We start from the raw sequence: 72,089 nt of genomic DNA, 5'->3' as shown, positions 1-72,089 counted from the left end.
ATATCTGATATTCCTAAATACGTTGCTAAATACGTGTATTTCATACATTCAGGTATCAAGTAGATACACGATCATCTTCAGTTACTACCTCTCGTTTTATTAATAACCAATGATTTTGAGAGTATTGTACTTCAATATCTGGTGTATCAGCTCCATCACAAAATGGTGATTTTACGTGGACGATTTCGTTGGCAAGCTGAAACATCATCTGTAAGAGGGCAAAGAAAATAAATGTAATTACAGCCTGTGAATCTGAAACTTTACAGTGGTGTTTGTGCTTAAGTTTTATGTTTAAACCTATATCTGTTCTCCACAAGCCACGTGGAGGCTACTTCTGGTACCACAATCTTCTGTCTCCTCTCCTATTCCATTTACGACTGTCAAGTGCGAAGAATGATTCGAGAAATAGGTACGAGCTCTGATTTTTCTAATTTTCTTGTCGTGATCATTTCGCGAGACGTATGTGGGAGGAATGCACAATGCCTATTTCGCAGCGCGTGGCACTGAAGTTTGTTGAGCAAACAGCACAGCTGTCTTTCAGTCTCTTTCTAGATCGCTGTTCAGCTAGGCAGATGAAAGGTTTTTTGTGCTTCGCTTAATCATTTAATGTGAATACTAGGACATTTGAAAGGCTACACTCGATTTCCTGGCCCTTCCATGTCCAGTGCGTGCTCCATCTTTAATTGCACAGACGTAAAGCCATTAGAAAATATGAAAATATTGATGCGCAGAAGCGTAGGATATGATCATTTGAAATTTCTCAGGAACGTACAAAGGGGAACTACTGTTACTGATGTTTAAATACTGGCTTCCACAAACAGCAAGCGTATAAAAATATTACCGAGCGACGCACTAGTTCTTTGTGTGTGTGTGTGAGAGAGAGAGAGAGAGAGAGAGAGAGAGAGACTTTCTTTGTGCATGTACTGTCTGTGGTTTTTTCAGTGTTTCAGTATGTGGAACACTTTTTGTGGGTACCCATAGGGATTGAGACGTTTTTACGCACAACTTGGATGAAGAAGCCTGAATCGGATTTGCTCGGATTTCATATATCATCAGTCGACTATCCAGAAACTCGAGTCATTCCCAAATCTGCGAATGAATAGGTACACTACTATACGGTCCAGTCACATTCATGTGAACACCTGTCAAAAGTTGGGGTAACCGCCTTTTACAGCGAGGACGTGCAGGAAGAGTGTCAGTGAAGTTCTGGAAGGTACTGACAGGCATGTGTAGCCATGCGGACTCCTGAGCCTTGGCCAGCTGCCAGGTTTCTCGGTTGACTAGACATGGCATGAACAGCCCAATTGATGTTGTCCCACAGATTCTTGATTGGGTTTCTTCCGGGTACTTTGGCGGCCAGGGGAGCACGGAAAATTCATCCCGGTGGTCTTCGAACCACGCAGGCACAGTACGAGCTGTGTGACACGTCGCATTGTCCAAATGGAAGACGCCATCGCGCTGAAGAAAAACAGACTGCACGTGGGGTTTGACATGACCTCCAAGTATAGATGCATACTTGTGTTGATCCATTGTAAAGTCCAAAATGACGAGCTCACCCAGAGAATACCACGGAAACCTTCCCCAGACCATAAAGCTCCTTGCTCCGGCCTGGACTCCCAACGGCCATCTGTCCGATGGAGGATAAAACGTGACTTATCTGAAAATTTTACCTTTCGCCGTTCAATGGACGTTCAGTTGCGGTATTGGTGTGCAAATTCCAGCTTTCGTCGCCTATGAACGGCAGTCAGCGTGCATGAATTAGATGCCTGTTGCGGAGAACCATATGCAGCAACCTTCGCTGATCGGCAGTTGAGGAGACAGTACAAGGGGCGTTTGAAAAGTCCGTGCAGAGTCCGAGAGATGGCACCACCGGCGAGTATCGAAGTCATGTTTAGTTAATAGCATCTTTGGAAAGAACGCACACCAGGTTTCAGCAATATTGGAGTATTTATTTGTGTTTGGCATTCGTGTGAATCAAGCAAGTCGAGTGATTGTCAAAAAATGGACGAAAAAGAATATCGTATGGTGATTACACATTACTTTATGAAAGGCAAAACGGCTCAGGAGACTAAGGAGAAGCTTGGTAAACATTACGGTGACTCTGCACTTTCGATTAGAACTGTTTATAAGAGGTTTCAAAATATTCGGCGTGGTCATATGGGCACAAGTGATGCTGAACGTTATGGACGCCCTGTAGAGATTACGACTCCAGAAATCATTGATAAAATCCATGATAAGGTGATGGATGACAGAAGATGTAAGGTGTGAGAGATTGCTAGTGCTGTGGGTATCTAGAATGAATGGCTACATAATATTTTGCTTAATCATTTGGACATGAGAAAGCTATCCGCAAGATGGGTTCCGCGATTGCTCACGCTTGACCAGAAACGGAATCGTGTAAAGTGTTGCAAGGATGGTTTGCAGCTGTTCAGGAAAAATTCGCAGGACTTTAAGTGTCGTTTCGTCACTGTGGATGAAACATGGATACATTACTATACTCCTTAGAGCAAACAACAATCTAAACAATGGGAGAATCTGCACCAAAAAAGGCGAAGACCATTCCTTCGGCCGGAAAGGTTATGGCAACTGTATTTTGGGATTCGCAAGGGATAATTCTCATCGACTATCTGGAAAAGGGTAAAAATATTACGGGAGCATATTATTCAACGTTATTGGACCGTTTGAAAACCAAGCTGCAAGAAAGACGCCGGAGATTGGATCGCAAAAACGTCCTTTTCGATCACGACAATGCACCAGCATACACCTCAGCAGTTGTGGTCCCAAAATTAATGGAAATAGGATTCCAACTTGTTTCACATCCCCCCCCCCCCCCACCCTGTTCTCCAGGCTTGGTTCCCTAGGACTACTATTTGATCCCCAATTTGAAGAAATGGCTGGCGGGACAAAGATTTTATTCAAACGAGGAGACGATGGGAGCAACTAATAGCTATTTTGCAGACGTGGACAATTCCCATTATTCGGAAGGGATCAGCAAATAAGAACAGCGTTGAACGAAGTGTATAAGTCTAAAAGGAGACTATTTAGAAAAATAAAAAAGGTTTACCCCAAACACGTCTGTAGTTTTCATTTTTGCACGGACTTTTCAAACGCCCCTCGTATTTGTAGCCCCGTAGTTCTTCTAACTGCTCAGTTGCTCAACAGGTGCACGTCTATTCGCCCGTAGACATCTCTCCAGCCGTCGTTCATACGTCATCTATGGCCTGTGATGCACCATACTTGCCATGGTACCGGGTTTGGATAGCGCCATGTACAATATATTTTAACCAAGACGGCACGCGAACTGTTTACAGACTTAGCCGTTCCCTAAATGCTTCCACCCTAGGCCCGAAAGCCAATGATAATGCCGTTTTGGACATGAGACAAATAGCTTTTCTTCCGCATTACGACAACGACAGCGCTGTTTTCCATGTCCCCTGACATGTTTTATGTACCCTCCCCTGCCAGTCCTGTCACATGGCGTCTGTGAGTGGTTATTGCCTACTGACGTCGAATACAGGTTGTGGTCACATTAATGTGACTGGACTATGCATATAGGCATCGCACCCACTGATGAATAAAGACGAGTTCTACTCTTTCTTTACTTTCTCAGATACATGTTTCAACATATGGAATCACAAGCAATTAGCGGACCCACTGCGGAGGGAATTCTCGAGTTGAGAAGAATGGAGACGGTTTCGGCCATACTCTTACTGAAGGCAATGTTCCGACATAGCGCTGTAGTGACTTAGGGACACTATGGGTAATATAAACCACAATGTCTGAACTGGCTCGGAGTCTTAAAATGCGGATTGTGTGCTTCACCGTGCTGCAGCTCTCCGTCTGAGTCTCAGGGACGCAAGACAAGGAAGTCTTCTCAAAACACTGACCAGTGCAACGTACAGCGTTGTCGTTCAACTGTAGGTCATTATGATTATGGCTTACTTGTAGGTTCTGAAACGAGGTGTCACGGCAACTCAAGTCCGCTCGCACGCAATACTGGCTGCCATTGGGGGGGGGGGGGGGGGGGGGAGATGATACAGATAACAAACGCAGCGCACTCCTCGGTTGGGATGCGAGATGTAGTCATCGTATATCTTCTTCTTCTTCGTTTTCTTCTACAACTTAAAATTTAGGCTGAAAGCCAGTTCTTTTCATTTTTTCAGTCATATGCGAAATAATACTTCGTGTATGACTCTTGTGAACCTGCTGGTCATAATAGGCAATTTCCCTTTGTTAAAAATATGGTTCGGATTGTTGTTATTATGACTGATCATCGCATTTAAATAGCATTTGCAGCCAATGTTCTCAAAAATATCTTTGATTTTAATTTAATTAAGGCTTAAAATCATTAAGTATCAAGATGTGGTCACGTGATCGAAAACGCTCTGCTACTGGCTGATGCTCTGGTGACGTCACAGGCTAGGAGTAAAACGAAGCTATACGTGTGTTATAGGGATGTTTTGGGGGAAGAGACCAAACAGCGAGGTCATCGGTCTCATCGAATTAGGGAAGGACGGGGAAGGAGGTCGGCCGTGCCCTGTCAAAGGAACCATCCCAGCATTTGCCAGGAGCGATTTAGGGAAATCACGAAAAACCTAAATCAGGATGGCCGGAAGACGGATTGAACCATCGTCTTCCCGAATGCGAGTCCAGTGTGCTAACCACTGCGCCACCTAGCTCGGTGCGTGTTATAAGACCGTTAGCCAAAATTACAAGGTTTTTACGTACTTTTTCTGGAAACAGTTTAGCTATTTTGTGATGGAAAACACAGCTATAACTTTTAAGTAACAATAGAAAGGAATTTTGTGAATGCTGCTAGTGGAAGCCTTGTGAAAGTTGATACGTTTATGCTCCACCAGTTTAGAGCGGCGTTATGTGCAATGATGGACATTCTGCAATATCATTAAACTGGCTCAGAAGTAAGGAATTGTAGAACGTTTGCAAATTATTCAGTATATTATAACTAGCTTGTCGACTATCAGTCATGAGCTACGATCCAAAGCACAATAAAATTATTCTTGGCAAAACTCAGTGCTGATTTCCTCCGTAGAAGACACTCGGCAGAGAACATATTTCTAGCAGGCTTTCGGTGGCGCCCCGTATAATGCATCCCACTGCAATGAAAGCGGTCACATGTCAGAATCGTGGAAGGCTCATTTATTTTAAAAGTTTTACACGAAATACGAAGATAGAGTTAGCGAGAATGACTGTACCAATTGTTTCAATTGTGGGATTTATTATATAGCTTCACATTAATCTCCGTCTGAGAAATGGATAACGGAGGATTAACACATTTGCTTTGCGAACAGACAATTTTTTTGAAAAGTGTTGCTACTAGTGAAGATATTACCATACGCCCACAGTACAACGAGGCATAGGACGATGAGATTATACGGAGAGATATAAAGCTTACACAACATGCAGGCCATACAAACGTAAGAGCTTTGATGTTTGTGAGTGTAAACCAACGTTGGCGTCTAAAGCAAACTTACTTCATCTTTATGTAAGATGATGAAATAGCAGAAGTTTGAATAATAAGGGTCATAGCTGGACAGTACGAAGATAAAAACCTTGTTTCTCATAAAGTAAAAAGCGTGTGGTCACTTTAACTAGAAAATATCTTTTTGAACGTAAAGTATGTGAAAATAGATTGTAAACGAAAAGTACATGTAAACAGCAAGGAAAACGCAATAATATTCTGTTTCTGATCGGTGTGGTGATGTTGGCTGATTGTGATTTAGTTTTCATATGAGAGGACTGTCGAATCTCTTTACAAATAAGTTAAAATATTCTTTCGGGTTAGATTCGAACCAGCAATCCATGGGCATCAACTCGTAAAATTCGACTGTCTACCGCTCTAACAGCTGAGCTCCGAACAATTGAGTTGTAGTTGGGTAAAATGAAAATTTTCACGAGGACTTTAATTTCGTTGAATGAAGCTATCCTTCTTTGTAACAGCAGGAGAGCGTATCTCGGAGTAAATTTATTGTTAACTTCACAGTGAAACACATTTTTAATTAAGCTCGTGAGCTTGATGTGGCAATTTGCCGGTACAGTGCAACCACATTTTATGCAGCTTCTCATTCTCTAGAGCACTCAAAAACAACTTTTCAGTAGTTTCTAATATGCATTTGTACTGTATGGTGCTACACCTCATATGTAACCCATTTTCCGAAACGTAAATTCCAAAACAAGACATCACTGTGAATTCTCATTATGATAGTGAGAGCAGCGAGCTAGCCAGTGACGTTAGGGGCATCACACGACTCGAATGGAGCGTCTTAGCTGGCTTTTATATTATTTGAACTTCATTTGCGTTTTTATAGAAGAATACTGAAATTCACGAGGAAAAAAGCATGTTAGGAGCATAAAATTATGTAATTAATCATTTAAGACAATTTCTAGCAAACAGTCAAATACCCTACGGTCTGTTACACGGGACTGCTGCTTCAGCCAATTGAGCTTCTCCATTCGTTGACTTTCAAACATCGAATGTAAACAAGTTCAAAGTTTTGCTGATAAGTGCTCAATATGAGAGATAGAATGGATACAACCCCTTATTTAATTAATATTTTTATTTCGTTTAAACCGATCTAGCTGGAATACTCCCTTGTGTGTTGGGAGTGGAAAGTTTTGCTGAGTCTTGGCCTAGCGGAACTGAACGGGGAATCCCTTGCGTGAAGTTCGGGCTAAGTGCATTCTGCACTCGTAAGCAAATCTGCACTTTATGGGAAGTGTCGAAACATGCACCTCCAATGCACAATCCCAATCGTAACTGCAGACATTAAACGCGTGAAGAGTTCACACGGTAGAAGTAAGCTTTTCTCTCTCCCTCTATCCTCCCTTTGGTTGTTAGCGGTGTGTAAGGCTAACAAGAAACGACTCACTTTGTTACGGTGAACTGCAGTAGAACACGCCACTACTGCAAGTGGGACAACGGTATCGTCAGGAGAGCCCCAGGGAAGTGCGTTTGTTCTCTAAGTACACCAATGATGTGACGGATAGGCTGTTTGCCGATGGAAGAGGAAATGAGCGCTTGGCGTCCGTCATTGGCCGGGAGGCCCCTTACGGGGCAGGTACGGCCGCCTTGGTGCAGGTCTTATTACATTCGACGCCACATTGGGCGACCTGCGCGCCGGATGGGGATGAAATGATGATGAAGACAACAACACCCAGTTCCTGAGCGGAGAAAATCCCCGACCTAGCCGGGAATCGAACCCAGGTCCGTAGGACGGCACTCTGTCACGCTAACCACCTTTTTTTGTTCTTTGTTGATTTCATTTTGTTCTATTCTGTTCGTTGTATATGTTCGGGGTGGACGTCTCATAACACCCGTTCAGGCTGTTCGTTGATCCGTTCACTCAGTTTTTTATTATTATTATTTTTTTTATTACAGAGGGTAGCTAACCCTCTGACCGAACACGCTGAGCTATCAAGCCGGCTACAACTCAGCTATCGGGGCAGACTGTTTGCTGATGACGCTGTAGTATACGGAAAAATATCGTCGCTGTAGAAATATACAGGATGACTTACACAGGGTCTCTCGTTGACGTGGTCCCGCTGCTTAACCATGCAGCGGGCCCGTGTTCGGTTCAGGACCGGATTGGACATTTTCTCTGCCCGTGGACTGGGCGTTGTGTAGTCCTGATCATCACCGACACCCAAGTCGCCCAATGTGACGTCACCTGAAATAAGACTTGCAACCCTGCGGCCTAACTTCCCCTGATGGGACCTCCCGGCCACAAATGCCACACGATCATTTCATTTTTTTCTTTGGCGTGATAAATTCCAGCTTGCCCTAAATATAGAAACATGTAAATTACTGGAGATGAATAGGGAAAACAATCCCGTAATATTTGAAATTGTGTGTTGCTTGACACAGTCATGCCGGTTAAATATCTAGGCACAACGTTGCAAAACTGTGGAAGGAGCACGTTATGACGGCAGTAGTAGGTAAGGCGAATGGTGAACTTCGGTTTATTTGGAGAATTTTAGAGAAGTGTAGCTCATCTTTAAAGCAGACCACCTGTAGAACACCAGTGCGGTTCATTACTGAGAGCAGCTCGAGAGTTTGGCATTCCAACCAGGTTACGTTAAATGAAAGCGTCAAAGCAATTCAGACGCCGCTGCCAGATTTTTTACCGCTAGATTGGATTAATAATAATATTATTATTATATTAAGAGGGTGCTTCGTGAAACCCTGGAGGAAAGGACGTTCTTTTCGTCAAACCCTGTTGAGAAAACATGTTGAATTGGCTTTTGCAGCTGACTGCAGAACGATTCTACTGCTGCCAGTGTACATTTCGCCTAGTGACTAGGGCTTGCACGGAGGCATACAGTGTGTCGTTCTTTTCTCCGCTCCATTTGCTAGTGGAACAGGAAAGGTAATAAATGACTAGCCGTGGTACAAGGTGCCCTCCGCCATGCACCATGTGATGGCTTGGGGAGTATTTGTGAAGATGTAACCCTGGACGTGGATACATTAACGGCGAACAGAAAGATCCATTTCAGACGGGTCGTTAGTTTTGTCGTTAAGGGAAAGAAGGATATAAAATATTTTTAGCCATTCCAGCAGTAAAGGTTGTCTCGAGACAAATACTTCCTACCTTAATGAATTTTTGGGAAGTGAATTCTTAGATTTATCGTTTCTATATTCCGAGCGCAAGAGTGAGTTTAAGTTCACGGTATCGCTATTTTTATTTCATAGCATGTGAGAAACTGATTTTCCTACCATAACTAGACACTCTAGGCCATTGCAATAGACTGTAAAGGAATACAATAATACCAAGAAAGTTTTTGCGAAAAAATACTATAGAATATGTGCGTCATTTGAAGAGCATAGTAATGCCGTACTGAGTGGTTCAAATGGCTTTGAGCACTATGGGACTTAACTTCTGAGCTCATCAGTCCTCTAGGACTTAGAACTACTTAAACCTAACTAACCTAAGGACATCACACACATTCATTTCCGAGGCAGGATTCGAACCTGCGACCGTAGCGGTCCCGCAGTTCCAGACTGTAGCACCTAGAACCGCTCGGCCACTCCGGCCGGCCGTACTGAGTGACAATAAAAGACAAGTACAAGTCTAATGTTTGAAAGATGTTAAAGAGTTTAATTGTTAGAAACTAATGTGTGTTTGACACAGCAAGACAACCATTAAATGAATGTTGCGTGGAAAGAAAGTGGTTTCGACTGTGACGAAATCTCTCGAAATTCTGTAATGAAAGTACTTCGAGGGAAATATAATAGTTTAAACGATACTGAAAAATTTTAGAACGCAAAACTGTATCGAGATCTTTAATTTGCTTTCAAAACTGCAAATTAGAAACTGTTCGTTTGCAGATAGGGACTACAGAGCTTGTAGATGACTGGTAGCACGAACGAACTTGTAACGATATTTTCTTAGCATGCATTTCAGAAGGGATTGCAATTGCTATTTTATAGCGTTTGACACGAACTGTCAAGACCGAATGGTGAAAACTTCTATTGCAATGCTCTGTAAAAGTACCAAGCACTGGACTCCGTTCAGATCTATCGAAACTTAACTCGCATTTTCATCCACTTCAGGAGTAAACAATTATTGAAATAAGAATTTGTAGTAAAAATAAGTAGACATTTAATGCGGGATCGGGTACCCACTTCCGCGATTTATTTCACGATATTAGACCTAATGAGAAACGTATGAGTGCACAACATTGAATCATATGAATTAAATAATGCATTTTGTGTATAATTTAAAATTAACGTTCCACGAATACTTTAAATCTCTTAAAGTATATTAATAAGGGCTCAAGTACAAATATAGAACTAATATACCTTCCTAGGCCTAATTTTCGCTTGTTATTTCCACTTGTCTGCCTGAATTTTACGTGCATTCCACTTCATATTACATCTGGTTTGATTCTTTTACATCCATTTCAAATGAGCAGCTGTTTCCTTTCAGGTTTCTTGTGAACTGCTTCAAAATTGAATTGAGGACGCTCGTTTCTGCCTGGTTTCATTCGTTTCATAATTCCGTCACGAAATAGTAGGGGACGAGAAAACTTTACGGTTTAAATTTTCTGGGAAATAAGACTTTACACTAATTCTGTTGCAATAGTCAAGTCTTAATATTCAGTTTATGTTTTTAAAACTGTACACTGAAATTCGGAGTGAATGCCAAGCTAAATGTGCAATTAGTAAAAAATCGTTATAAAAACATGAGAATGCAGCCACGAAATGTAGAAAAAGAAACTGAAAAACACAAAAGTATTTTCAAATCTGTTAGCAGTCGAGACGAACAGCATACAGAAACGTTTAAAATTCAACGAACGATCTGGAACGTGAGGAGCTGCAACAGATTGCAAGGTGGGAAAAAAGATAATTATTACACAAAAATATCTACCTAATTTTAATTAAGAAGTAATTGTGTAAAGATACGACAGTGCAGCAAGAAACGTAGAACGAATACATTTTGACATGTGAATGAATTGAAAGAACAGGAAGGAGAACCCGAGGTGACTATAAAAATAAGTTTTTGATATTTTAGGTGCACAACTGAAAGAATAAAATATAGCGTGAAGACGTAAGTGTACGGTTACAGCGACTTGAAGTCCCATTCACAATGCTACGGTAGTCGGAAACAGATTATTACCCTCGAAAATGCAGTTATAATACATTTCAAACGACACAATCTTAGGGAGCTCACGACGAAGTTAATAGCTGTGAAAACTGTCTATGCCAAGTTGTAATGAAATGGTCGATGTGCAAAACACGCAATCGATTTGGTCTCTGAAGTGTCGGAAATTATTCCCGCTGACGTCGCACGCAAAATTTTGGTAGGTCTGTCTTTCATATAAACGAGAAGCAAGGGATCCTAGTAATGGAAAGGAAATTAGTTTTGAACAGTCGTATGAACATCCATTTAGCGATCATTTAGCCTCAGAGCAAAAGTCATTCGCGCACGCACATGCAGTGACAATGCGATAGCCTTTGTCTCTCCTAGCGGTACGAAAAACAAAGTAGTGAATAATATTTGCACGGAGAAAATGGTTCAAATGGCTCTGAGAACTATGAGACTTAACAGCTGTGGTCATCAGTCCCCTAGAACTTAGAACTACTTAAACCTAACTAACCTAAGGACAACACACACATCCATGCCCGAGGCAGGACTGGAACCTGCGACCGTAGCAGTCGCTCGGTTCCGGACTGACCGCCCAGAACCGCTCGGTCACCACGGCCGGCTGACGGAGCGGTGAGACCTCCAGAATGTGAGTCAATGTTTTGCGTTAACTCCTGAAATCCTCATGGAGTGAGGCTAAGTGACAGGTGATGGTGATCCTTCCGTTGGAAGGGGCTCTTAAGATCAGATTACTATCAGAGATAAGCAAACAATACGCTGGTAGTGTTTTGCTCTCTCCCTTATCTCATCAACAACACAAGAACGGTGCTAATTTTATACGCACTCATTACAGTGATACATGACACTGTTATACCTAAGGAACAACATTCACATTTTTCAGTGGATTGGAGCTAACAGTATCCATAGAAGGAAATCTTTTCAATCAGTCATCTGAAACTATCCCTTCGTGTCTTTCAGCTAACAGTGGCACACAACGTAGCATATGTACGGTATATACCAAGTAAAATGGAAGAGATTAATTTATCCACAATAATAATAATTCTGCTACACGGTTATGGATTAATGAAACATTTAAGGCTAATATATCTCTTCCTTTCCTAAAGTCAGTTCTGTGACACAGCTTCAGTAAGAAATGTTATAATTTAGCGACACATCGACAGAAAGGTATTAAAGATGGAGTGTCATCTCAGAAGAACTGCTGAAATAAGTCGGTCATGGCTCTTTTTTTAAATTATGTTACGGCTTTCACCATATGTGATTTAGATCTTAAATATAGAAATTTTGGTGGAAAATTAAACTGGAATCACTCATAACCAAGATGTGAGCATAGCAAGGATCTATTGACTCAAAGAGTATTTTACTTGCAGAACTCATTCACTGTGCCTGAAGGGAATTTTTCACATAAACGAAAGTAGCACTTTCTGTTTTCCTTTCCAATGTGACATAAGTGTATACAATGTAGATTATTTTACATCTTGCTTTATTCATTACACTTTGTTAAGCCACTAATTTTATGTAAAATATGTGACTGAACTTCTTATTTTTAACACTTCCCGTATCGCTCTTGTATCGTTCATGGTGATTTAGTTATCCTTTTGCTAATACTATCGACTGACTACTCCACTAATTAGGTAACCCTTAAAATCAACCTTAAAATATGCCAGTTATCCATCCAGGTAGGCACACGTATTAGCAGGCCGCCTCCGGGATTCGGGGTGACGCACCGGACCCGAATCAGATCCGTCCGGCGAAGGACGAGAGCCCATGCATCGGCCACCCTGGATGTGGTTTTGAGGCTGATACCCACTTTCGATTAGGTGAATCCCGGACTGGTACCCTCTTCCCGTGTTAGTTACACTATTCGCAAACATTTAGAAAACTTTCGCACACTTCCACTTGGAACAACACTGAATGCCGACAGACAGGGTAAACAAATTCCGTCCAGGGGTTTGGGGGTGAGGGGAAGTGATAGACCGGAGAGTGCAGGAAAATCATTTGGCAATCTACCACTAACATTACCGGACCCAAAAATAACATGCTGGCCCCATGAAGACACGGGAGAAACGCCGGGAAAACGGAAATAAAGAAAATATAACATTTACTAACATAGCCTTTCTAATATCATTAACCCAGTATATAAACTATGAAATGTGACGTAACCACAGTGAATTAACGTTCACCTGTGCTCCATTAGTCAAAAAATGTGTACTTATAATATAACTTAGCACTATTCATTAAGTTACAAACATTGTATGTTTAGTATGAAATATTTGACATCAATTTTTGTTTCATTCACACAGAGGTAACTCGGCCACATGGCTAATGCTACGCTGCATCAGTGCACCAGTGAATCTAAAAGTGTATGTAATGCAATAAATACAAAATAAGAATCTAAAAATCATAGAGTAAATGTAAATGCCCCTAAGTGTAAATTAAAGATAAATATACAACTCTGGAAACTTGTTAGCTAAAGGGGTTATTATTTTGCGTAGGTCCAAACGTAGTCGACGAAAACGTAGTACGCCAATTGAAAATGAGTAAAATCCAGAAATGTGTGATGGCATGAATATAGTTAATTAGAAAGTGGTTTGTTCCTCTATCTCTCCAAGTAAGATCAATGTAAGGCTGTAATTTCTATCAACATGTTTGTCCAAAAGTAGACCTACATTTTCGTATTTACTCTGTAAGTCAATGTACAGTACATGGAAAGAACTCCAAACTTTACAGTGTGCTCCGGAATAAGTCGAGGTAGCGTCGCGTGTTCGGTTTCCTATTCTGAGGCAACGCACTTTCACAGAGTCCTGCCAAAAACTCTGAGTCCTTTATTCAGTTTCTCCCTGACTGATTTCAAGTGTGAATCCCGGTTCATATCGCTTCGTAGTATATATTTGAATAATGTGACACGCCCCGTCTGTTTACCAATAATATTGTACTTGAATGCTGTAGTGAATATCTCTTAATTATTGTCATAATCTCATATCTTTCACATTGAAAAAGAACTTCCATTCAACTTACCAAGTGGAAATATTGTGTAAATCGTTCTACATTTTGTTACAACTTCCCAACGAAGATACTTCCCTGTGCATAAAAGCATAGTCAGCAAGCAATTTGGACAAGATACTGACACTATCCGATTAATCGCTCCCGTATGTTGTGGACATTAGCTGTCGTATTACACTACGTTGGTACTATGGTACTTTCGTTTCTATTAAACATCCGTCGTTCAATGCTGCGAAATGGCTTGCATGTTGGCGGGAGTAGGATCGTTCGGCACTCAGTTTAAAATGCCGGTTCTCTAAACACTCTTAGTAGTGCTCTTCGAAATGAGTGTCTTCTTCCCTCCAAGGCTTCCCACTTGATTTCCCAAAGCATATCCGTAACACTTGCAAGCTGACCGAACCTACCGGTAACAAATATAGCAGCTCGCCTCTGAATTGCTCCGATTTGTTCCTTCATTACGAGCTGGTAAGGACCCCAAACATGCAAGAATAGGTCGCACTGCCGTCTGATATGCGGTCTGCTTTACAGATGAACTACACTTTTCTAACATTCTCGCAGTAAACCGAGGTCGACTATTCACCTTCCCTACCACAATCCCCGTGTACTCGTTCCATTTCATATCGATTTCCGACGTCACTTTCAAATACTTAAACGACGTGATTGTATCAAGCAGGACACGACTAAATCTGTATCCGAATATTACGGGTTTGTTTTTCCTATTCATCCGCATTAACTTACATTTTTTTACATTAAGAACCAGCTGCCGTTAATCACACAAACTAGAAATTTTGTTTAGGTCGTCTTGTATTAAGACACTTATCTTCGATATCTACTGGTACAAGAATAATTTTAAAGCAACTACGGACAAGGTGGCCACGCAAATGAAGAATCTAATGTAATTAAATACTTGATCTGAGCGTTAACTTTCAACACGACGGTGGCATCCCATATATTTCAAGATAGATTTCACTGAACAACTTATAATATAAGTTCGCATTTTACCATTTTAGTCTGTGATATCAGCTATGAGTATGAAAATTACATCAAATCAAACTAAATACAGTTTAAATTACGTACTATTATTACTTTATTTGTGGACGGGAACTATCTCTGCAACTAAATAAGAGGCTTTCAGTAGTATTCGATACGCATTTTGCTTCATTTACTTATCTACATTTACGTGAGTACTCTGCTATTCAAAATAAAGTGCCTGGCAGAGGGTTCAATGAACCACCTTCAAGCTGTCACTCTACCTTTCCACTCTCTAACGGCGCGTAGGAAAAACGAGCCTTTAAATTTCTTTGTGCGAGCCCTGATTTCTCTTATTTTATTATGATGATAATTTCTTCCTATGTACGTGGGTGCCAACAGAATATTTTCGCAATCGGAGGAGAAAATTGGTGATTGAAATTTCATGACAAAATCCCGTCGCAACGATAAACGCCTTTGTTGAAATGATTGCCACTCCAATTCACGTATTATGCCTGTGGCATTATCTTCCCTATTTCGCGATAATACAAAACGAGCCGTCCTTCTTTGAACTTTTCGATGTCATCCGTCAGTCCCACCTTATGCGGATCCAACACCGCACAGCAATACTCCAGATTTGGTCGGACAAGCGTGGTGTAAGCAGTCTCTTTAGAAGATCTGTTGCACCTTGTAAGTGTTCTGTCAATGAATCGCAGTCTTTGGTTTGCTCTTCCCACAACATTATCTATGTGATCGTTCCAATTTAGGTTATTTGTAATTGTAATCCCTAATTATTTAGTTGAATTTACAGCCTTAAGATTTGTGTGATTTATCGCATAACTGAAATTTAGCGGATTTTCTTTTAGTACTCATGTGAATAACTTCACACTTTTATATCTAAAACATTTTGCAATTCGTTTTGGTCATCTGATGACTTTACAAGACTGTAAATAACAGCATCATATGCAGGCTATCTAAAAGGGCTACTTAGATTGTCTCCTGAGTCGTTAATATAGATCAGGAACAATTGAGAGCCTATAACACTTCCTTTGGGAACGCCGGATATTACTCCTGTTTAGTCGATGACTTTCCGTCTACTACTACGAACTATGACCTTTCTAACAGAAAATCCAGTCGCACAACTGAGGCGATATTCCATAGGCACGCAGTTTGGTTAGAAAAAACCTGTGAGAAACAGTGTCGAAAGCCTTCTGGAAATCTAAAAATATGGAATCAATTTGACATCCCCCGTCGATAGCACTCATTACTTCATGGGTGTAAAGAGGTAGTTGTGTTTCACGAGAACGGTGTTTTCTGAATCTGTGCTAATTATGTGTGAATAAATAGTATTCTTCGAGGTAAAAAAAATGGCTCTAAGCGCTATGGGACTTAACATCTGAGGTCATCAGTCCCCTAGACTTAGAACTACTTAAATCTAACTAATCTAAGGACATCATACACAACCATGCCCGAGGCAGGATTCGAACCTGCGACCGTAGCAGCAGCGCGGTTCCGGACTGAAGCGCCTAGACTGCTCGGCCGAAGCGACCGGCTTCCTTCGAGGTAATTCAAAATGTTCGAACACAGTGTAAGTTCCAATACCCTACTGCAAATCGACGTTAGTGATATGGACCTGTAATGCAGCGGATTACTCCTACTTCCCTTTCTGACTATTGGTGTGACTTGAGAAATTTTCCAGTCTTTAGGTAAGGACCTTCCTGTGAGGGAGTGGATGTATATAATTGCTAAATATGGAGCTATTGCATCAGCATACTGTGAAAGGAACCTGACTGCTATACAATCTGGACCGGAGGTCTTGCTTATATTAAATGATTTAAGCTGCTTTGCTACACCGGTTATATCTACTTCTATGTTTCTCATATTGGCAGTTGTTCTTGATTGGAATTCAGGAATATTTACTTCGTCTTATTTTGTGAAGGAGTTTCGGAAAATCTTGTTTAATAACTTCGCTTTACTGGCACTGTCATCAGTGACTTCGTCGTTGTTTCCGCGCCGTGAAGGTACTGGAAATATGGAAACTAGTTAGGTCATCGTTGCCTAAGCCTACACACTACTTAATCTAACTTAAACTAACTGACCCTATGGACAACACACACACCCATGCCCGATAAAGTACTCGAACCTCTGACGGGGGGAGCCGCATGGACCGTGACAAGTCGGCTACACCCCGCGGCAAAGAAGAAGGTATTGATTGCATCTTGCCACTGGTGTGCTTTATGTATGACCAGAATCTCTTTAGTTTTTCTGCCAGATTCCGAGGCAGAGTTTCGGTGTGGAAATCATTTAAAACATCTCTCATTGAAATACGCGCAATATTTCGATCTTCTGCAAAACTCTGCCAATTTTGGGTATTTTTGCGTTCTTCTAAATTTGGCATGCTTTTTTCGTTGCGTCTGAAACAGCGATCTGACCCGTTTTGTGTACCACGGGGGATCAGTACCATCACTTATTAATTTATGAGGTATTTATCTCTCATTTGCCGTCGTTACTATCTCTTTCAAATCATTAGCGTAAGTTGGTTTAAGTTAAAAAAAGTGGGATCAAATGGCTCTAAGCACTATGGAACTTAAAATCTGAGGTCATCAGTCCCCTAGACTTAGAACTACTTAAACCTAAACCTAAGGACATCACACACATCCATGCCCGAGGCAGGATTCGAACCTGCGACCGTAGCAGCAGCGAGGTTCCGGACTGAAGTGCCTAGAACCGTTCGGCCACAGCGGCCGGTAGTTTAAATTAGATTATGTAGTGTGTAAGCATAGGGACCGATGACATCAGCAGTTTGGTCCCATAGGAATTTACCACTACCACTTTAGTCCGATTGTCGAGTATAACCTCTATCCATACTATTTCTTAGGAACTATCTACTTAAATTTCACTACGAGGTAAACTACTTCTGACAGCAATGAATACTCCACCACCAGCTGTATTTAATCTGTCCTTTCTGAACACAGTCAGGTCATTTGAAAAACATTCGGCTGAACCTATTTCCGGGTTTAGCCAGCTTTCAGTACCAACAACTTTTTGATTTAGTGAAACATTGTCACTGAGAGTTTGTGCTATCGTTTCATTTTACATGTTCGTCAGTATCTAGTTACAGTCTTACCAATGTGACGTGAAGGGTAAAGTTTTGATATTTTCCAGGCAGAACATTCTGTAGTACATAAAACACGCAGCAATAATTCCAAGGCGGCACAGATGAGTACAAAGGATCGCAAAAAGTCACTACTTTGCCATAAACAAAGGACAAAATCTCTAGGAATTTAGAGACTACGAAACGACAGTATACACAGAATATGAGACTAAATGATGTGTGACAATACACGCAGATTACGGAAAAATAAAAGAACTAAGGAAATACAAAATTCAGGTAACATTTTCTACTGTTCTCTAGGAGCAGCGAATGGTGGAAAATGCGAAAACATGACAGATAAAGATCAGTTATCAAAGATGATCTGTTTTGAGGAAAACGAACGAATGCACCTTGTTTGAGTAAAACAAACAAATTCACCTTGAGATATCAGACAAGGAATAATGACACAATGGATGGATTAAAGATTTATACCTTAAGTAGGAGAATCAAGAAAAGTCCTCAGAAGTGGTAGCCTATATTGAAGGAACGTGACGGCCAGCGAAATTTGTTTACGATCGCCAGCAGACGTCTATGATGTTCCATTTGAGTGCGGCGACGTCTACGGGTACGTCAGTAACAACCGGGAGATCGATAAACACACTCGTGTCGGTGCACGAACGCATTCTGTGACGGGAGCAGCATAGTAAATCAGCAGTGGTCAGACATCACAGTTGCCAATCAACTTCCTGGAGATCCATGTGCTTGGCAGGTAGCAGCGTAAAATAAGAAGTAATGACAGAGTCAAGAATACAGCGGCATATTAACTAGAAATTACTGTCAAACAGCTGTCAAAATCCAATGTAAGAATCTTTGTACGATGCTAAAATCAACTGCATTTTCAGAACACTTAAAGCAAAACATGTTTTTCGTACGATGAGAACGAAGTTTGTTTCTCGGGAAGCTCAATTACGTGTAATAACAACAATGATAAGCATAATAGTGAAAGCGAAATATTTACTAGGGACGTGCGCAGTATCTTACTACCGCGATTTTTCGAACTCTTCGCAAATGTTAAGTGCCATTATGCAGAACTTAATTTCCGTACAAAGCAACTGAAGTTGATACAAATCTATGGTTTTTCACTAAATAGTTATTTTTGCACATTTCCATTAAGGAAATATATTCAGGTATGTATCAACAAGTCGGCCGCGGTGGCCGAGCGGCTCTAGGCGCTTCAGTCCGGAACCGCGCGACTGCTACGGTCGCAGGTTCGAATCCTGCCTCGGGCATGGATGTGTGTGATGTCCTTTGGTTAGTTAGGTTTAAGTAGTTCTACGTTCTAGGGGACTGATGACCTCCGATGTTAAGTCCCATAGTGCTCAGAGCCATTTGAACCATTTTTTTATGTATAAACAACAGCAGAATAACTTCTTGTTAGACGGTTATTTATATAAAATATGGCAGAATACTTTTAACTTTTGGCCAATAAAAATCGTGTTAAAATATTTGTATGGCGGTTAGTTGAATGTAACGTAAATTCAAATTGGAAAAGGAAAGGTGTGTCATAGGTGAACACACGTATTTTCTGAATCGTTAAGGACAAGTCTAGTGTGTTTGTGTTTGTGTGTGTGTGTGTGTGTGTGTGTGTGTGTGTGTGTGTGTGTGTGTAGTCACGTGACTTGATTACCTCCGCTGAGGGAGTAATGCTGTTAATGTGCATGCCTGAAGGGTGATGGCATAATGACTGAAATTAACATGTCCTTTTAACGGGTATGCGCCAGTGTCTCACGAGCTTGCACGAATTGAGGCATCTGGGAAAGAGTGTGGGGTAGACAGAGCATCTTGTATTGTTTCTCACTTCTCAGAAAGTTTTCTTGATACGCTACAGAAAGCCACGTTTATGGTTTTTCTTTTCAGCCTCTGCCGGTTTCTAACCTATGTCGTTTTATCCGTCTGTATTCCGTAAAGGTTACTAACGAAGGAAGTGAAGCGTTTACCGCTGTCATCCTTCCGTTTCACAGAACGAAGTTGCTCAGTGGTTAGCACAGTGCACTCGCATTTGATAAGAGCGGCGTTTAAATCGCTGTCCCGCTACTCAGGCTTAACTCTTATCAATGCAATGTCGGTAAGGTGTGTATGAAAAGAAACGACCGATTTCCTTCTCCATTCCTGCAATATGTACTTCGTCTCTAATGATGTCATCACCGGCGGAACATTATACTATAATCCTTCTAATTCCCAGAATTCAATTCTAGTCTTCACATACATGACACTATCCAGGGTCGTTTCCTCTGCGTTCGTGCAACTAAAGCATTACTTCTCATTTTGTCAATTGCCTAATGGAGGAACAGTTACTTGTCCTGGCTGTTAACTGTGCATGTGACCTATACTGTGATGTTACACACTACCGTTTTGTTTGGAGAATACGCTGGTGCAGCACGCATGCGATCTCCATACCTATCATCACCCCACGTTTTTGATGTAACGTACTAAATGATTTCTATAATCTTGGCCTGGCCTCAAAAAGACTAGAAGTTGCAGGTGAGGCAGGAGCCTGCAAAATTCATAAATGTGATCGACAACTGCTGCATTGTGTTACGTAAACTGCAATGACACAGAGCTCAGAAAGCAGCAAGTACCAGAGTAAAAAGACCCCCCATTTGCCGGGATGACAAAATGATACTCAAGTGGCATCTCCATACCGAGAGGGTAAAATCACCGAGAGACTTTGGGCTGGATTCGACGAATGAATATTTGAAAAATTTTCAATCGTCAACACTGCCACGTGGACAGGACATGAATTCAGATATGAAAGTGGAGCGTTTCCAAAGCTGCAACTACTCCATGCGTTTGTGATGAACAGACTGTACAGCAACAACACATTACTGAATAGCGCTATTCCTGTTCTGTGCTCGTTGTTATGGATGCAAGGACGTCTACATTATTCTTTGTTAAATTTTTCTACGTCTATACACATTACAAATAACAGTCCCCGCCTTTGTATGTAAACATTAAGTCCAGGAACTACTGTAGGGGTTTTGATACGGTTTTCGCTGATTTCACTAATAGACTGATACACTACGAAAGTGTGATTACATAATTTATTGAAGCTACGCTAGACAGTTCATCCAGTGGTATATATTTAGTACTACCCGTGCGAAACCGGGGCGGGTCACCTGTTGCTTTATAGAAGTATCTCTCTTATATTTATTTCTTTAAAAAAACATATTTACATAATTGTAAGTGTTCTATTTCTACTTACATATATACCTGATTTCAGACACCTTTGGCACAAATAAATAAACAAAATAAAAAACTTCGCTAAACTCACGGAGCAGGGATCATGAAGACTTTTCCCTACTCACGGTAGTTTACACTGGATTTCGAAATAATCCGCAGTTGGAATGTTGGCTGTATTTCGGCCAAGCAAAGCTTGTGCCAATCAATGAGGGTAGTACTGACACGTTTCAAGAGAGGTCGTAAGACAGATATGCATAACAGACCTCTATCGCTGACGTCAATCTGCTGTAGAATTATGGAACATGTTTTATGTTCACGTATTACGACGTTTTTACAGAACGAAAATCTCTTCTATAAAAATCAACGCCGGTTTCATGATCAGAGATCTGGCGAAAGTCAGCCCCCTCTATCCGCTGGTAAAGGCGCTCAGGTTGATGCCGTGTTCCTTGACTACAGGAAGGCAACTGATAAAGTTATGCAATGTCCTTTAGTGAACAAAATACGAGCTTACGAAGTCTCGTGCCAGATTTTTTATTTGACCCAGGGTTTCTTTGCAGATAGAACTTAACACGTTGCCCTTAACGGAACAAAATAGACAGATGAAAATGTAATTTCGGGAGTACCCAAAGGATACAGGGCCGTTACTGTTTACAAAATATGCAAAATATCTAATTGATAATGTCGGAAGCTTCACGTGGATGTTCACAGGCGATGTTGGTCTGTATGAAGGGAGCAACGTTAGAAGGCTGTAGCCATTGCAAGATGAACTGCAGAGGATCAGTGACTGGGATAGGGACTTACTGTTGACCACGAAAGTAAATAAACCTACATCTACATCTACATCATACTCCGAAAACCAACTAACGGTGTGTGGTGGAGGGTACTTTTTGTAAAACTAACTGAATCCTCTAACCCTGTTCCACTCGCTATTCGCAAGTGGGAAGCACTCGTTATTCATGAATGGAAAGAATGATTGTCGGTAAGCCTCTGTATTGGTTCTAATTTCTCGAATTTTCTCCTCATGGCCATTATGCGAGACGAATGTGGGGGGAAGTAATATGTTGTCCGATTCTTCCCGGAAAGCGCTCTCTCGAAATTTCAATAGTAAATCTCTCCGTGATACGCAACGCCTCTCTTCAAACGTCTGCCGATGGATTTCGTTGAGTATCTCCGTAACGCTCTCATGCCCACTAAACGACCCCGTGACGAAACGTACCGCTCCTCGTTGGATCTTCTCTATCTCTTATATCACTCCTATCTGGTAGGGATCCAAGATAGGTGAACAATACTCAAGAATGGGTCGAACAAGCGGCGTATAAGCCATTTCCTTCGTGGCTGAGTTACATTTCCTTACGATTTTTCCTATGAATCTGAGTCTGGCATCTGTTTTCCCACTATTCGTAATATAGGGTCATTCCACTTAAAGTCGCTCCAGACAGTTACTCTCCAGCGGTTTGTCATCAATAGTGCACCTACACAGCAGTGGATTTCTATTCCCGTGTATGCGCAATATGTTGATTTATATACGTTTAAGGTCAGGTGTCAGAGCCTGTACTATTCGTCAATTCTCTGGAGGTCATTCTGCAAATCCTAGCTATCTTCTGTCGTTGCTACTTTGTGATAGACAACCGAATCATCTGCGAACAGCCTTGCAGAGCATCCGGCGCTTACTACTAGGTCGTTTATATACAGGGTGTTACAAAAAGGTACGGCCAAACTTTCAGGAAACATTCCTGACACACAAATAAAGAAAAGATGTTTTGTGGACATGTGTCCGGAAACGCTTAATTTCCATGTTGGAGCTCATTTTAGTTTCTTCCACCTACGCTCAATGGAGCACGTTATCATGATTTTATACGGGATACTCTACCTGTGCTGTTAGAAAATGTGCCTTTACAGGTGCGACAAAACATGTGGTTCATGCACGATGGAGCTCCTGCACATTTCAGTCGAAGTGTTCGTACGCTTCCCAACAACAGATTCGGTGACCGATGGATTGGTAGAGGCGGACCAATTCCATGGCCTCCACGCTCTCCTAATCTCAACCGTCTTGACTTTCATTTATGGGGGCATTTGAAAGCTCTCATCTACGCAACCCCGGTACCAAATGTAGAGACTCTTCGTGCTCGTATTGTGGTCGGCTGTGATACAATACGCCATTCTCCAGGGCTGCATCAGCGCATCAGGGATTCCATGCGACGGAGGATGGATGCATGTATCCTCGCTAACGGAGGACATTTTGAACATTTCCTGTAACAAAGTGTTTGAAGTCACGCTGGTACGTTCTGTTGCTCTGTGTTTCCATTCCATGATTAATGTGATTTGAAGAGATGTAATAAAATGAGATCTAACATGGAATGTAAGCGTTTTCGGACGCATGTCCACATAACATATTTTCTTTCTTTGTGTATTAGGAATGTTTCCTGAAAGTTTGGCCGTACCTTTTTGTAACACCCTGTATATCTGCTGTAACCGTAACGATCCTATCACACTTCCTTTGGGTGCACCTAAAATTACTTTGACATCTGTCGATTTTGTTCCGGTAAGAGGAACGTGTTGAGTTCTGTCTTTAAGGAAGTCTTGAATCCAGTCGCATATCTGCTCCGATACTCAATCCGCTGTGGCCGAGCGGTTCTAGGCGCTTCAGTCTGGAACCGCGCTGCTGCAACGGTCGCAGGTTGGAATGCTGCCTCGGACGTGGATGTGTGTGATGTCCTTAGGTTAGTTAGGTTTAAGTAGTTCTAAGTCTAGGGGACTGATGACCTCAGATGTTATGTCCCATAGTGCTTAGAGCCATTTGAACCATTTATTCAATAATACAGATCTATAATTGAGTGCATCTGTGCTACGGCAGTTCTTAAAAACGAGAATGAGCTGAGATTTCTTGCTGTCGCTAGGTATACTTCGTTGCTCTAGCGATCTACAATAAATTACTACTAGAAAGGGAACTAGTTCTTTCACATAACCTTTGTAGAATCTTATGGGTATCTCATCTAGTCCTGACGCCTTTGCACTACTAAGCGGTTGTAGTTCTTTTTCTATTCCACGATCGGTTATCTCAATATCTGCCATTTTGACGTTCGTACACGATTGGAAGGATGGACCTTGTCACGATCTTCCGTGGTGAAACAGTTCTGGAAGACCGAATTCAGTGTTTCGGCATTTTCTCTGTCGTATTCTAAATGTAACGTATTGCGCATAATAGGCGAAGATATCCACTACTGTTCGCGTACACTATTGGTAACAAGTTATTGGAAACAGTAATTACCGTAAAACATCTAGGAGTAACCATCCAGAGCGACCTGAAATGGAATGGCCGCAAATTGTAGGAAGAGTTGATGCCAGACTGAGATTCAGTGGAATAATTTTAGGGAAATGAAATTCGTCTATGAATAGACCGAGTCTTGAGTATTTTTCGTAGTTCTGGGACCCATACAAAGTAGGGTTAATAGACGAGATAGGGAAGATCTAGCGAACAGGGGTGCACGTTTCGTCATTGGATCGTTTGATCGGATGGACTGCGTTACGGAGATACTCAGCAAATTCCAATGGCAGACTCCAAAAGAGAGGTGTTGTGTTCCACCGAGCGGTTTACAATTGAAATTCTTGGAAAGTATGTTCCTTGAAGAGTCTTTTGACAGACTTGCCGCACAATGATATCGCGAAATGGCCTAGACCAGAAAATTAGAAATTAGAGCTCATACTAAGGTTTACCGACAGTCATTCCTTCCACATGCTATTCGCGAATGGGAAATGGAAAACGGAGGAAGGGGGGAGGGCTTGCGGAGTATAGATATAGATGTAGCCGGGCATATGTTGATCTTGCAACATTTAGAATGCTCAGGCAAAAGCAAAATGCAATAATACGTAGAATCTTTTAGCATCAACAATCTTCAGGGTGAACAAAATAAAGAAATGTAGTACTAGAAGCTACGGACAAAAGTCCATGACATGTAAAAAATTACGAAAGACGGCCGTTTCGTTGAAGCCAAACACAAAATAATGATAAAGTTGTGAAATACTGCATTACAGATTAAAAGTGAAGCGCAAAAATTAGTTTTAAGAACCTCTGTGAACACACTCTTCAATGATGTGGAAGGAACAGATTCACGTAAAATTGTTTACTTCAGTCTTAACCTCCACCTTTCAACCTTTAAGTCATTTTCATGCTTAAGCTGCTTAGTCTACACATGTCTTACCATGTATCTGATTCTTTTCTAAATTAGATTTAAACTTCTGAAGTCTGCTTCTAGGCTTCGTATTATAATCCAGCAGTGTAAAACGTTGTAACGGAAGTATTGCGTAAAACAAAGAATATTGCTGACAGTATGCACTGTCAAACATTTCTCGAAACTACAGACGTTTTGAATAGCATCATGACTTTCTGGGACTAACACAATATATAAACGATGTAATAACCTTTTGTCCTTTAGACATATTATCTTTGTAATTCGAATTCCTTCTCCTCACAAAAAAGTACACCATAAATCATTAAATGGAAATGTGCAGAAAAAACTAGTTTCTTAGTATCAAAATCACTTATAACTGTACTCACGCTTACTGCAAATGTTACTGGTTGTGCACTATTAACGTGAGTGCTGTCTACTTCTACCATGTAATCATTTTGATGACATTACAGTTACATATTCTGCCGCTAAGTACTGAATCGTATGTACCGAAGATATCAAGCCTTTTCAGAATGTGGTTTTATTACTATACCTTTATCACTTACAAGAAGAACAAAATATACATTGTGTGTAAGGAGAAGATTATTTAAGTGTTCTAGAGACAAGAAACGGCATAATATTGATCCCTGTGGCACAAGTTGCTTGATTCCTTCAAACTCGAAATGTCTGATCTGTTAGACATGTTAGACATGAAACTAATGGACACTGGTTTCTACATACATCGACCTCCCATGTCAATCATGGGAAGAAAAACGTTTTAAGGGTGAATTAAATGATGAACCTCCCACTGTCTTGAATCTTCTGGAAAATGGAGAAAACGAAGTGTATTTCGATATTCCTTACGGGAACTATCTTTGTTGAATTCTGTTCTCAACAACGAAAATTTTTTGTCCAAAACGTGGTCTGGTACGTTATGCAGATTTATTAATACCATCAAAAAGTCTTCTTGACGCTGATAGGTTCATCAATGCATAGCAAAAGAAGTAATAAACTGAAGGAGAAATGGGTATGCTTAAAATTTATTTTTGTTGTGATGAAGAAAAATACTATTTTCCACCTCTTCCTTCAATAGACAAATGTGTTTATTTAGAACTGTCACAGTAAAGAGTTGTGAACATAAATTAGAGATAATCTTTTGGTCTGGAAATTATTACAATTCACATGATTTACACGTTTCTGTCCCGGTATTCCCTACTCATTTTTATTTGTAGGGATAGGTAAATTTTCAAGTTCTGGTGGTGGGGCTGGCAGAGGAAGAGAGGGGGCGGAGGAAAACATAGCATTCCTTAAATAATTTGTCGGGGACACATGAGAGGCACGTTATGTCAACAGCGATCATACCGAAGAATATGCGAAAACATCCCAGTCATTGCAAATTGCATAGATTCTTCAGTATAGTCGAAATACGCAAATAAGGGGAAATAATGTACTTTAAACAAAACGGTGCTATTGTAATGTTTGTTACAGCAAATGAAAAATATGTTAAGGGGTCTATTTTTAATAATTTCAAAATGAAAACATGACATCTAATTTCAAAACAATGTTTTCGTTCAAAGCAAGAAAGATACTTTCTTTAATGAATCCAGAATGGTTTCACTTGACACACAAACAATTGAATGTACGAATTTTATGAATAAAATTCAAAATTGAAGGAAATGTTTTCCCTGGCTGCAGTATTATGAACGGTATATTCAAGCTATCCAACATCAAAAGTAGGTTTTTTATTCCTTAGTCAAAGTCCAAATTACCAACATCAGGAAGACCTTTTGACGATATAACTGAATCAGAATATCATAACAAAACGTTTTCCATGCGAATAATGCCCTCGTATGTGATCTCTTCAGATATTCTTATTATTTGCTATGTATACACTTGAAATTCGAAAGGTAAATTTTTTCCTCCAGTTTTTAACAGATTCCGGAAAGTGGTTTACCATTCAGCCTGTTTCTAAGGTCCGCCTAAATATCATTTACACTGGCACCGTGGGCCCAGGATATGCTGATATGCTGTAAATAAAGTGAAAGACATGAACTTGCACAGTCAAACATTTTTAATTATTTCAACCACAGCAAGGCAATATCGTGGTTCACACATTTACAAACTTCAACTTAGTCATACAATTTTCCCAGGATATTTTTATTGTAAACAACAAATACGAACTGAGCTTGCTTTTGAATCATATCAAACGCATCATATGGTCTTCAACAAAAACCTGAGTTCTGAAAAAAAAATTATTAGTTAGTTTTCTCAACCATACACGATTTTGCACGCATGTGCTATTTTGTATGAGTATTTATTTACTTCTGAAAGTTTACGATGCGTCTTTAGAATGTTGTTTCCTTTAGACGTAAAACATCCGTCCGTCCGCCTGTTTCTATTGCTGCTGCTCAGCTTAATGGATCTTACGTACGTCTAAACTTGTAGCATTGACTCCGATGGTAGTCTGTAACGGTGGACCACTGATCATATTAGATAAAATAACATTGTACGAAAAGGAAGGTTTTTGTTGATAATTTACAAGCGTATGGGTTGTAATGAAATTTTATTACATTTTTTCCTTGTCTTTTGCTATAAATGTAGGGGTAGTACCATGCATTACATGAAAATTACTCGAACAAGTACACTGCAACATTTTGTCTAAGGGAAATGCGAAACTGGTGTTTGTGGATGTTTGAAGAAAAAAATGAGGAGATGAAACTGTTGTCATTAGAAATTATGTACTGATGATCTTTCCAGCGTTGGAAGTAATTATATATTCCAGCAGCTTGTTTCTAATATGGAAAAGTTACTTCTAAGACCATAAAAGTACGAAGATTTAACCATTTGAAGTGTTCAATTAATATTGCATCATCTGTCAATAACTTAGTGATGTAATACAGGAACCTATTAACCAGTTTTCATTTCACTTGTCTCTGTTGTCAAGAGTGTAGTGTGAACTATTGAAGATTCCTCTCCAAGTGGGTGAATTTCGGTGAGTGGCAGGGCCTGAGCCACGATCCTTCCAATTTCGAGATAGCTGTTTCCATTATCTGTACAGTTCCTACTTGAATTTCATGGTCTAGTCATTAACAAAAACATTCTTCCAAGCATCCTGTGTAGCAATCGGTTGCTTTTACCGATTGCCTTTAATGTGTTCTCAAATTTCTATTAATGTAGTCTGTAGATATTGTCAATCAAATCGTTTAGGAATTGTAATCGATTCGTCAGCACTTAACAGCGGACCAAAATGTTTACCTCTTTGGTCCAGCTATGCCATGAGACCTATTGCATGACTTGCGTTATTATGTCCATGTTGAACACTACCAATTTTGTCAAAATTAATAATTTACGTCACTAATTCGCAATGATTACGTTTCTCCTGCTCTGCTCGGTATTTAAGTCGAAAACCTTTCTATTCTTCGGTATCGGCTAATTTTCCTGACGTAAATAAATGTAATTTCAATAACAGTCATGATTATAGCAACGCGTAAAATGATAAAACCGACAATAAAGTGACGTATGGTATTCGTTTCATTCGCAGGCATGTTACTTCTGATGACATCTGTGATTATTGTCTGCGTTGAGGGCTTTCTACAGATGTGACTCTGAAGACAAAACGGAACGGAAGAACGTATAACTATTGATACCGAAAACCTGGAAGCGTTTTATTTTTCTGTTTCGCTTAATATATTTCTGATATTCAAGAAATCGTCGATAACTACTGGACGATAATTAACTCAGTAATAAATTACTAAATGTGAAACGTTCTCCGTCTTCTGCACGGCATGAAGAAACTGATACCTTCAGGGTTTTCTTAATTTAACTAAAAATGTTCTAGTCATCTTCAGAATGACGGAAATACGTCGAGATCCAGACTCACAGTGAACTGCTTCATATGCATACGGGGAGGCAGATGCTAAAATTTTGGTGAAGAAGAAGGAAAACATTACATAGAGTGAACAAAAAATGATTTTTGAATCCATCTAAATAAATGCCTAACTTTCATAACCCAAACACAAAAATAAAAGAGGAAAACAATTATTCTATCGAGTACATAAAACTCTACTAAACAGGCAATCCCGGCGCAGATTCGAGTCCTCCCTCGGGCATGGATGCGTGTGTCTGTCCTTAGGATAATTTAGATTAAGTAAACCAGTCTCAGGACTGAAGACCACAGCAACAACAGTGTGTAAGCTTAGGGACTGATGACCTTAGCGGTTAAATTCCATAACATTTGCCGGCATTAGTGGCCGTGCGGTTCTAGGCGCTGCAGTCCGGAACCGCGGGACTGCTACAGTCACAGGTTCGAATCCTGCCTCGGGCATGGATGTGTGTGATGTCCTTAGGTTCGTTAGGTTTAAGTAGTTCCAAGTTCTAGGGGACTGATGACCTAAGATGTTAAGTCCCATAGTGCTCAGAGCCATTTGAACCCGTAACATTTCACACACATTTCTTTTTTGTAATTACTTTTATTCATATTACTCGATAATTCCAAACGCATGTCGGACTGCAATGTCCACAGCAGTCTAAAAATTGGAATCACTTTATAAGAAGCCCTCTCGTAATATAGTACAGTAAATCAAAGGCTACTCTTTAATAGGGGCTGTACGTGTTTATCAATGTAGCAGAAGAGTACAATTTAAATATCCAAAAATAATATATTAAAGGAAATCGATCCAGTTCCGATTAATTGCCAAACAGAAACATTACAGCGCTTCAACACATCTGATTATCTGAGCGTCAAAACGAAAAGAAGGCATGGAAGAACCATAAGCGAAATGGTCTTTGAATTCCACAAAAACGGCAATGCAACATGTTGAAAATTCTTAAATGCCTGTATGGCTTTATTCATACGATGGTGGGACAACACCAATGAATGAAAAAAGAAGAATAGTTAGCGCTGAGGTGATATTCGTCGGGAAAATTTCGGGACACACATTATGCCATAGGAACAGAAATGAAAACTTCACACAGGATTTTAAAATACTAAACGCAACTGAGTAAACCATAAAGTGTCGGATGAAATAGAGGGAGCGCAGAGAATGAGTGGATGGAGACAGAGCACCAGGGTCACTGCTGATTTAAAAACTGGAATGCGGAATATGGGATACTGGAAAACGAGAGAGAAGATGGTTGGACCAATTCTTCAGAGCACGGGGTTTAATCCTAGGAGCTAATGCAGCTGCTGATGATAAATTTATTTCAACCTATTAGCGCACTAATATTCGTTGAACAAAGTAAAATAAAGCATCACTGACTAAATACGTTGTAAATACACCGTCAGTAACGTGCAAAATATCACTATGAGTCCAACATGCTTATGAATATACGCTTACCTCTCGTTACAAGTGAACTGGTTGTGTCAGCGAACAAGCAGTGGGACTGTTTTATTAACATACCATTTAGAAAGTTTGGGGTTAGCAAGTAAATGCGAAACTGGGAATTTAAAGATCTAGGCTTCGATCCCCATTCACTTCAAGATTGATTATGTCATTTATAACTTCTTTCACGTCTTAATATATTTTTAATGCGAAAAATGATATTATACCTTAGTTCGGAGTCCATGTTAAGATTTAGGTCATCCAGTGACTGGTTAAGCAAGTCAGTTTGAAGATAGGAGGCTGATTAATGTCTCCTATAGGACCCTACCCACTAAAACAATGCACTTCGCAAAAAAAAAAAAAAAAAAAAAACTATTGGGGTTTAGGACGTCTTTATCTTATAATGGTGAGATTTAAACCTCAATTCCTAGTTCAGTTTTAACTAACACTGAAATGTATGTAACCATTGAGGTTTAAATCAAAGCGTAGTATGCTAATAAAATATTTTGTACTGTTTTACTATCTGAATATTTGCCATAATTTATTTTAATCTTTTTGATGTATTGATATTCAATCCTTTTACAGTAATACTAATATCATGTGTAACCAAAATATTGGAAAGAAAGCAGTACAATTTAACAGTGAAGTCATAGAATCAGTTTCGGGTTTTTTGTATTTATGAAAGTGGAAGACAGTGACACTACGACTGTGAAAAGACGTAAAACGTGGTTATCGTTGAGTACGTTTCCCGGGACTCAATTTCTCTCACCAAACTAAGCTACCTTTTCGCGTGTTCTCAGAACAAGTGTGATCGAGGGGTTTCATAATGGAGTAAGTACATCATAGCTGCGTTGTTAGTGTGCTTAGTTAATTAATCGCCATTTTACTGCAGCTTTGAGGCTATACACTACATAGTACCCCTAATACAGCCTTATGCAATGACGTGGATATCTGAACACGATTTGTGTCCAACAGCAGCGTGCAAACCAATATGATACTTCTTCTATATTTTTCAGTAGTAATGTATTTTCGTTATCGATTTCCTTGGACTGTTTTATTATTCGTCATATAAGAGAATATACATCTGAATTTTTTTGTCGATTAACTTTCTTTTGTAGATCATAAGACGTTTTTTCACTGTAAATGACAACTATTATATATCACACTTATGGAACTTCAGAGTAATCTGTAATAAGGTACAAAGACAATATATGCATTAAAACTGTCTTCCAACATCTCTGAGCGACTTAGGAAGTTCATTGGCAGTTTCGTTTTCATGCTGCAAGCATGTAATATACAGGGTGTCAGAAACAGTCTGGAAAGATTGTAAGGGTGTTGCACAGTAGGTTGGGCTGAGAAAAAAAACGATACGTTGTGCTGTGTTGGAGTTGATTAGCTTTGGAATTAGCCAATCAGGTCGTTGCAGGTGCAAATTCAAGAAGCCCCCAGGGACAGTGTGACCCAACTTGTTCGCCATTTGGTTTACTACAGCCGAACAAGAGGGCGATATAAAAATTGGACATGGGACGGTAGTAAGGATCGAACTTGAGTTAAAGGTTGAGCAGTCTCGTGTGTCATCATCTACGCTGTGGGGACAACTGAAACTAATTGTATCTGGCGGGCCGTTTGAAATGGGGCGCGACGGTCTGATAGAATATCTTCAATGCTCATGAACTCTGACACTGTGCAACGTATCGGATTCCTTAACAACTGCTTCTCAGCACAATATACTCTGCAACAACCTTACAAGCTCTTCAGACTGTTTCTGAATTGAGCTGAATATTTTGAAACTAATGTTAATTGCCACTGCGATGCGCGAACATCCAAGTCGGAAGACTACATCAAACAGAATAAAGCACAGGAACAAAATAAGTGACGATCGTTTATTCGCGTAGGAAGTCGTGGTTAATCTGGAGCTGCAGACAACAGAGAGGATGTTGCCGTCTTACCTGCGCGACGCGCAGGCAATTCGGCACTCCGTTTCAAGAATGGAAGCACACACACGAGGGCGAAAAAGCATCGTCATTTGAAAGCGGAGAGAAATTGGTAGGGACGAAGATTCGAGAGGAGTCGGCTGCAATTACGTGTCTGGTCACGCGAGCCCACGGCCTGCCATTGGTCCACACCTCTCCCCGGCCATGTTGCATGTCACCGCCTAATAGCTCGTAACGACACGGCCAGCCAATGCAAACCTGCCCCTCACTTCTCCGGCGCTAGCTCCTAATAAGCGTCTAAGGTAAGTTCCACCTCACTCCACTACTGGGTGCCTGCTCAGTTCTACATCTACTCCTACACTCACATTCAGCGGCAGGCACTGACTATTGGTACATAGAGCCTCAAATACGGGACAGTCAAACAGTACTACACGTGGCAGGTAGAGCGCCCAATAAGAACGCAGGTTCTACTGTCCAAGCATATCTACTGGCCAGTAACCGTATACGGGACGTCCCCTTGAACTAGACCATAAAAATGTGTGAGGCAAATATTGTTTAGCTACCAGGGGACATTAACCAATATGAATGCCGTCCTTGCAGCTTTATTCATTACGAAGATGTGAATAGTAGCACCCTATATTTTTTATTCACCACTAGCTGTATCCGACACTCTTACTATGGCTCAGTACGGTTAAATGGAAAATAAGGAAAAGAGGAAGCACGACCTAAGCTCCTCCACCCCCCCCCCCCCCCGTCTCTGTTCATCTCTTCTTTCCCCTCTCTTTGTCCATATCCTCCTCCTTCTCCCCCTCTCTGTCCACCACTTCCTCCCCCCTCTCTCTGTCCATCTTCTTCTCCCCCTCTCTCTCCATCTCCTCCTGTCCCCTCTGTCCATTTTCTTTCTTCGGCTCTCTATGTCAGTTTCCTTCCGTCGCTCTGTTCATCTCTTCTTCCCCCGTTCTCTGACCTTGAGTCTTGTTTATTCTTATTGGAAATTCAGATTCTGTTGTCTGAATGTTTAATAGAGTATCGTTGCAAATTTGAGGTAAATTGGTGAAGAACTTCTTGAAATTTTTGTTACAATGTTTCCCCTTTATATATCACATATATATTTATATGTTGCATATATTAAACAATACATAGCCTGTTGTCCATCTGAATGTTCTTAGAGTGTCGAGTAAAATTATAAATAAATCTATATAGAACGTTTCGAGATTTCTCGTAACAATGTTTCCCTTTTATATTTAACATATATATTAAAATATGTAGCCTATGTCTGTCTGAATATTCATTAGAGCATCAAGTAAAAATTGAAGTAAACTGGTCAAGAACTTTTCGAGATTTTTGGTAACTACGTTTTCCCTCTGTATATTCCATATTTATATACTACATATGAAGGGCTTATTTCAACAGTGGTACAAGTCCATTACCTCCACTTTTCTGCCTATAATGCTTCTAAAATTAATGATCCAAACAAACAGAAGGAAAAGTCCATCTCTAGCAAGAAGCCATATGCTTGAATATTTCTGATCTCTCAACTGCAGATTTTTCAGCGCTCATTTAACTTTAGGACTCTGTATCTAAAAATGTACAAAAATGGACTTGTTCCACTATTGAAATAAGCCCCTCATATATTAAAATATGTATAGAAAAACATGAGCGTATTGGAATGCAACGTTGTGTCAAACTTTCAGGTCAATCGACTAGCTACTTTTAGAGTTTTGCGAGCACATACATACGTAGGCAGATTTTTAATGTAGAAGAAAAACAATTTGACTAAAAATGAAGGGCAGAGAGACAGCATCAAACGAAACAATTGGAGTATAGGAATTAGGGGTCTCAGCTGAATGTTTACAGAGCAAGCCTGTGTACAAGAGCATACTTATTTATTTCATTTACATTGACCTTTTTATAATATATTGATACGTGGACACGTGATTGTTTTCATTTCTGAAGATGTACTGTACGTTATGTCAGTTAATTCCGATACACTTGTATGTGACGATTTAAGTTTTTCTTGATCTCATGGCGCCGACTGGTTTGTCCAAACATTTAGTTTACGTATAAATTTTTTTTGTGATTTATAATTCATTTTGTGTAAGGACGTCCATATGTCAGATTCCAGTTACGTTACCGTAGCGCGAATAATATACAATTGAGACTCCAAGGTCCTATACTTAGATTCCTTTGTTTTATGTTTTATTTCTGCCCTACACTTTTGGTCAAATTGTCTTGCTACACCCCGTATACAGCAGATTGTACTCACACAAACCTCCAACTCAAGACGATTGACTGAACGACCGGTGTGCATTTTCCTTGTGTTTCCATTTGTTTACTGTCAACCAGAAACTGGACCAGCTACGTTACCACCTCTTTAATGATGTAATTTTCACGTGAACTGTGCATTACGATACGTGTTTGAACAGCTATTGATGAGACGAAGTGGATTACCGAATTAAAAATGTACCTTGCTATTGAAAAAAGATGTACTGCTGTTCGTATCTTCGTAACGTAAGCAGTTAAAAGAAATGTAATCATGATTACTGAAGTCTCCCTGGTAAGTAAACAACATTTACTTGGTATTTTTTTCCTTCGATTTGGACAAAAGTTATTTTTTGGCGTGATGCGCTCCAGGTACGTGGGACGCCCTGTACGTAGTACGTGTAGGAGGCGCTAACAACTGTCTCTCGTTTACTCGTTCACCTGTCCGTTCGTATATTCGAGCATAAGTCGTGCGTCCGATTCAACATAACCATCAACTTTTTCTCCGTTGGGCAAGCCTGGAAAAAGGTCAATTCAGCGCCGTAAACCTATTTGAGTTAGTGCAGGGAATGAATGAATAATCGCAAACACCTACTTAAGATATTGTAGGGCCACCTCTCACATCCGAACAAGCCTGAAACGGCCTGATATAGACATAAAAATATCTGAAGTATAAAAACCGGAACTGATAAAACAAAATGTTTAAATTACTTGAGGGATGCTGAAGGGAGGGTTGTGCTGATGTGTCTTGCCCATTACACAGTTCAGCGGTGCCCAGTCCTCCCGTTCTTCAGAAACTCTTTTCGTATCTGCGTATGATGCATTGATCTTGACGCATGAATTAACTGGTTTCTTTTACCTCTGGCCCCTCAGTCAGCATCCTTTGTCATGCAGTCTCTTGTAATTCACTGTCCTGGCCAACTTCTTTTCTCTTCTTAACTGTTTCCATTATTTGCCTTTTCTCGTTCACCTTTTGTAAGACATCGTCATTCCTTATTTATCTGTCCATGTCACGACATCTACTCTTCTCCAGACCCACATAAGGAAATCATTGAAGCATTTCTCCTCTCTCCGCAGCAATATCTATGTTTAGGCACCATACAAATCGATTCACTAACCTTTTCCTTAATTGTTCATTTAGAGAGTACAGAAGATAATCGTTCTGTAACACATTTCTTTTGTAATGCCTACCCCTCACATTATTTCATCCTGGAAGACCCAATCGTCTGATAGGAACAATGTCTGCACTCCCTGCAAACCACGATACAACCGCTGAACCATTACAAAGCTTCCATCATTGGTATATAGGCCTAGAGGGGCAGTCAATGAAAACGAGGCAGAGGGAAAAAAGGTAAGTAAACTGTTTATTACTTAAAAAGTAATCGACGAAACTGTTTATACATCTATTCTTGTGTTCTAAAATCGAGGTTCCTTAGGCGAGCGCAAATATTTTTGCATGAAGGCACTGACGTCTTGTCTCCCAGTATGATAAATGTATTAACAGTTACGTCGATTATTTCTGAAATAATATACAGCTTACTTACTCTTTTCCATCTGCCTCGTTTTCATTTTACTTCCCCTTACATATTTTTTCTTGTACTATTCCAGTACTCAGAATGAGCCAGCCTCCAACTACAAAATTGTGGAGGTTGTCCAGGAAAATTTTCTGAGGATTTTGGTGTAGGGGACCCGTAGTCCGCGGTGACATGTTGCAGAACATTTATTTAATTTTGATTTAGTCGATATGTTGCCCTATTTGCCTTTGTTTCCAGTTACATACTTTCAGAACAGTGCAAAACCCTATAATATGCAATCACCAAAAACGTACAACACAAAACACAGAGTAATGCAGCAACCCTCAGGTGCAAAAGTAGTGTAACGTGGTTGCCGTTGCCGTGAAAACAGCTCAGTATAGCGCCTTTGTGCCACTCTGGCTTTGTATTCAGTGTTCTAGGTGATTACTGGTCAACTCTTCGTAGTAAACCTTACCCATACTGCTATATGCCACTGCTTGAAAAACAAACGCGAGATGGAGTAGAGCAGTACCGAAAGGGAGCTTTCGAGGCGAAGAGTAAACTGGGTATAACTGTTATCAACAGCAAGTAATGTGAGTGAAAGGAACAAGTTTGTCACGAAAGAAGACATACGGTCCATGAGCGCTGTTGTGCACATATTTTTACAAAGATAAAATGATGTAAAAAAATCAAACGAAATGAAATTACTCTGTAACAGGTCACTGGGCACCACGGACCCCTTTTACGACACTTCTCAAAATATCCCTGAACAGGCTCAGAAATTTTGTCTACGAATTTAGTGTTCGCCTTTTACACAACTCCCAGAGTAAACATCAATGTAAAAATAGTCTCCGTGGACCACATTATACATTTTCCTGTGTTCACAGACGACGTTTCGTACGTTAGATGAAAATGACACAACGAAGATCACAAGCATAATAATGTCTCAGATATACACCTGGCAAGTGTTTCTCCAAAGTTCGTAAATTAAGTTTTACCAGTCTCCGATCAGCGTTTGTCTAATACATGTTTCAGTTTTCCTCTAATATTTTCCCGCATAGTAAACACAGTTGTTACCGCTGTGTTGCGCTTCGCCGTATTTACTGCCTGATCACAACAATAATATGCTCACACGGGTACTGAGGAATGCTGTGTCGTGCCGTATTTGTACGAGGCTCTTCTCCAAATTTCAACTGTGTCCTCACTATGTGACCAGATTAATGAAAATCGATGATCTCAGTGGCAATTGACGAGCAGTTTCTAAACATGTTCGTGAGTTCTGCGCGAAGGCAAAAATGGCGGAGTTCCCTCGCAGCCGAACGGAACAAGATCTGCAGAAATGATTTGAGTAATGGGATGAACAAAGGCAGCTGTGTTGTGGTTCAAATGGTTCTTATTTTGGAGGCAAAAAAGCACTAATTTTTTATGTAAATGTAGTTTCAGCATGCGTTTCGTTACTTTCTGCGCTCGAGGCTGCAATGTGTAGAGGTGGAGGGTGATTCGTAGCCTTATGAACCCACTATAGTAAGAATCCGAGACACTTCCGTAATATTCTGGGATACTCCCGTGAAACACATTATATGCTATCTCATTCTTGCAACTGCGGTGTCCCAGTACGTTACTGCTAAACCGAATTCTGTGTCTTGGTTTATCGATAATGGTCCCAGTATGAACTTTCCATTCCTTACCAGCAAACAATGTTACTTCCTGCATTTGTATCATATGACTGATTCCAAATGTGATTCTCTAGTTTGGTTTTTGCGTATAGGAAGTGCTCTTCACTTGGCTAGGAAACATTTTCCAAGCCCCGGTGCAACTTACTCGATGTCGTAATGAAAAAGGTTTCTTCTGATAACACTTTGTAATATACAACTTACTTATGAGTAGCATTGCTGACCAAATACTTAGAACACGAGCTGAAGCTGAAAGGACCTCCCTCCCTCTACCCCCAGACGTTTCGCAGAGGGAAAAAATCCGCGGACTACTGGATGTCTGTACTTGTAGTTGAACGTCCAAATATGATAATGGGTTGCGTTCCTTCTGTCAAAAGCTTGTCAACCCAGACACAAACGTTTTGAGAAAATATTTTGCTCACTACTAAAACAGCTTTGCTACGTATTTAGGGGTCTGCTGAGCCCACACTCAAGGTCCAGGACTCGCTGCCCTAAAAGAACGTAGACAAATCCATTCCTCACTGACGTTAGTTAATTTGAGTTGAAATACCCAGAAACAAAAACATTTTTAATTCCGGAAACAAGTGAATTACTCTCTGTGCTAGCATTTTGCCCTATGTACGCAACGTGAAGATAGTTTCCTTCGATCAGCCTACTGCACTGAGGGGATCGATGTGTCACGGCCACTGTCTCGATCACTTCGTCCAGCGTTATTCATTACCTGCCGCTAGCGCTGAATATTACATTCGAGAAGGTGTTAAAATTCTAGATAAAAGAAAAACTTTACAGAATTGTTGACGACATATACCACTCTCTCCTAAAGACAGAAGAAAGAACACTGCGATTTAACATCCCCTCAAGGAGAGAGATGATTAGAAACTGAGCGTATTGTCCAGCCGGACAAGGACGGTGCAGGAAAAAGAGCCGCGACATAAAAAAAATGGTGCAAGGGATGGTAGCTGATCGTGCACGTAAATAAATGCAACGTATTGTGCAATAGTAGTCGGAGAGATCCACTGTTGTTCATTTCCACTATTGGCGACAAATCAGTAAAGACAGTAACTATAGTAAAATACCTAGCAGTAACTATATGGAGCGACCTAAAGGGGAATTAACACATAAAACAAATAACACGTTATTATAATTTATACGAATCAAAAGCATTTAAAAACAGAAGTGAGGCGAAGGGGGCAGCTACATTTAGTTGTCACCGTTACAAGCTCCGTCCCGCATTACTAATACTTTCTGGTATAGCTCATTTCAGGTACACCTTGCGTTTTACAAAAGTTTTGCTGACTATTAATGAAAAAAAAAACAGTATGAGCTATGATCGTGTGAATTTAAAAGTATAATTATAAAATTCCAGTAAACAATTTTCGTATCCACAGCTTCACTGTAGTAAATACAAACAAAAATAATATATTGTACTTAGACGAACACCTAGTTTTCTTATACAGCGTTCTACAAATTTTCCCTTTGAAAGAAACAAGTAAAGTAAAATGTTAATTCAGCTCCTTAGTGCTCAGAAAGCATTTTTATACAAGTGCAACAACACATAACCTGAAGGGAGAAACATCATGAATATACCAGATCACTGACTGACACGAAAGAAATTGCGCATAATCTACCTAATGTGGCCGTTTCTCCAGTTTTATACTGTTTAATACTGGCTTATCACACCTCACAGTCCATATCATTCTGGTCAGACTTGTCGTCATATTTAAGCACGAGAATATATGAGTATGCTACCCACATAATAGTGCTCTTTCACTACCCTGTTCCATCGAAAAGATATTTTAACGAGATTTATGTGGTAGTATTTTTATGCCTAGCATCACGATATTTTAAAGTAGCTATTATCTTCGCCATATGAAACTTTATTTTTGCGTATGGCTTTGCTATCTCAGCACTGCCAGTCGCAGATGTGGAACGACTCGTTTTTCTCCTGCCTATTGCACTGTGGATCAAATATCTAAAAATGTTGTATCGCGTCATTTGCTAGTTGCTGAGGTAGAAAGGCTGCAATTGATCTGATATATTTGAGGCTCCTCTTAATTTTGTTCTCAAAACCAAGTTAGATCTCACACAAGCAATGAAATGAAGCTGAACTAAATTTTTAAACATGATTTCCGATTCTCAGAAATGTGAGAAGAAATCGACAATGACATTTTATAATCTTAAAACGGCTCCTTAAGAAATTTTCAAATACGAGTACATGATAGAATTACATGCTTTACAGCCTGAAACATAATTAGAGCGCCGCTATAAACTACACACCACTGTGAGTGAAGAACAAACCGATCTTGTCCAGAAAGGAATTCTAGCACTGACGAGTCATCGCTGCTGGCTCACTAATGACTTGCGGTCTAGTACTTACGCCGGGAACCAGTAGGTCGCAGCAGTTGACTGACGACGAAAACAAGGGGATGAAATAATGCGCGGGAACGAAATACAGATTCCTTACGCTCAAGTCTAAATCTAAATAGTCCATTAATTTTATAATTATCACAGCTAAATGAAATGTCACTGAGTGACAGATTGCATCCGAGGAACATACACATATACGCATCTCCAATCGTACTGAAACATAATATGTGCGCTTGAATATGAGCATTCGAACGACGGAAGCCCATCGTGGATAGAATAAAAATTGCAGAAATGAGCAGGAAACTGTTTACTAGAATGACGTCACACGTCATTGAATGGCAATCCGTTTGGCGGAAAAGCTCACTTAGGGTGATGGCTGTTTTGCTTTTTTATTGATTGGAGTAGGCATGGGTTCACAAGGCCAATTTTCTGATCTGCATATAAACATACTACACAGCATTCAAGACTGGTACCCTCAGAATCGTAGTTGGTGCTTCGGAACTGTCAGGCCGCGTAGAGAGTGGAAATTATGTCCAGAAAACGTTTTATCTCATTCTTTGTGAAGTGTTAGCAGGTGAGTAAATTTAGTCCCACAAAGTTAGACATCGAAAATATTGTCGAATGAGAATGGGGTTTCGGTAGTTCCACCAAAAACCTTCGTACTCGGTTTGCCATGAAGTTGCACAAGATAAGAACTGCACGGCACGAATATTTGCAGAGATCCTCAGAGTTGACATCAAAGCGTTCTAAGTAAGAAAACTTTACCCCCAGTTTCACTGGTATAGCGTGCCATCACCCAGTCCTTTAACATCTGCGCAATGAAACCTTGGTAACTGACATTAAATCTGATTTTGTTGTTGCTAGTTTTTTGGTAGTGTGCTAAGCATTACGATAGGTTTTAACGCGTTCTACGACCTGAGTTAAAAAGAATTATCGTTGAAGAAATTGTTCAGGTAAACACACGACACTCTTATCGTGTTTGTCTGTTATAAATATTGAACTCTCCGTTGCATGCAAAGATCAGATGAAACTCAGTACTATACTCAGTCCAGAATTTCTAGTATCGGGCAGAGTACTGATACTGCTTTTAGACAAAATTCTAGTCGATTCGGATTTGGGGTGAGTATTTATACTTTGTGTGCGTGTGTGTGTGTGTGTGTGTGTGTGTGTGTGAGAGAGAGAGAGAGAGAGAGAGAGAGAGAGAGAGAGAGAGAGAGAGAGAGAGGAACAGTGCCGTCATACCCATAGAAGGATTCCAGCCGATGAAAGGATCACCAACAATCCTGTCACATGCTATCACTCGCCGTAGATACCACGGAGAGGTTTAGGACTCAACCTAATACTACCACAAAGTCCGGTGGTCAACAACAGCACGATAGCTCATTGACGGTCAAATAAGAATAAAGAAAATTTCTTTCACCAAATCGGGTGTAACGCTACCGTATTGTAGTACGGCGGCAACCTCGACCATAACGAGGACAGTCGAAGAAATTAGAACTAATAAAAAAAAGAAAGTGGAATTCTTGTAAATTGATATGTCTCTCTTTACTAAAGGACAACAGGTATTTTACCTGCCTACGATCTGAACTAAACAGCATTTCGGAAAGCCTACTCTAATCGTCTTCTACTTGTTACTGTGCTACGTTCCTTTGAACGGCATCATCTGTTCGTCTTTCTTTTACCTTTAGTTGTGTTATTTGCCGATATCCATGGACGCATAAGGCCTATTGATTTAGGTCCGCAGTGTCAGGTAAACATGTTTCAAAGCGAGTGGGAGTTGGTTAACACCCGCAGCGGGCATTAGGAACATGACTTCAGTGATCTTATTCACGAGGGTTTGGGATTGCTTTGGTTATTTGCTGTGTGAAAAATAATGAGTAAAATATTTTAAGCGTATTATATTGTCGGATGTAGCGCGAAGAGTAAGGAACTGTGATGGATTCATGTGTGACAGGCAATCTCATGTTGCTGGCACTTTCTTTTTGTCACGTATACACTACTGTTCAACCGGAACTGTCTTGAGCATGGGACCTGGTTCGAAGCACGGTATGGCTTTCGTAATAATTTACACTTCACAGTAGAGACGCAGGCTTATTCTGGACTTTACGTACTCTATACGCGACTTCAAAAATGTCTTCATATGTGCCTAACAAAGCGTTATTGAATTCATTAATTGTTCGCCCATTGTATACGAAGTTTTCACATAAACGCTTTGGTAATTCAGTGATTCAGTTGCTGTTAGCAAAATTGCAGAAATGACGTCGTAGGAAAGCGTTTCAGTAGTTAAATACACACATCAAAGAAGTTTTGCATCCGAGGGTCTGTGTCTGTGTTGCAATATCCACAGTCAACTTCTGTCTTCAGTAATTCTGGGAAATGGGGCGATGTAAAAACTTTTTTGGATGTGTGTGGATGATAACTGGGAGGAGAAAACCGCCAGCTTAACAGAGGTCGTTAACGCAGACTAGTGGTGTGATACTCGAGCATTGAATAGTGTGTTCATATTCTAGCGGGAGAAGAAATTTTCATCACCAGTACGTGATCAACAAGAGAAAACAGGTGCTGGTCTGAGGTTGTTGAGCTCCAGAATATTTGGGTATGCACTGGATTAAATATTAAAACTTTCCATAGGGTCTCCCTCTGTTGTTCGGAGACATTAAAATCGGCGGCCCTCTTGCCGTTATTCGAGCGAAGCAAGCCATATGCCAGCATCGATTCTCGCTTTCTTCTCTCTCTCTCTCTCTCTCTCTCTCTCTCTCTCTCTCTCATCGTCAACAGCAACACGACACTGCACTCCACACCGACCCACTTAAGTAACCTGCACGGAAAAGATAAACGCAAGACACAACTTTCGTACTTCACAGTGGTGGGATATCTACTGTGTGCAAACAAAAACATCTTTCCAATCTACGCGTCAAATCGCTAGCGGGTAACTAATTGAAAAATATTGCGATGTTTATGTTACTATAGATAAAGAAAAAACTATTCTTGACAACTCTAGAGAAAGTTGACATGTCCGTAAACTGAGAAAAATAATGGTAATGGTGCGTATACATTCTCCGCCTCGATCTCCTGAGCGTTCTACTATTTACCTCTACTAGGTATAAATATTAACAATTAACGGAAGAACATAACTGGGAAAATTTAAAATTGCCCGAAAATAATTTATAATAAACTACTGTAATCCATTATCAGTACATCGGAAAGAAACTAATATAATTAGCATTGAAGTCACAGGACCAGTAGCTAATTTTGTGTATTTATGGTAGCTGAAGGCAACGAACGGATGGGCAACAGATATAAATAGATAAGTAGAATTGGCATGCCATCGTTTTTGAAAAATGAATGGAGTTTTTGAAAATAAGTTTCCAGTGCGTGAAAATCAGTGCGTATTACACGTTTGACTTATGGCTGTGAGACATGTACTTAAAAAGGAAAAAGACCGTAAACAAATGTCTACTCAGCGAGCAATGAATGATGAGAATTAATAGGAGAGCCAGGACTAACAAATGGATACTGGAACTATAAGACTGGAAGACGTAATTATAGCTTTAATCAAAATGCGGTACGATATTGCAGTGCCTGTGTTGTTAAGAAGAACGATGTAATGCGTGTCCGAAGTAAAATTGCATCGTTCTTTTTAACAAACAGGCACTGCAATATCGTATTTATCCGCCGATACCAGGCAGAAACTTTCAGTTAAACTGTCCTCCCCTGTACAGGAATTACATAATGTGTGTATTGTGGCGCAGGAACGACCCCGTGGGTCGTACACGGATAGCCAAAGCAGTCCAAGCTACAGCTCGCGTAAAGTAGGGCATCCGGGCTCGAGCACCGCTCCGGCACAAATTTGCACTGTCGACATTACCTTATGTAGCTTATGATTGTTTGTATTCGCAACTGTGACTACATTTCATGTTTTAATCAAAACGAATTTGAGGTGGCTAGGACACGTAGCGAAAGGTGAAAGGGTGATAGATGGACCAAGAGGGTTCTTTGATGATTTATTAATGATACGAAAAGATCGACACGTCAAATTAATGGAGGGGGGGATAGATGACATTATAAAATATTCTGAAACAGCATTGAGGCTTTTGGCTGAAGACTGTAATGGTGTTCGGAGGAAAGCTTTATGCAGCAGTGGGGGTCATTACAGAATTTACACGCAAGGAAATTTTTTTTAATGCTGTGAATAATTTTCAGAGAGGATTTTTGTCGACTTTTCTATTATCAAGAAGCACGCCTAAGCATACGATCAGTAAATCAGTGAGCAACAAAAGCAATAGTCAGAAAATTACCCTAGAACATGTCAAATGATCAGCGATTAACTAAGTGATTTGATGCCGCAGGTCTCATACCTTAGACTCAGTTTGCATATGGCTTTTCGTGGTTAAACTATTTAACTTCTGCTTTTGGGGAAAAACAGGCGGTAAAAGTTGTCAGTATGTCGGCCCGGAGCAGTAAATACCTACAACTTGAACTGTACTGATAGTAGACTAAATTTTTAAGTTTGTTTAGCTCCACTGACTGGCAGATGCCGGCTTTACGTCTTCATGAAATATTTCTGAGGTGGTAATTGATGAAATATTTGTTATATGAGGCTGGCTAGTTTGCGCGAGTGACACGTGAGCCATTATATATGTGTATGTGTGGGTGAGGGGGGGGAGGGGGAGGGGAGAGATTTTTCAACCACGTTGTTGTTATTAGGGTAGTATCGTACTTTACCTCTTTAAGGCACAAAACACTTCGAATATGTGGTGTTTTAGAGAGTATCTCCCCCTCTTCCTTTGCAAGTCGTTGACTTGAACGCGATGTTGCAACAATATTCCTTACCTTAAACGTTTCCAAGTGTGAAAACCTTGTTGCTGTATATCAGCACTTCAGTTCACCGTACACACTCGAGAAGAAGTGGTAACGATACCGTGCTAGTATGAATTCGTACACAAACTGACTGGATTCAGTTCTCGCTGTCAGACAAAATCGTTCACAACAGTTAGCCCCGTAACTGAGGTCAGAATATGTAGAAAATTGTTGTGGGCTACTGTTATAAATTCACTAATAATCACCACCCGCTACGTTGAGTATGGCTACAGGTTTATTCCGATAGTTTTATAATAATATAGTTTCACAATGTCCATTACAGTAACGACGAGACATAAAACGTAATCAATCTACCTTCCTTCTGTCCATCAATTCATGCACAGTAAACAGCAACTGAAATCTGTGTTATCCATCCCTTCCAGCAAATATGGCTACAAGTAGCGGTAACCCGCCACTTAATGAGATATTTGTTTATTTTCATTATGAGTCTCGAGTCCTTGGTTCAAAATAGCTCTGAGCACTATGGGACTTAACATCTGAGGTCATGAATCCCCTAGAACTTAGAACTACTTAAATCTAACTAACCTAAGGACATAAGGCTTATGATTTCTACAGCAGCATTCAGGTCAGTAGTGCGTGTTCCACTGTGATAAAATGTGTAGTATGTTGATACATTGCAGTGAGCGATAATGGCTCAGTAATTTATGTAAAATGGTAAGCTTACCTGCTTAATGAGTCAGTACAGCCGGCCCTGATGTTAATATCACACTAACGGCTTGCATTAGCGTGGTTTTTCAGTTAAAGACTTTGAATCTATCCAGTATCACTGAATAACTCCTTCCACTCTTTTATAAAATATATTTCCAAACTGGATAAACTTAGAAGCATCTCTTGCAAATTTAAAGAAGTATATAACGCAGACTATGAGAGAACAGACGTCCTGTGCACTAATTTCCTCCCCGTAATACAATAACACGTTCATTTCATCGTGTGGAGATCTTTTAAAGAAATTTCCTCTTCATTCGTATTCCGAGTGGTTATAACTGGCTGAAGAGCTGAAGAAGATTAAATGTGTCCGCTGTGGAAACATTCACGCAACCTAGCAATTGTTCACCGTTGCAGTAACAGTGCAAGATTATTTCAACATCTGTAACTTTTATATTCACTGTAATTTGTGCGTTCAAATTTCGAGAAAAAGGAAAGTTAGTCAGCAACGTGATCGGTTGAGACGCCCCGTGCATAAGATTCAGTTGAATTTTTGAAACTGAATGTCTAAGTCAGAAACTACGTCTTAGCAAATTGTCCAGTTTCAGAACTAAAATACTTTGAATCCTACTCCTTAAGTAGAGCCCTAGACAACAAGCACATTATTAGAGGGACACAGTCTCTAAAATGTGTGGACTTTTGCCTAGGTGATTCAGATTACGGGAAGGCTGCTAGCGTAGTTAGAAATAAAATAAATTATGCGGGAACGAATTCATTCGTGCGTATCGTTCGCTATTCAATTATTTGCTGCTTGTTGAGGGGAAACAGTTCTGCTGTTGATTCGTTTAACAAAAGCAATGAGTTAACCATTGTCTGCAGAAAAATGTTATTTATGTTGTACGCCCCATCGATATCTATGTTTATAGAGAATTAACATTGGCTCAACTGGGAAACATGCGCGAAGAAATCTTTGGGTTCGTCTGAAGATGAAGATGGCAGGACAGGTACCTCCATAAAAATTCTGTCTTAGCCTGAAACTGTACATTATAAATTGTAAACTGTCGCAAAAATCACAGACTCACTCAAAGTGAAAAATACCGTTAGTGTCTAACTCTTGATCTTCAGTCCCAGTATCAGCTTATTTACTATCTTTGCAGTCGCCATGTTATCCTTGGTCTACCGAGATCTCATTTTTCCTTTTATCTCGAATTTATTTTACTTCATTGTTAGTCTTTCTGGATTCGCTATTTACGGGTGTTCTTCCAGTTTATCATGTTTCCTTATAACTTTGATTGTATGGTATGTATCTACAGGTTTTTTCTCATTTCCGATTCTATCTGTCCTTTAATGAACGTAGCTCTTAAAAAGACATTTCTGAACGATTTATAGTCCTTCTTCTCTTTTATTCATAATTCACAACTCTCTGCAATGTAGGAGTGTTGGAAGAGCAACAAACGTATCAAATTAATCTCATATCTCAATTTTTGTTTCAGGTTTGAGTGTCTGTTGATTGTTCCACATATCACACCAATCCGTTTTCATGAAATTTTTATAAATTGTTTCTATAGCCATAAGACAAGTCACAAGAAAAGAAAAGAAAATTATTTATCGGATCTGATTTTCTTTTATTAAGAACAGTTTTAATTACAATAGGATATTGCTTAATATACCATTGTTTTAGTCTTGTAAATTGATATTTTTTGTTAAGCTCAAGTATTACAATTTTTAGGTCGGACTCTTTCTTATCAAGTCAAGGTGATATTTGTCCATTTTCCGTTTTATAACTTCATATTCGGCTGTTGTTTTTCGTCTACTGTTTAAGAATTTTTTCATATTGTTTGAGACAAGCATATATAAAAGCTATACCTCTCTAGTTAGTATATACAATTTTTGCACATTTATTACATATCGACAGTGGTCTGGCCATTTTAAAAAACTCTGGAGTTTTACACTATCGAGGTCATATATTTGTTTGAATCACGTGAAGATCACTTAATACTTTATTCTGTACTCATATCACTCATTTTCTAGCAGAAACAGCAAAAATTACAGCAACCTATACACTGGAAAATATACGGCACTGCTATATCAAAACGGTCGTTTGTTGTGTATGAGAGGAGCCTGAAACAAACTTTTGCAAAATCTAGTTCTGCAGGACTGGTTCTAAATCCTTAAGTCTTGATTATGACAACAGCTGCCCACAGAAGGTTCGCTGTCTGTTTTCTGGATGTGTTCACTCACCCGAATTTCTTTCAGAAAGTACATAATTATTTTATACAGATTTCACAATTTTATTTTGTTAACAAGTGTCTCTACAACGTATTTCCTTTTTGTGCAAGAGACGAGTAGCTGTAAAAAATACGCACTGGTTGATAAGCGAATATTTTAAACAAATTAAGTTGTCACACAATGAACTGTTTCTGCAATGTTTATTACGATGATCGAAATAGGGGAATTATTTAGCCCACTATCAACAAATCAGCATTGATTATAGTGTACTGAAAGAAAGTCTTTCTCTTCTGACAGCCACGTTCTGTGTAGTGACAAAATTGTACGTGTACTTTTCAATGAGGTTAGATTGTAATTTTATAGCCTGTGAAGGTAGAATATCCAAATTTTTCTATTTTTTGCAGAGTCCATATGAAAGTGATGCCATCTCTTATATTCCGTCGCATAAACTGTGCGATAGATATTCAGTTTCCTTTATTAACGGCAATAATTTATTACCTTTTTGGTGGGATTTATATTTATCATTTTACTTGTAGCAAGTCTATGTTCTGTCGAATTAAGGATGATTCTACTTCACTCACATTTTATTTTTTGAAGACGTTGTTGAATCCAGCACTTTACGTGTAGGAAAACGTCTTCCGTATTATAAGAATATTTTCGTTGCAAACCCCGTATGCATATACAGCGTTGTAGACGCATTCGTCATGAGTAAACGTGTGCGGTATCATACGTAATACTTGTTTTAGCACAAAAATGGTCCAAATGGCTCTGAGCACTATGGGACTCAACTGCTGTGGTCATTAGTCCCCTAGAACTTAGAACTACTTAAACCTAACTAACCTAAGGACATCACACACATCCATGCCCGAGGCAGGATTCGAACCTGCGACCGTAGCAGTCGCACGATTCCGGACTGCGCGCCTAGAACCGCGAGACCACCGCGGCCGGCTTTTAGCACAAACAGTCAGATTGTAACTGCAGTTCTGTTTGAGTATGATGTAGTCATGAGTACTAAAAATCCGTTTCAGACATACGCATTGACATGTTAATTCTGTCCGCCACAGTAAATTAGACACATTGTTATATGAATTTTTAAGATCTAAATTCTCTGTATTGCCATCTTCAGCTAACTTTACTATTGCTGTTGAAACCTTCTCTATATCCTGCTTTAGCGTCTAATCTAACAGAACGATTATCGTTTTAATCGACCGATGGCAGCTCCCATGGATGTCACGAGGGCTGTACCGAGCTTTAGTACGTACTGCTACTTTGTCTCCTTGTCTCTGGTTCAAAACCTCCTCTCGAGTGTTACCTGTGTACATTTCCTTAGGAAACGGAATTTTTTAATGAGAAAATTATAATATAAGTGTAATGAGGTTGTATCTCTAGAAAAGTAGCACATATCAACCATCCAGTTTTAAAAAATACGAAGTTTTGGTTTTCTTGATTACAGGTTAGAGATGCTGAGTTGTTCTTATTTCGAAGTATATTGCGCAGCTGGTGTGTAGCAACCCTGTAGGTGGCTCAACAATTTCGTAAAAAGTTTTCTTTAAAGCTCTCATCTTTTTACATAGTTGTCTTTGAAGGCCTACAGCTAATGACTTTATTTATAGAAAGTAAACTTGTATTCTTATTACTTTATTGAGACTGTTTTTAGGGAAGTGAAGTGGAATATTGAATCGATATATGACCTCGAGTGCCCTAAGCGTCGAGCTACATGATGTTATAGCAAATACTGTAATTTGTATAAAGTCAGTTAAGTGATTTCACTGTAGGGTTGCTGTGTTTCTGGTAGTTATGAATGGAACATTTGATGCTCCCTTTTGTAGTTCCTTCATTTTTTTAACTACATTGAGGTACCGAACAACAGCGAAAGTTGTCGAAGCTTTACGCTGTTGCATATAATGACAAGTATATTTTTATTTTATTTGTTTTTATAATACGAACATACCATATGACTGGCTTCACTATTTGTATATATTGAAGGTACAGTGCTGCCTGTTGTGTTTTTTAAGGTGGTTTTAAATTTTATATACTTTAATTTAAAATCATTATAACAAAATAAGTGTGGCGTACTCGATTTGGACTATTTATTTTATGTCTGCATTGTGACCTTCTTGGATCGTTAGTTTGCGTTTATACTTTTATGCCACGACATGGATATTGAAGTTCTAAGGAATGACGAGATACGTTTGAAGTTCTCTAACGCTATAGATACAGCAATAAGGAATAGCGCAGTAGGCAGCACAGTTGAAGAGGAATGGACATCTCTAAAAAGGGCCATCACAGAAGTTGGGAAGGAAAACATAGGTACAAAGAAGGTAGCTGTGAAGAAACCATGGGTAACAGAAGAAATACTTCAGTTGATTGATGAAAGGAGGAAGTACAAACATGTTCCGGGAAAATCAGGAATACAGAAATACAAGTCGCTGAGGAATTAAATAAATAGGAAGTGCACGGAAGCTAAGACGAAATGGCTGCAGGAAAAATGTGAAGACATCGAAAAAGATATGATTGTCGGAAGGACAGACTCAGCATACAGGAAAGTCAAAACAACCTTTGGTGACATTAAAAGCAATGGTGGTAACATTAAGAGTGCAACGGGAATTCCACTGTTAAATGCAGAGGAGAGAGCAGATAGGTGGAAAGAATACATTGAAAGCCTCTATGAGGGTGAAGATTTGTCTGATGTGATAGAAGAAGAAACAGGAGTCGATTTAGAAGAGATGGGGGATCCAGTATTAGAATCGGAATTTAAAAGAGCTTTGGAGGACTTAGGGTCAAATAAGGCAGAAGGGATAGATAACATTCCATCAGAATTTCTAAAATCATTAGGGGAAGTGGCAACAAAACGACTATTCACGTTGGTGTGTAGAATATGTGAGTTTGGTGACATACCATCTGACTTTCGGAAAAGCATCATCCACACAATTCCGAAGACGGCAAGAGCTGACGAGTGCGAGAATTATCGCACAATCAGCTTAACAGCTCATGCATCGAAGCTGCTTACAAGAATAATATACAGAAGAATGGAAAATAAAATTGAGAATGTGCTAGGTGACGATCAGTTTTGCTTTAGGAAAAGTAAAGGCACGAGAGAGGCAATTCTGACGTTACGGCTAATAATGGAAGTAAGGCTAAAGAAAAATCAAGACACGTTCATAGGATTTGTCGACCTGGAAAAAGCGTTCGACAATATAAAATGGTGCAAGCTGTTTGAGATTCTGAAAAAAGTAGGGGTAAGCTATAGGGAGAGACGGGTCATATACAATATGTACAACAACCAAGAGGGAATAATAAGAGTGGACGATCAAGAACGAAGTGCTCGTATTAAGAAGGGTGTAAGACAAGGCTGTAGCCTTTCGCCCCTACTCTTCAATCTGTACATCGAGGAAGCAATGATGGAAATAAAAGAAAGGTTCAGGAGTGGAATTAAAATACAAGGTGAAAGGATATCAATGATACGATTCGCTGATGACATTGCTATCCTGAGTGAAAGTGAAGAAGAATTAAATGATCTGCTGAACAGAATGAACAGTCTAATGAGTACACAGTGTGGTTTGAGAGTAAATCGGAGAAAGACGAAGGTAATGAGAAGTAGTAGAAATGAGAACAGCGAGAAACTTAACATCAGGATTGATGGTCACGAAGTCAATGAAGTTAAGGAATTCTGCTACGTAGGCAGTAAAATAACCAATGACGGACGGAGGAAGGAGGACATCAAAAGCAGACTCGCTATGGCAAAAAAGGCATTTCTGGCCAAGAGAAGTCTACTGATATCAAATACCGGCCTTAATTTGAGGAAAAATTTCTGAGGATGTACGTCTGGAGTACAGCATTGTATGTTAGTGAAACATGGACTGTGGGAAAACCGGAACAGAAGAGAATCGAAGCATTTGAGATGTGGTGCTATAGACGAATGTTGAAAATTAGGTGGACAGATAAGGTAAGGAATAAGGAGGCTCTACGCAGAATCGGAGAGGAAAGGAATACGTGGAAAACACTGATAAGGAGAAGGGACAGGATGATAGGACATCTGCTAAGACATGAGGGGATGACTTCCATGGTACTAGAGGGAGCTGTAGAGGGCAAAAACTGTAGAGGAAGACAGAGACTGGAATACGTCAAGCAAATAATTGAGGACGTAGGTTGCAAGTGCTACTCTGAGATGAAGAGGTTAGCACAGGAAAGGAATTCGTGGCGGGCCGCATCAAACCAGTGAGTAGACTGATGACCAAAATAAAAAAAAGACACGACATATTTTGTTTCAAACTACTACCACAGTGCCACCTGGTGGCTGGTTGTAACGTCTATGTTGTTTTCTTGAGAATCTCAGTCATTGTTCTGGTAATGTGCGAACATGAGCTTATGTGTTGAGTGCAGTTTGTATGTTGTTTTATGTTAAAGTTATTTTATACCCGACTTGCTGAGATACTGTTCTTCTCATGTTCATGAAGTATCGTTATGTGATATTACAAGGTATAATATGCATTTGAGCAAGACTCGGCGAAATGTACTGCAGAAGGTATGTTATATTCCATGCTACAGTCCACGTTTACGTAAAATTATATTACGCCCCTTTACATCTGATCCCTGTGTTCTTGACCCCTTTACATCTGATCCCTGTGTGCTTGAAAATGTTTATTTCTGCTTTACAAATCTGATGACGGCAACGTAGTTTGCTGAAACCGGTGATCACAATAAATGCTGTACAATAACGATCTTGACTGCTCGACATTGTACTCCTGTTTCTACATTAATGTAGATCGCCACCTAACTAAAATAATAATAATAATAATAATAATAATAATAATAATAAAATTCTTCTGCCTACTAAAGTCATATCATTGAAGCTATTATCGCATACTTCCATGAAATTTTCATATGACAGAAAATATCCGCTGTGATATTCCTGGAAGTCAATTGTTTTAAAGATTCCACATCTCTTGTGTGAAGCAGTGAACACAAGTAACTTTTAATGGTGCGTTCTATGTACAGATGATTTAGCCGAGCAAATTCAGAGAGATTAAGATGACTATGGAAGCATATTGTCCGACCCTGACTCTGAAAATAGGCTGTTTAGGTTCTTATATTGGTAACGCCGCCGCCACGTAGCGCTCTGTATGAAAATCACTGGCTGTGCTGTGTGCAGTCAGTGGCTGGTTGGCATTGTTGTAATACTCGCCATTGTAGTATTGGGCAGCTGGATGTTAACAGCGAGTAGCGTTGCGCAGTTGGAGGTGAGCCGTCAGCAGTGGTGGACGTGGGGAGAGAGATGGCGGAGTTTTGAAATTTGTAAGAATTGGTCTCATGAACTGATATATATATATATATATATATATATATATATATATATATATATATATATATATATATATATGACTATTAAGGTAAATACATTGTTTGTTCTCTATTGAAATCTTTCATTTGCTAACTATGCCTATCAGTAGTTAGTGCCTTGCGTAGTTTGAATCTTTTATTTAGCTGGCAGTAGTGGTGCTCGCTGTATTGCAGTAGTTCGAGTAACCAAGATTTTTGTGAGGTAAGCGATTTGTGAAACATATAGGTTAATGTTAGTCAGGGTCATTCTTTTGTAGGGATTATTGAAAGTCAGATTGCGTTGCGCTAAAAATATTGTGAGTCAGTTTAAGCACAGTCTTGTATACATTTTTCTAAGGGGACGTTTCAACTCTGTAAGTAACGAAGTATTTTTTTTTCTTTTTCTCCGCCTTCTTAGCCTCAGATACGTGTATATTTTGTATTCATTGCCATCAATGTGACAGAAATACAGTTTTATAAGTATAGCCAGTATTTCAGACGTCAGTCACCTTTATTTGTGGGTCACGTGAGTATTTCAAGTGTTTACGGCCGCTTGTAAAAAAGCAAAGAATTTTGCATCTTACATGAGCCAAGCACATTTCTTTGCATTACAGTCCAAAACGGAATGCAAAATTATACCCAAGATAAATTATCGAAGTCATGGGTGTGAGGACAGAGTTAGTATTAAAAGACACAGTTCAGAATAGAGAAAGTTTTCTAAAGCTCAGACTCGATATAGCTTAAAATTCTAGAAGAAGCTGAGTCGCGAGATCCAACTGTTTATGGTACTACATCATTATGCACCAAAAATTGATGTTGGACCTGATAACGAAATCGGCGGCAATGCATAATGCTGTATTTCCATGGACAGCATTAAACTACAGGTAAATGACCTTTAGTAAACAGCTGCGTAAAAATGAGTAGTCAATGACCTAGAGGAAACAGCTTTTGCAGTAAGGTGACAAAGCTTGCTATAAAAGTGCTGTCCATTGGAGATTATCAAACTCAGAAATGGAGACATGTCCGACCTACGACGTTCCGGACAGCCTTCCACTCGAGCAAGAATCGATATTCCGTTACTCTGGTTCCGTGGAATAATCGACCGAGCAACTTTCTGCTAGGAAGCTTCTGGCTGCCAGAGGTAAGGACACAGTCGCTTATCATTTTGAGTAGTCGAAGGCACGTGTAAATGAGCCGCTCTGAAGTATGTAGCCCGTTGTAAAGCGTATGGTAGTCACGACTTCAATGATAGAAGAATGAAATGGCTGAGAAGTAGACTAATGGAAGGTAAAACGAAGTTCTCTCTCTATCAAGCTGCATATCGCCATAGGGCCCACATGATGACAAGACTTTTTCTACTACAGTGCAAAAATTTCGCTGGGGAGCCCTTACACATCCTTCGTTCAGTCCAGATCTCTCGTTATGTGATTTCCATATTTTTGGAACCTTGAAGGAAGACATTCGTGCCCATGGATTTGCTTCGTACAAAGACGTGCACGCCCGGATTCAAACACAGTTCCATAGGCAACTGTAAACATTTCTCGACGAAGCACTGACCGCTTTGTCCCACAGTGGAAAAACTGTATTAACTGTCATGGCCATTGCTTTTGAAATAATAAACAGTTTACTTACTTTTTCCACCTGTCTCTTTTTCATTTTACTCATCCTTATAGCTGCTATAGTTACAGTTGTTGAGTAATGAAAGGAGCGCATACTAGAAAGATGAGAGTGGGGAGGGGGCGCAGTCGTGGTTTGAATGCAGTTGACAGAAATAAACTTTCAAAGACGTATTAGGGTGTTGTTTTTTAGACGGAGAAAGACACAGTCTTAGATGAGAACATAAATTCTTACTACTAAACCTAAAAGAGAAGAAGAAGAAAAAGATATAAAACAGGCGTAAAATAAACGTTTGTAGATGAGTGCTGCTTTAATTATTAGCATCAGTTCTATTCGGCCACGGATGATGTAGACAAGATTGTGCTGACGCAGTTTCATCGGTCGTAAGTATAGGTATCTATAATGCCACAATACCTGTATTAGTCTAAGGAGCCCTTACCGAAATGTTTTTCAATATTCCTGGATGCAATGCGTGAAATGTGAGTGAGTGGACGCCATACGTCTTACGTAATTGATTTGTTGTGTACTCTGCACAAAGCGTCAATGTGCACTTTAAATTTATAGTTTCACAGTAGTTTAATTTTAGGTCGTCCCTTTCATTAAACCCATAAATTAAGACACACGTTTCAGATATTCTCGTTTGGAATAGCAAGCTGGATAAAGCAATTAATACAATTCATTTTGATGCATATTTTTGACCATTTCCATTCAGTATGAGTATTAGAACGATACTCTAAAAATCAGATATTAGTTAGAAGGATTTTGGCCTTTATCAATTACCATTATCATATGTGACTATTTTTACCGTGAAGAAATTAGCGAACGTGAAACATGAAAGCGCCCTTCCGTAACGCACTGGGCCTGCTTTTTATCGTTCGGAGTATTTTTCACAAATTAATGATTCACAGAAATAAACAGAGGTGTTATTGTCAATTACATTAGTATCTGCGGCTAGGAGAATATGTAATTTGAATATTCAGATTACAGGCCTACGTACATTTCATTCTGTCTACCGACCTTCTGCTCAAATTAAAATGATTTTCAAGCAGGGAAGGAAATTGTCGCTCACATGTGTATTACAAAGTTACGTCACATGTCATTGTCACTTAGAGCAATAACGATCTAAATTGTGATAGATGTGAACAAAAATAGTTTAATATACAAAAACCAGCGTATGACCGGTAGAATCAATGAAACTGCCAACTTGGAGAAGGGACTACAAGCTAAATCGTAGACACTGCCACAACGTGTCCTCTTAGTTCGTAAGAGAAACCGAGAAACATTAAACAGCATGAAGTTTTTGTAACACACTGACAGACGAATGCGCAAATATCCATTAGATAAACTTAAGCTGTTCGCCTCGTTCATTTAGCAGTTATTCAGACTTTTCAAATTACGCTCTCCGTAATTAGGAATACTACAATGGTGTGCGAAACTTAAGGACGTAAGCAACTTTTGCGTGATGTGTCGCTGCCAAATAAAATAACTCAATGAAACTTGGGCCATACACAGGAAGAATTTCTGCAACATGATATCGAAGGTAACTGAAAGAAATGGCAATGAGACAAAAAATGACACTTGTATTTAAACCCAATAATTACGCTGAAGTCACCTTGATTCATGGTGGTCCCGTGCCGGGATATGGTTCTTAATAGAGTGTGTGAGCGCAATTAACGGCAATGTATGCTCTGCATCGGGCTCCCATACCGGCCACAAGGTTGGCATTTGTTTTTGTCGTAGAGTGTTCCAGCCCACCGCAAGTGCAGTTGCCAACTGCAGCATGGTCTTTGGTGCACGTGGACGTGGCGCAATGCGTCTCCTCAACACATTCCAGATGCAATCGACGGGATTAAGTAAGAGTAACGTGCAAACCAATCCATTCGGCGGCAATCCTCTGGTTCGAAGAGTACCTTCAGCTGCGCTTTTCAATGCGGTTGCACATTGTCATCCACAATAATGAAGTCAGGGCAGTATGCACCTCTGAAAAGATGCACATGCGGCAGGAGCACAGTGTCACAATAACTTTGACCGATAAGTGTAATGTGTTCAGAGATGTGAAGCGTAGAACGTCCATGTGACATTATGCCTCCACACACCATAACACCTGGACCACCAAAACGAGCATCTTCAACAATGTTCCTCTGTGGGTTACATGTTCCTACTTCTCGCCATATGAGGGTACATAGCTCTCCCATGAATATCCTCGAACATGTCCAGTTAGGTGGAGAAAAGGAGATAAAAGTTTTTGCTGTTATTATTAGCATTGCTTTCATACACTTTTAGCCCTTCCGGTGATCCAGTATCTTTGTCTCATTCCCAGCAAACACATCTTTCACCACCTCTGTCTCTTCATTTTATTTCGTGGATTTTTATCGCTTTTTATGTCATTAGCTCATATTATGATAACTTTTCCCTACTATTACTTGTTCTTCCTTGAAAAAGATAACATCACCTCCAAATGATATAATTTCCATATCGCAGCCATACCTTCTTGTTAGTGTATAATTAATAAAATTTTCTCGGGCTTCCAGCCGCTTCAGGTGGTTAAAATCCCACGAGCTTCTGACTGAGCTCTTCTCAGTCATTGTCAAGTGGGAAGAATGACTGCTGTGTCGCCGGGGCCGCGTCGTTTATAGCCGCACCCATTTCAACCTCGCGATGGCTGGGCCCCAGGCTGTGCTGAGCTGCAAACCGCCCTCCTTGTTGATGGTGTTTTCAGAGGTTTTTACTTCAATAGCTTCTTTTATGACGCTATCCCAAATATAATTGCTCTAATTAGACAGCATCGTTATATTGTGAGAAATGCACTTATCGTAGTGTTAATAGGGCTGCCGTTCTTGAAATAATTATGTTAATTGGTATGTCTGTTTGCATTAATATCATATTCATTACTGTTTACTATTATTTTCGTGCGAACTCATTTTCTACGTACATTACAGTGTCACTTGCAAAGGGAATCTCTAAGCACGGATGGTTATCCGTAGGCAAGCGCTCAATCGTAATAAAACTGCATTTAAAAAATGTGCATTGTGTACACGCTTTCTTTAGCGTTAATTCAAAGTTTCGCATCATTTTGTGGATCACTGCACATGTAAGAATCACATTAAAGTATGCCGTTCGTAGGTGAGGTCAATGATGCAGGAAACTGAGCTGGTCATCATCCTCGAGGTTACGTGTTCGATTCCTCGAGTTCTCAGTTCCAATGTTTGTTCCACAAATGGAAAAGACGTTGTTATATGATACAATGTCTTATTGGCAAAAGATGAGTCAGTTTGCTTTTTCAATACCGATCCTGTGTGGATTAAATTAATCAGGGCACATTCCAGTATTAATGGTGATGTACCCGTCGGATACGGACGATGAGTTTGATCTCTTACGGGACATGAAAACTAATAATAGAGAACGACATTTACATTTTACTCGCATTACAGTACGTAATTAAAATGATTCAGTTGAAAATGGTTAGCAGTTTATATTGTACGTGTTTGCTCCTCTCCTGGTTGGCCCACTTCTGCAGAAGACAATACGAGAACATCAGTGTTTTTATATCCAAAAAGAGTTTCACCCAGAACTCGACAGCATTAGTGTTTTTTTTTAATTCTGAAAAATTAATTAGCAAATAAATCAATATCAATTACATAATTTCGTAGTGTACAAGTTAGTTAATGTTATCAAACAGCTGCACTAACAATGCAGTTAGAATCATTGCATATTTCATTCTGTTTAGTGCTTTTCAAAATTAAAAGTCTTTTGATGAACGAAAAATCGCTGAAATTAGTACGACAAAAAAAAAGTTTTACATCATGGCAGACCCCAGTTGCAGTATTAGCAGCTTACCAAAGAATATGGCACTAAAAAACAAAGAAAAACGTAGAACTTCGTCTCTCCGTTGATATTATTTGCGTTTTGGTAGTGCTAAATGTCTTGTGGAAACCGTAAATAGAAAGAGATTAGTAGCTAGTTTAAGAAAAAGAAAAAGAGACAGGGGCTATTGGGGGGAGGGAGGAGAGAAATTCGTTTAAACTAAGGAAACCTACCCGAGTTTTTCGGATTCTTTTTTAAAAAATTTCACCCGCATAAAAAATAAGCAAGCGTATGAATTTCTGGTATGCTTACACATCACTTTTGACACGATGAAACAGCATCTGGAGTGTTCAACGCTTATTATCGTTTTCAACTACATCAAATGTTGAAGAGAAATTGTAAACTCAAATAAAGTAACCTATTATGCTATAATACCATATGCCTACAGAACAAAAAGATTTAATTTCCTCGTTGTAGTAATTATTTACTTTATAAAAAGTGTACTAAAAGAATAATATTCTGTTGCTAAATTGCGTTTTTTCGTAAGAAATATTAGGCTTTCATTTATTTTTAACTATAAGCGTTATTTTAGCCAATGGTACAATGAATGAAATAGAAGACAGCAACAACTCGTTTGAAAAATCAAAAAGCTCAAAAATAAAAATAAAGTATCGATGCCGCAAGTAGGAAAATGTAAGAATCGCCATTAGTCTAAACTTCATGCTTCATTCGCGCTGCTGGTGTTGCTCATTTCACAATTCTGATATTAAGTCTAACATGAATAGCTGATTTAGTAACGTGGATCATGCCTCAGACAAAATAGTGAATATTAACTGTCATCAGAATTTCTACTTTAACAAAGTACAAAGCATTTGAACAGTAAAGAGGAAGGGAAGTTTAGGGTTCAGAGTCGACCTTTGAAAGGTGTACTAGAAACAGAGCACGAGTTGATAATACTGGTCGAGAGTGCCGCAGGAATTCCGTTGAGTCTTCTCCGGATGAATGTTTCCGACATTGCCTGAGATGAATTAGAAAATTCAAGAAAAAACTAAATCAAGATGGACTGGGTTGTTTTTGTTCCCCCCACATTGGACTTACGTAATTAGCTATTGTGCCATCTGACTCAGTAACAGCGTCAATATTTCTACTAGAATTCTAAATATTAATACAAAAGCATCTTTTGAGTTATTGATGAGTATATTTGCTGTATTTCCGATATTAAGAGCCGAATGAACGCTTTCTGTGTTTGATGAAAGAGCCTTTGGTAACCTGGTGGCAGTAGGGAACATGACTCCATGTAAGTTATCTGTAAGACATCCTGACAGTCATTCCTAAGGACAAGGTGTTTCAGAAGCGATATTTATGTAATGCCTGTCGTACACCAATCTGACTTGTATTGCAACGGGCTTTCGCGCACAAGTGAACGTTGATAGAACAGGAAAAATATCGAGCTATCAGGATTTAATATACATCCGCAACGCTAAGCTAATAGAATGAAGAAGTTCTTAGATCAACTGTCAGAAAAGGCTGTCAAATTCGGCTGGAACACATAATATGTCAACGAATTTCAAGTGAGAATCCTCCTTATTCCGGTACGATATTATTTTTGCTTAGTCATGTGTTTCTAAATGGTAAATTTAAAGTGAAACATATTTAAATCCATCCGTTTTTGAGGGAAGGATGAGGAAACTACTTAGTAAATATGATTAGAAAAGTACTTTTAAATCTCTCTACAACATACTCGTACTCAGAAGTTGATGCAGTAGCAAATTGCGGGTTTCTGGATTGTGGTACATGCGTATTCGGTTTTTTATAACATACGAAATGTAGCTCTACATTCAACATAGAACTAATAGTGACATAAATTTTACTTGTATTGTGTAAATTAGTGGCTTTACTGTTTACTGGCCATCATGTCCTTATAACTGGCAGCGGAATCCACTTCAAAGGCCCACTTACAAACGCCGCGCCTGAGAATTACACGCTACTGCCTGTGAAGATTATAGCAAGACGGAGGAATCATGTGAATGACATGCAACTTACAAAACATTCAAGCACGATGTGACTAGTAAACGATTAGTATTACAGAGCGTGGGTGGGTGGAACGACGCCCACTGGTGCTCTTGTTAAAATCTTCTGTGGACCGCCAAATTAGACGCCAGCGCTGACAGTACACACCTCATGCAGATGATGTGACGGACCGTGAGACTTTCATCTCCAGTGCGACGGGTGAAATTTTATCTGTCTCTACGGTTTAACAGAGTTTACTCCTCCGTAGCTGCGCGCATTTCTTTCTTCCTTGGGGAACATCCCGACACCAAAACAAAGATGCTTTCTTCAAGAATACCGTCATCAATACGGATATTTCCAGGATGAAAATGTCACTCTGCAGCGGAGTGTGCGCTGATATGAAACTTCCTGGCAGATTAAAACTGTGTGCCGGACGGAGACTCGAACTCGGGACCTCTGCCTTTCGTGGGTAAGTGCTCTACCATCCTTTTTTTTAACTCATTTTGTTCGTTGTTCCAGTGAGTTGCGATAAATTATTGGTAGAAGGAGAGAAAGTTCTTTCGCATAATCTCTGTGGAATCTCACAGATATCTCATCAGGTCGAGTTGAATTTTCACCTTTGATCACTTTAAGTTGTTTTTCTATTTCGTGATGGCTTATCACAATATTTTCCATTTCGGCAGATCTAGCAATAACGTCGGAAATTCCGTGAGGCTGATCACTGGTAACGCTATTGTATATAGGAAAGATGTAGCTCCAGAAAACTACGGGAAAGCATGGGATTATAGAAAGGATCGATGTTTGGTGCAGGGACTGACAGGTCACTCTCAGCGTAAATAGATGTAGCGTATTCGTATGTTCCTCAAATACTCTTGATGACAAACAGGAATACGTGGCAGGAAAAAGAAGCCCTTATCGTGGAAGCAGGTGCCTTGATAGCATGCAGCAGCGATTGAGCCTCGTCATAGGGCCAAATAGGGTTAAACAACGTCTATGGCAAAATGATGGCAACACAGATTAGCAACAGTTTACAATAATTTATAATAATCGGGATGCCCTTCATTCAGAGGCTGTTGCACTCAGCGATTGTTATTCACTTGTAAATAATGGATTTCAGCTATCAGTCGTCCTTTTGAAATTTTATTGGCAGATCTATATTTCAGCTAGAAACTAGCCATTCTCCATGCACTATCATTTTTGATCAATACATGTAATGCCTACTGGTCGGGCTTCAGCCACAGTTCATTGTACTGTGAATGAAGCCCGACCAACAGGGCATTGAGCTGAAATCTAGATCTGCCAATAAAGGACGACTGGTAGCTGAAATCCATTATTTACAAATTTATAATAATAGAAGTGACTGTAAAATGAAAACGAGACACATATAAAAAGTAAGTGTAAAGTTTTAATTGTTTAAAAAGTAATTGTTATAACTGTTAATAAATTTATCCTACCGTGAGACAAGACGGCCAATGCATTTACTGTAAAATATTTGCGGTTGCCTGTACCCAGCCATTAACCTCTTCGTCCGAACAAATCGATAGACACAAATGTCTTTCTTCAAGGATCCAAAAATATGGAAATCTCAAGGGGAGAAATCGAGACTGAATGGAGGATGTATAAGGGCTTCCCAGCAGAACTTCTGCAGTGAAATCGAGATAACCTTAGCAACATGGGGGAGATAATTATCCTGTAACAGAATGATGCCGTCCGTCAACATTCCTGGGCGTTTGGACTTCATCGCGCACTTAGGTCAAGATGCGCTGCGAAGCCCTTATACATCTTCCGTATAGTCCCGGTATGTCCCCATGCGATTTCCATGCTTCTGGAGCCGTGAGGGAAGATATTTGTGGCCGTTAATTTTTTTTTTTCAGAAGACGAGGTGCCCGCCTGGGTACAATCATGGTTCAATGGGCAACCCCAAACATTTTTCCATGAAGGTATTGTCCGTCTTGTCTCACAGTGTGATAAATGTATTAACAGTTATGGAAATTTCTTTTAAAATAATATACTGTTTACTTAATTTTTCCTATCTGTCTCGTTTTCGTTTCACTGCTCCTTACACTTAACTGTAGTATGAATGCAGTGCATGGCAAAAGTTCAGTGTTTACGTGCGCTAATCTGTCGTTCACTACTATCACTTGTAGAATGTCGAGTTTGTCTCCTCCAGACGGAGACTGCAGGCACGGTGCTGATGATGTCTTGTATTGTTGGCAATGTGCTGATACTGTACGAGTAGAGCCATGTGCCAGCTGATAACTACAGTATGTGATTAAAAGTAGCCGTACACCCCCAAAACAATACGTTTCTCATATTAGGTGCATTGTGCTGTCACCTACTGTCAGGTACTCCATATCAGCGACCTCAGTAGTCATTAGACATCGTGAGAGACCAGAGTGGGGCGCTCCGAGGAACTCACTGTGGTGGAGTGGTTACACGGCAATAACATCCCTGTAATGAATTGACCTGCATCGAGTCCTGCTATAGATGTTTTGGAATGCCTACTTCGTGGCAGGCCTCACCGACTGACGTCGATACCTCTCCTCAGTGAGCCGGCCGCGGTGGCCGTGCTGTTCTGGCGCTGTAGTCCGGAACCGCGGGGCTGCTACGGTCGCAGGCTCGAATCCTGCCTCGGGAATGGGTGTGTGTGATGTCCTTATGATAGTTAGGTTTAAGTAGTTCTACGTTCTAGGGGACTTATGACCTAAGATGTTGAGTCCCATAGTGCTCAGAGCCATTTTTGAACCTCTCCTCAGTGTAACACTCACGTCCTTCACATTTTCCGTTTCCGTATTCTTTGACGTGGTAATACGTATAACTCTGCAAATTCAGCTTCTTAAAAGTATGCAGTGACTTATGATACACTAAATATTTTTCGACTTCATATTTTTGTGTAGAAAGATTCCTCACACTGAAGACTCAAAATCGAAGACATTGTGGGTGCCACACGATGACGAGTCGCCTTGCTGCTATTAGATGGCATATTTGTCGATACTGATACTCCCCCAATTCACAGTTGAGGGTCTGCCGTGTTGTCGCGACCACATTGTACTCGCGCATTCCCCTCGCTCGCCTCCACGCCGCAACTGCTTTGCTCGCGAGTAGGAGCGTCAGCAGACGCGATGCTCACGCTCAACAGCGGCGAGCTGTTAATTCCTGTATTAGACTGTTGGCAGTAATCCCTGGCAAAGTGACAGCCGTCCGGAGCAGCCGATAGTGGAGTGACCAAAAAACAGGTTTTGGACAGAGATTCGTTAACAAACACTAAGCAAAGCACCGCATCCACGAAAGAATTGACTTACAACACACTTCTTCGACCAGTTAGTCGGTATTATTAGTCAATCTGGGATCCTTACCAGGCAGGATTAATTAAGGAGATAGAGAAGATAAAAAAAATCGCCGCTTTTCCCCGCGGATTTATTCAGTAAACGCCAGAGCACTGCGGAGCTATTGTTCGAACTCCATAGGCAGACCGTACAAGAGAATCATTGTGTACCTTGGAGAGGTTTACTGTCGCAATTCCGAGAGCGTATACTTCAAGGAGAGACAGATGACATATTACTTCCACTCAAATATATTTTGTGAAGTGGCCATAATGCGAAAACAAGAGAAAATAGAATTCATACGGAGATTTACATACTTTTTTTTCTTCCCCTGCTGTATTCGCGAATAATACGGAAAAAAGGGGGAACAGATAGTAGCAGCACACGTAGCATCCACCAAACACCGCAAGATGGTTTCCAGACTGTAGAATAATGTGTAGATGTAAATAGCAGAAGCAAGAGTATGGTGCATTAGAAATTAAATATGAGATATATTTATGTAACATTGAGTGGAGCATTTGTTAAATGCTTGCCAAAAGCAAATAGGACAATGTATTTTGTAGCAAGGTTCGTACTGTTTAAAATTGATTCAATTGATTTTCTGCACCGAATCGTTACTGCAACTGGAACGTGGGTTGAGTACTTCAAGCGAGAAAAGAATTAATGATCAGAAAAACGGATATAAATAAGTGATATAGAACCCTGATTCGCTGTGATGGAAAAAAACAAAGACCATTATTCCAGTTTGTTAAACTGAAAAGAATGAAATGATGACTGACATAAGAAGTGACCCAGATTGTTGGACTGGAGAAAATATACATTTCAACAGGCAAATGAACCTGACCCGAAAAATGCATTGGCATAAGGAAAACATGCATTTTCCAAATTTAGCACACTCTTACATCCACATACTCCCGTGTCTTAGGAAATTTTTTAAGTAGAAGATATTCTGTCACGTTTAAGAGATAGTCGTAGATAAATATTTTGGTATACATTTTGGAACAGCACTTTCAAGATTGAGTATACACTCTGAAAAGCTTCTCACAAAGTGTAATATCGTAAGTGAATTTTTTATGAGAAGGATAGCACCTTAGACCGTCAGGAAAAGAATGTTTCTTTATCACTGTTAGGGGACTACACACAAACCACGAAAAACATCCCCGTACCGTAATGCCATTTATTCCGTACTTTACCGTTGGAGCTGAACATTATAGCAAGTGAAATTCTCCAGGTATTCGACAAACCGAAACACTTGCATCGTACTGACACAGGGCATAGAGTGAATCTTTACTCCAAATCACTCGGTTCCAGTCATCCACGGTCCACTACCTCAAACGTCGCTTAACTTTAACTACAGAAATGTGTGGCCCGTGCAGAGTTGCTCTACCAATATATCTCATTATTGTTAACTCCACAGGTCCAGTCATTGTGATAGCTAAACTGCTGGTAGCACTTCAGAATTCGGGAATGATTCCTTCCACTGACTTCATGCGATTTTTTTTACAACAACCGGCCTCCACTGTGCTAGGCGGTCCCTACCCCTCAGTACATGGGGTCTGCGACGTCTTTGTTTAGCTTTGGCTGTCCTCTCGCTTTTCTGCATCACAATGCCATCAACAGTAGTCGACCTGTGAAGCTGTTGAAGGCATGAAATGTGTCAATGTTACTCAGGGTACACAAAATGACTAGTCCACGTTTGAAGTCACTGAACTCAACTGAACGACCCATTCTTCAATACTTCTTTTACACTGGCGGGTTCACCACTCGTAACATCTAGTAGTCAGTTCTGCGTTACATAGGGGTTGTCTGGATACTTGTGATCAGATAGTGAAATGTTAGGGTTTAACGTTCGTCGATGGTGAAGTTGTTAGGGACGGTGCACCTGAACAGATCGGTGCGAAAATCGGCCGTGTAGTTTTCCAAAGAACCACTACCACATTTTCCTTATGCAGTTTAGGGTAACCACAGAACCTCGATGGCAGGAAGAGGGCTTTAACTCCGTTCCTCCAGCAAGTGAGTCCGTTGTGGTAACAACTGCGGACATCTCGCACTGCGTGGTTTTGAACTGCATTACAAGTTCAGTAAATTTCCGTGAAATAGTGGGAAATTTTGTATCTAGGGATGTTTGTTTCATTCGTTTAAGGTTTTGTCTATACTTTGTCAGAATAACTCCAAAGTTACGTGATTGGTGGAGTCACTCCGTTTGTAGAAGGATATCGTGCAATGTTTCCTGTGGCCTGATGCAAACTAAATTCAGGAGAAGAAGGTAACACAGAAATGTTGACTTGACAGAAACTTCGTTAACTATATAACACATGTTTCAAACTTCTTAGAGAGTTCCCAAGTCTGACTTCAAATTCCTTACTGAGAAACCATTACTAGTCAAGGACTCTTAAGAGAATTATTTCGGAGATACACACTTCACCTCGAGCGAGTGCCACAGAAATAGTGGAAAACCTCAATGGGCAGTAAATTGAACAAGAAATGTACTAACTCACGAGAAACACTCCATAAAATTTCAGGAAGCGAATTCCCTAGTTTACTCTATCAAATTTTTGAAGCCAAATTGCCTGTTAATAGAAACATGAAATAGTTTTTCAGAGACTGCTACTAGTAAAAAAAAGTGTAGGCTTACTTAGATTATTTAATGAAGCAACATGTTTTGAGGTATAAATCTCATCTTGAGGCTTCAAAGACAGTACAAACACCTGTGCTGCATTCATATTTGTTCATAAGGATTGGCTCTCTTCTTGTGGCGTATACAGAAATGGAGGCAAATGAATGGCTCTATTTTAATGTTATTTTTATATTCACAAACTTTATGCAAACAGCATGCTGGGTGCTAAAAAATATTCATAGTGTAAAAAAGATAGATTTTCTTGAGATCGCTATCATTCACAATATTTGTTGATTAGTTAAATTATTTAACGATGAAACATGTTTCGACGTATAAATCTCATGACAATACTTTCGTGTGTTCAGTTGTCCCCATTTCTGAACACACCGCCATAAGACAGCCATTTCATATGAAAAAGTTGACCGCCGTACATGCCAAGATTACTGAGAAGAGCAATAATATATAGCCTGTGTGTAATTCTGTTAAACGTTTTTGAATCGCCATTGTAGCCTGAAGGTGAGGTTTATGTTTCGAAACATGTTGCATCATTTAATAATTTAACTAATCAACAACTTTTGTGATTGATAGCGATATCTCAACAACCCTTCAATACTATCAATATTTTACAGCACCCAGCATAGAGTTTGTGAATACAAAAATAGCATTTATAATAGAATCATATAGGTAGAAATGAAAATTAAGAAACTTTAATATATTCTACATTGTTGTCCTCCAACCACATTTCACTGATGTGCTGAGAACATAAGCAGACGTAGCTGCAGTAGTAGCAATATCCAAAATACATTACGAAACAATTATCATGACTACTTTGAATTTGCGTGCATGACGGTTTTAGCTACGTGCTGCTGCCATCGCAAACTTTTCGGGTTTGTAACTGAGAAGTTTCACAGGATTTAAGCGATATTTTCGAAAAAAAGGGAAAGCTTCTCCCTCTCTTTTACTTCAGGGGAATCATTGTTCATGTCATGTCAAAAACTCGTTACTAAATGACGCGATTATTAGCCCGAGAAACTGTTATATTCTATGGCTTTGATTTCCTGTAGCTGTAAAATAAACAAACCACCATAATTAAGATATGGGTGGAATCTGAATACTAAAATAGATAAGCGAATGTCGAAATATGCCATATACCTCACACCGTACAACATACAAAAGCAGGTAGATATAGCATCTCTCTAATTCCACAACTCCCCCACATAAACACTGGTAAAGGCAGAGACTATCACATTCAGCTAGTGTCTGCAACCCTTGTGCCAAAAACCACATCTTAAAAAAATAGAACATATTTTTCCATGTAAAACGAAAGTCCGTATTTTTTTGATGGAGCATACTTTAGGCCTAAAATCCACGCGCTAATGCGTGAAAATAAATCTCTTTTACAGGCGACACATAGTTTCTACAGATACCGGGGGCACAAAGTTATTTGTATGATTTCAGAAAGCATAGTACAGTAATATAGTAGAGTACAGTATAATACAGTGTTATGTAATGGTTAGGGAAATGAGGTACAGGATAAGAGAATTACATTTCCCATCACATTCTAAAGTCATAATGTTTCACTAGGCCTATTTGTATGATTTTCAGAATAAAAAGGAATGACTGCTAAAATTTTTCTGCGATTATGAAACATGTATGAGTCCTATGAGAAAGAAAAACGCAATGCCTTGCAAAGATACACCCCGCCACTAAATATATATTATACCAGGTTTCTGACGTAGATTGGACGCTCATAATATTTCATAAACCGTTCAACATAGCTAAAGAAAATTTTCAATATATGATGTAGCACAAACGTGATGTATATCTTGTCTCTGTTTTTATGTACGATTGTTCAAATGGTTCAAATGGCTCTGAGCACTATGCGACTTAACATCTGTGGTCATCAGTCACCTAGAACTTAGAACTAATTAAACCTAACTAACCTAAGGACATCACACACATCCATGCCCGAGGCAGGATTCGAACCTGCGACCGTAACAGTCGCTCGGTTCCGGACTGAGCGCCTAGAACCGTGAGACCACCGCGGCCGGCACGATTGTGATAATGATGTAGAAAATGAAGTGAACTAGTTCAGTAATATTTGTAGAAAGATCAGCAGATATCTGAAAAATAAAACTCATAAAATTAAGAAATTTAAGTTTTATACGATTGCTATACTGTTTACACTTTCATGTGAAAAAGAGTCATGAGTTGTAAATAAGAAACACATTTTCACAGTACGGAGACAAGGTTTCTAAAAAGTGCCAAGAAGTGTAAAAGAAGAGAAGTACTTGTATTAAAAAGGAACGAGATAAACGTAACGACAAAGAAAAGCCGTCGGCAGTGTGGCCGAGCGGTTCTAGGTGCTTCAGTTTGGAACCGCGGGACCGCTACGGGCGCAGGTTCGAGTCCTGCCTCAGCCATCGATATGTGTGATGTCCTTAGGTTAGTTAGGTTTAAGTAGTTCTAAGTTCTGGGGAACTGATAACCTCAGATGTTAAGTCCCATAGTGCTCAGAGCCATTTGAAAGAAAAGCCGGAAGAAAACAAGAGAAGGTGGAAGGAATATTTGCAACTTATGAAGCCTAAAATATTACCAGTAAAAATAAAGAAAAGGTAAACGAAACCTTGGAAAAGCGAGGACATGACGGGAACAGCCAATAGATAGACTAGCGCGATAAGTGAAGATATATATTTTGGTGACAATTAACGGTCATTAACGGTATCTGGTAGCTCCTAAAATCAGGACTGTGTTGATATAACACTGAGACGTGTTAGCTGAGAGACTGAAATCCGTTGACATAGCACGCACGATTCAGTCATTTCTTTTTACACTGAATCTGCAGATATGACTGCTTTCAGCCTTACACTTCCCAGCTGTGAGAAAAAGTACTGTATTACATTTAAAAATCATATTTGCTTGCATCTCAATAGATTAAAGTTACGAGTATTAACAATAAAAAATAATAGTCCCTTCGCGTAACAGCATTTTTCGACATCTTGAAGAATTGGTGAATTTTTTGAACGGCCAATGTCACGCATGTCACTCAACATCCATCCGTCTCTATGTATCACGTAGTGAATAAGAGATCAAACTGTGTTCTGTCTTCTTATATATTATATATTTTAAATTTTCCGGCATTGATACCTAACGATTTCAGTAAAACGTAAAATAAAAGACACACTGTTTACGATACTGAGCAAGAGTGTTGCAGGGCGTTCCTGTAGTAAGATTTGCTGTACAGTAGAATGGTCGTCGGACACGAAACATCCTCTCTATCTGTTTCAGCTGGCACTGATGTCTGCCATGTCCTCGATAAGGTTCCACTAACGGTCCGTACAGAAGGGGTTATCCTGTCCTGGCATAGAGTTTAGGCACTTTTCCGAATAGAGTTCCAGCAAATCTCTAGAAACACAAATGGTGCTTATGAATCAAAAGCACAACATTGGCTGTGTTCTACAAGATTAATTTATTTAGTTAACCGGGTTTTGGCTTATAAGGTCAAATCAGACTTTAACTGACTATCGCGCTTAGGAAATTCCAATATTTGTAAACAACACTGTAAAAGGTGTTACTGCACTTACACACGAACACAAAGTAAATATAATTTTTAGCAGTGCGGTGCTATGTAATTGAAAAGGTAAAAGGTTGAAAAGTAAATAAATACAAAGAAAGCAAAGCAGGAAAAACATTAACACTAAACTCTAAAAAACAGTGCCTGTTATAATAATTTAAATAAGTTTGACAATCCCTATAAAATAAAATTAGTACTTGTTAAGAGTTGGAAAATGATACAGGAACAGAGTAGAAGATAATATTGACAGTTTTAACAAAAAATATATCGAGTTGCCAGGCAGTTAGAATAAAATACAGAAAAAATACAGCAAAATGGAGTAACAACAGAAAGGAACAGACAGTGTGCGAAGCACTGGAAAACTCTGAGGCTTATGTAAGACTTAGAAGAGCGGAAGCATGAGGCTCACAGCTCTTAGACACAGCTCCATGACTTCCACTTAGCCAACAAAGGCCAAAAACGTACCATATCGGTAGCCCTGGATATCAACAAACATCTGACCCACGTAGCTGATTTAGTATTAAATGATCAAACGCAATTTTGTATACCCCCACCATTGACTAGCACTTGTGTCTTATCTTTGTTGCCGAAAATACACTGGACTGTGGTATTCCTCACATAGTAGGAAATCCTGTAATTGCAGGATTTCAGTGTCTTTGCTACACTCTGAGATACCTGTCCTGTACATGGGATTGTATACGACTTCCTGCACACTGTGAAAGGAGCGGCAGGGGGGAATAGGGAAGGGGTGTAACGCTCAATTTCTGTTTCCGACGTAAGATGTTGTCCATCAGAACAAGATTGTAGCCACTGGCTGGGACAATAAATTGTATTATGTCCAACTTCGCTTTGAAATTTTGTTCGGACGTGGAAACAGATACGAGACTGCGCACCATCGATTGAAAACTGTCTGCAGCTCGTGGTCGTGCGGTAGCGTTCCCGCGCCCGGGTTCGATTCCCAGCGGGGTCAGGGATTTTCTCTGCCTCGTGATGACTGGGTGTTGTGTGATGTTCTTATGTTAGTTAGGTTTAAGTAGTTCTAAGTTCTAGGGGACTGATGACCATAGATGTTAAGTCCCATAGTGCTCAGAGCCATTTGAACCATTTGATTGAAAACTAAATGTTTGCGTGTTACTGGGTGTTGCGAGCAAGAAGGTATTACTGTGTCAACAGTTGTAGTTTTTCTATAAATTTTTGTAACAATATGTTTGTGTACTAATATTAATAGTTAGCTTTAGGAAATTTGATTTGTTTCCAACTGCGAACTGTAAATTTATTATTAATTTATATGTTGACTGTTTAAGACGTTATAAAAAATGTATAGAGCTTTCACGTAGTGCCCTGTCCACATACGCATTACATCGTCTCCATATATGAACCATTATTTAATATTTGCACCCAAATATTCTTTATTACAAAAATGTTGTTCGGAATAGTTCATAAATATTTGAACCATAAGTGGACTAAGAGGGAATCCCATAGGAAAGCCATCTCACTGTTTGTACAGAATCCTTTGGAAGCGTAAACAGTTCTTTGCTAAGCATGTCTGAGTGGCCAGTCTTAAATGATTCAGTTCCACAGTGTTAATGTTGGACCTTTACATCAACTCTGTCAGAATATCAACAAAATCTGATACCTAGGACAGGTATAACAGAGTGTAGCAAAAGTACTGAGTTTCCGCAACTACAGGGTTTCGTACTACGTGAGGAACATCGCAGCTGAGGAAATTTTCAATAACAAAGATAAGATCCAATTACAGGGCTACAGTGTGGAATACATAATCACTTCCCCTGATTTGCATAGGATAGTCAATCAGATGCATAGCAGTTAAGTTGGCTGAACATGAACGTAGCTGGAGGTTCCAGAATTATGGCTCCACATTTAGTGAACATATATACAGGCTACCAG

This window comes from Schistocerca gregaria, chromosome X (genome assembly GCF_023897955.1).
Source record: "Schistocerca gregaria isolate iqSchGreg1 chromosome X, iqSchGreg1.2, whole genome shotgun sequence".
Classification (NCBI taxonomy): domain Eukaryota; kingdom Metazoa; phylum Arthropoda; class Insecta; order Orthoptera; family Acrididae; genus Schistocerca; species Schistocerca gregaria.
This window is presented reverse-complemented; position numbering follows the sequence as displayed.